The sequence below is a fragment of the Orussus abietinus genome, unplaced genomic scaffold, assembly GCF_000612105.2.
Source record: "Orussus abietinus isolate OABI.00-Male unplaced genomic scaffold, Oabi_2.0 scaffold55, whole genome shotgun sequence".
NCBI classification, from domain to species: Eukaryota; Metazoa; Arthropoda; class Insecta; order Hymenoptera; family Orussidae; genus Orussus; species Orussus abietinus.
In genome coordinates this window covers 623,510-691,374 of record NW_019394295.1, presented here as the reverse complement: position 1 = coordinate 691,374, position 67,865 = coordinate 623,510, and the positions used below count along the sequence as shown (strand labels likewise).

At 39.7% G+C, this 67,865-nt stretch overlaps 9 protein-coding genes across 22 annotated transcripts in view; 3 read left to right on the top strand and 6 right to left on the bottom strand.

Moving 5' to 3' along the window:
* Positions 1-7,206, bottom strand: part of LOC105694413 (serine/threonine-protein phosphatase 6 regulatory ankyrin repeat subunit C) — a 21,868-nt gene extending 14,662 nt beyond the window's left edge. The window contains exons 1-4 of the mRNA XM_012415053.1: positions 6,880-7,206; positions 5,598-5,699; positions 3,646-3,747; positions 2,426-2,542 (exon numbers count right to left, since the gene is read on the bottom strand). Of these exons, the coding sequence (XP_012270476.1) occupies positions 2,426-2,542; positions 3,646-3,747; positions 5,598-5,699; positions 6,880-7,206 (648 nt within the window). The remainder of the gene's footprint in view (positions 1-2,425; positions 2,543-3,645; positions 3,748-5,597; positions 5,700-6,879) is intronic.
* A 3,913-nt stretch (positions 7,207-11,119) lies between these two features.
* On the top strand, positions 11,120-19,347 carry LOC105694430 (acyl-CoA synthetase family member 2, mitochondrial). 2 transcript variants are annotated; one of them, XM_012415096.2, is made up of 8 exons: positions 11,120-11,295; positions 11,916-12,503; positions 14,823-15,006; positions 15,193-15,405; positions 15,476-15,610; positions 17,125-17,238; positions 17,337-17,558; positions 18,127-19,347. In XM_012415096.2, exons 1-8 carry the CDS (start codon positions 11,273-11,275, stop codon positions 18,421-18,423), a joined length of 1,776 nt encoding a protein of 591 aa, XP_012270519.1. In that variant the 5' UTR covers positions 11,120-11,272; the 3' UTR covers positions 18,424-19,347. The 2 variants fall into 2 exon arrangements, with proteins under 2 accessions (XP_012270519.1, XP_012270518.1); XM_012415095.2 differs by having other exon boundaries at positions 11,122-11,295; positions 17,322-17,558.
* Positions 19,348-19,698: 351 nt separating this feature from the next.
* On the bottom strand, positions 19,699-28,297 carry LOC105694416 (protein croquemort). 8 transcript variants are annotated; one of them, XM_012415061.2, is made up of 10 exons: positions 24,505-24,570; positions 22,706-22,782; positions 22,310-22,445; positions 22,067-22,230; positions 21,801-21,942; positions 21,513-21,716; positions 21,228-21,439; positions 20,858-21,152; positions 20,704-20,777; positions 19,699-20,564 (listed from the first exon to the last, which is right to left on the bottom strand). In XM_012415061.2, exons 2-10 carry the CDS (start codon positions 22,759-22,761, stop codon positions 20,297-20,299), a joined length of 1,551 nt encoding a protein of 516 aa, XP_012270484.1. In that variant the 5' UTR covers positions 22,762-22,782; positions 24,505-24,570; the 3' UTR covers positions 19,699-20,296. The 8 variants fall into 8 exon arrangements, with proteins under 8 accessions (XP_012270484.1, XP_012270485.1, XP_012270486.1 ...); XM_012415062.2 differs by lacking the exon at positions 24,505-24,570 and adding an exon at positions 22,973-23,606; XM_012415063.2 differs by lacking the exons at positions 22,706-22,782; positions 24,505-24,570 and adding an exon at positions 28,053-28,297.
* Positions 28,298-28,392: 95 nt separating this feature from the next.
* LOC105694418 (intraflagellar transport protein 57 homolog) lies at positions 28,393-32,053 on the bottom strand. 3 transcript variants are annotated; one of them, XM_012415069.2, is made up of 8 exons: positions 31,561-32,053; positions 31,202-31,483; positions 30,934-31,096; positions 30,742-30,850; positions 30,465-30,661; positions 30,207-30,351; positions 29,785-29,939; positions 28,393-28,483 (listed from the first exon to the last, which is right to left on the bottom strand). In XM_012415069.2, exons 1-8 carry the CDS (start codon positions 31,716-31,718, stop codon positions 28,478-28,480), a joined length of 1,215 nt encoding a protein of 404 aa, XP_012270492.1. In that variant the 5' UTR covers positions 31,719-32,053; the 3' UTR covers positions 28,393-28,477. The 3 variants fall into 3 exon arrangements, with proteins under 3 accessions (XP_012270492.1, XP_012270491.1, XP_012270490.1); XM_012415068.2 differs by lacking the exon at positions 28,393-28,483 and adding an exon at positions 28,508-28,658; XM_012415067.2 differs by lacking the exon at positions 28,393-28,483 and having other exon boundaries at positions 29,525-29,939.
* A 978-nt stretch (positions 32,054-33,031) lies between these two features.
* On the top strand, positions 33,032-35,167 carry LOC105694428 (RNA 3'-terminal phosphate cyclase-like protein). 2 transcript variants are annotated; one of them, XM_012415092.2, is made up of 8 exons: positions 33,032-33,048; positions 33,484-33,672; positions 33,739-33,978; positions 34,058-34,224; positions 34,303-34,477; positions 34,548-34,698; positions 34,758-34,862; positions 34,934-35,167. In XM_012415092.2, exons 2-8 carry the CDS (start codon positions 33,531-33,533, stop codon positions 35,088-35,090), a joined length of 1,137 nt encoding a protein of 378 aa, XP_012270515.1. In that variant the 5' UTR covers positions 33,032-33,048; positions 33,484-33,530; the 3' UTR covers positions 35,091-35,167. The 2 variants fall into 2 exon arrangements, with proteins under 2 accessions (XP_012270515.1, XP_012270514.1); XM_012415091.1 differs by lacking the exon at positions 33,032-33,048 and adding an exon at positions 33,205-33,328.
* LOC105694427 (tRNA-specific adenosine deaminase 1) lies at positions 35,110-36,647 on the bottom strand. The gene is made up of 3 exons (XM_012415089.2): positions 35,934-36,647; positions 35,595-35,846; positions 35,110-35,471 (listed from the first exon to the last, which is right to left on the bottom strand). The coding sequence occupies exons 1-3, from the start codon at positions 36,620-36,622 to the stop codon at positions 35,192-35,194; spliced, it is 1,221 nt and encodes a 406-aa protein (XP_012270512.1). The 5' UTR covers positions 36,623-36,647; the 3' UTR covers positions 35,110-35,191.
* Positions 36,648-36,705: 58 nt separating this feature from the next.
* Positions 36,706-38,669, bottom strand: LOC105694429 (aldo-keto reductase family 4 member C8). 2 transcript variants are annotated; one of them, XM_012415093.2, is made up of 7 exons: positions 38,650-38,669; positions 37,986-38,387; positions 37,827-37,907; positions 37,641-37,748; positions 37,279-37,565; positions 36,927-37,128; positions 36,706-36,856 (listed from the first exon to the last, which is right to left on the bottom strand). In XM_012415093.2, exons 2-7 carry the CDS (start codon positions 38,044-38,046, stop codon positions 36,717-36,719), a joined length of 879 nt encoding a protein of 292 aa, XP_012270516.1. In that variant the 5' UTR covers positions 38,047-38,387; positions 38,650-38,669; the 3' UTR covers positions 36,706-36,716. The 2 variants fall into 2 exon arrangements, with proteins under 2 accessions (XP_012270516.1, XP_012270517.1); XM_012415094.2 differs by lacking the exon at positions 38,650-38,669 and having other exon boundaries at positions 37,986-38,112; positions 38,306-38,569.
* An 862-nt stretch (positions 38,670-39,531) lies between these two features.
* Positions 39,532-59,264, top strand: LOC105694414 (1-phosphatidylinositol 4,5-bisphosphate phosphodiesterase classes I and II). Of its 2 annotated transcripts, none has more exons than XM_012415055.2 (19): positions 39,532-40,143; positions 40,872-41,018; positions 43,616-43,890; positions 45,301-45,385; positions 46,297-46,714; positions 47,060-47,180; positions 47,645-47,840; positions 47,932-48,118; positions 48,420-48,578; positions 48,702-48,893; positions 49,093-49,302; positions 49,435-49,754; positions 49,949-50,269; positions 50,755-50,956; positions 51,041-51,156; positions 51,577-51,683; positions 51,752-52,067; positions 52,459-52,650; positions 52,776-59,264. In XM_012415055.2, exons 1-19 carry the CDS (start codon positions 40,051-40,053, stop codon positions 52,896-52,898), a joined length of 3,780 nt encoding a protein of 1,259 aa, XP_012270478.1. In that variant the 5' UTR covers positions 39,532-40,050; the 3' UTR covers positions 52,899-59,264. The 2 variants fall into 2 exon arrangements, with proteins under 2 accessions (XP_012270478.1, XP_012270477.1); XM_012415054.2 differs by having other exon boundaries at positions 51,740-52,067.
* A 7,617-nt stretch (positions 59,265-66,881) lies between these two features.
* Positions 66,882-67,865, bottom strand: part of LOC105694411 (juvenile hormone acid O-methyltransferase) — a 3,287-nt gene continuing 2,303 nt past the window's right edge. The window contains exon 5 of the mRNA XM_012415052.1: positions 66,882-67,494. Coding sequence (XP_012270475.1) covers positions 67,289-67,494 — 206 coding nt within the window. The 3' untranslated portion in view covers positions 66,882-67,288. The remainder of the gene's footprint in view (positions 67,495-67,865) is intronic.

The window sequence follows — 67,865 nt, the reverse complement described above, 5'->3', positions numbered from 1 at the left end:
TGAGGAACCGGACCTCGATCATGTACGATCAACTGGACACATCACCGCGGTCTAGGGAACCTCTTCGGGCAGCGATCCGGGGACTGTCTGAGATTCGTATCCGCGATTCGAATCCTCAGAGGGGAATCGGAGACCGGGTTAATACCTAAGTAATCGTCATCCCACTTAATGCTGGCGCACGATCATCATCTCGCATAATCAACGGGGCGACCTCCTCGGTGCAACGGTTCCTCGGCGAGGTCGATACCGGCCGGTATCATCTCTCCTCGAGGAAAAAACACCGGCGCAAGCCCGCGGGATGAGAATTACGGCCGGCCCGGTACCAGGCGGCGCCGCGCCGTCACGCGACGCTGCGGTCCCGACCAAAACCGGGACGCGGCCCCTCGAATCGCGGGGAATCTTTATCCCCCAATTCCGAGTTTTATGCCGAGCGAGACACCCACGCGACGACGGACCCCCCGAGGCCTAGTTACGAATCGAGTTTGGGCCAAGAGGTGTCGCGGAGATGCTTCGCCTCTTGCAAACTTTAATTCCTAACTCTTCTTCTGATTGCTATCAACCAGCGACCATTTAAGGCGACGTGAAATCGTTTTACGAAACTTTTCTCAGGACTGGGTACATCGTTTTAAACTTTACAATCGTGAACAGAAAGACTAAGGGGAGGCCTGCAACCCATGAGAATTTTAACACATATATTATTTCCAGACATTTTCAATAGTTTATATAAAGAATCATATTTCATGGGTTTCGGGACTTTCTTTATAGCTTCCGTATTCGCGTTGTAAAGTTTCAACCGATTCGGTACACCCAATTTGGAGAAAATTTCATGAAAAATTAACCCTTCAAATATACTTTCACATCCCCTTAAGGCGACATGAAAATAGAGCCGTGCAATATAATTTCGAGAATCCCGTCTTCCAGATAATTTTTTTCCCGTCCTTTCCTACCTATCCTACAATTAGGAAGCAATATAAATCGTAGTTTATGAAACTGAAATGCTCCTCTATTTTTTCTTCCCCTTTTATTTATTTTTGTTTGGTTTACATCAATGAATAACCAAAGCATGGAAAATTATACTCGTGAGGCCCTAACCGTACGCTTCTTGTATCTGTGCCACTATTATCAACCTACTGTTAAATACACAATAAACAGAGTTGCGGAAACTAACGACCCGTTTATTTTTAAATGCTTCTGTTTCTGCACGCCATGTTTTCTTAAAATTAATGGATAGCAGAAACGTTGGATTATATCAGTGCCCCAAGTAATGGCTTTAGGTGCTCCTACTTTAAAAACATACGCATCGGAACCGGAAGACTTATGTCCCTTTTATTGCATAAAGACCTTTGCGTGTTTATTATGGGCCAACACAGGCAGTGCCTCGTATGCACGCACGTTGTCGCCATTTTGGAGCACGAAGTTAAAATAGAAATTACAAGCATTCTGTGTTTGCAGGCGCGGCTTCTACTGCTCGGTAGTTTGGAAATTGCAAGACATCACGGTTTTTCACTTTGCATATGAAAGTGACATCCGAAGGGTCAATTGTTCATGAAACATATCTCCGAACTGGGTGTACGGAGTCGCTTTAAACTTCATAACATGAATACCAAGGCTATAAGGAAGGTCCCGGCATCCATAACACATCATTTGTTATAAAAAATTTTTTAATTTCTACAAGCTTTTTAAAAATTATCATTTTGGAGGAAGGACCCCATCTTTATAGTCTCCATGTTTACATTGTGAAGTTTGAAACGATTCCCTGGACCCAGTTCGGAGGAAAGTTTCGTAAACGAAACCCCTTTGACTCCACTTTCACATCACCTTAACCGTTTGAGTCCCACGCAGCGCGATCGCGCTGTTCAGATTTTATGTCGAGAAAACCCAGCACATTTCGAGCGTTGTGGACAACTGACGGTGCGTCACCGATTGTCAAAGTCGCGCGCTCAGATTCACTGACCCAAGTACATTACACAGCTCCTTCTTTTAACCTCTTAACTTACAATATCGTGTGAGAGACGTGGTAAATCAATCGGGCCAAACGTGAACAAAACGTGTGAGAGACGTGGTATGTCAATCGGGCCAAATGTAAACAAAACATATGAGAAGTTACGTTCAGCCAAACCGTGAAATGGCCCGATGTATGACCGACACTTTTGTTGTTTATGGCACGCGCTATTGGAATTTAAGTCGTAACGCAAGGGGTTAATGTAAATAATACATCTTACAATTCAAGAAACGCTATCGCGCCCAGTGGGATCCATCGACATAAAATAAACAAAGCGCTATCGCGCTGCTTGGGTCTTCTTGTACTCATTTAGAGAAAGCGCGGTTGCGCTGTTCGGGATTCTTCGACAGTGTTTTTTTATTACCCCCTAGAACTCAAACGGTTAATGGTTAGTCTAGTTTTATGTTACTTTAAGGTACTTACTCCGTCCACTTTTAATCGTATGTCCCTTCCAGCTGCTGCAAGAAGTGCCCGAAGAATGGACGTCGCCGTGCCCGTTTGTCTAGAGGCCACCAGGTGAACTGCTGTCTGTTGTCTGGGCTAAATTAAACGATTTTTCTTATATCTACAAATTGGAGGACACGTTGATTACATAGACCGACCTCAATACAACAATAAAGTCTATATCAAGGCCGATGAACAAATTAACAGTCTCTAGGATATTTAGATTGAAACATTACGAACAGGAAATTCACATTGACTTATTGGAGAGGAAAGAATTTTTCGCCCATCAATTTTCACTTATTTCTAGTCTAATTTAACAGTATTAGATGATATCTCAGAAATAGGAAAAGAATAAGAGAAACAAATATGTTGAATAATCAGCGGTCGACTTAATGAAGATGAATTGCCACCTGCTTATTCTTTCCCCATGAATAAAACATGGTTCCTTTTCCATTCCAGGGCCTTGCTTTTATCGCAAATTAAGCCTTGGGTCGTTAACTTGTAACAATTGATACCCGGCGGCCATTTGTAAGTATAAGTAACAGTCCGGAAGTGCATCTAATCGATGCCTTTTAAATACTTCCCGCAGTATCGCAAAGAGGTGTCTTAAGAAAGCACGAATCTGGTGATTTATTAAGCGAACACCCCTCTTAAAAGGATTCTACAAAAGTCTACATAAATTCCCGAAAACATTAATTTATAATTAAAAGTAAGGTTCTTCCAGTTGAACATATCTATCTACATCGAGTTTAACTCATTCATCATTACTGCTTACTGCTCTATTAATTATTCTCCAATATTTGGAGAGGAAATCGCTCTTACAGGCTCTATTATCCTTTATTAAGGCGATGTTAAAGTGGCATCTAAGGGTGAATCGTTCATGAAATTTTTTTTTGGTCTCACAAATTGGGTGTACCGAATAGCTTCAAACTTCACAACATGAATATGGAGGCTATAAAGACGCTCCTGACACCCATAAAATTTCATTTTTTATAAACAATTTTTAAAACTTTTACAAACGAATTTTTAAGAAATTAAAATTTCAGGACCTTCCTTGTAGCCTCCATGTTTACATTGTCATGCTTGAAACGATTCGGTACACCCACTTCGGAGAAAAGTCTCATAAACGACCACTTCGACGCCGCTTTCGCATCACCTTAAGTTCTTCATTAAAGACCGATTCGAAGTACCAAACCTACCCCTCCTGTGGCATAAGGATCCACTCCCTTCTTGGTGAGCAGAAGTTTGACGACGTCCTCCCTCGAATACATGGCCGATATGTGGAGGGCATTGTAATTATCCTGCAGCAATAAGAACCTTACGTTACTTCATTTACAAGAGTAAGTATCGGGGCGCGCCCGCCATGAATTCCACGTATACAAAGTACATGAGCACGTGGATCGAGCAATAAGGTAATAAGGCTGTAAATTGCATTTGGCCGCACCCAGTCGGCCCGTTTCCGCGGTTCCAATCACGGCTTATTAAGGTGCAATTTGAAAATCATACATATCGGGGTTGGTCGAGGGTGCGGTGGCGGTTCGGTCGATAAGTTCTTCTGGGCACCCCAGAAGAGGTCGGGGCACCCCCGAAGAATAGAGAAGCCATTTCGTCGACGTTCGCACGCATCGCGAGAAACTTACCCGGCCCTCGACACACCCCTAGATGCCATTAATATTAATGCCCTATACACGCTCGCCCTCGCCTCTGGTCTCGGCCCGTTTATCGCCCTCGAGAAATCGCGCCACTTTTTAGCCCCACTGACTGACCGCCCTACTTATGCCCTAGCCGACCACCTCGACTCCTTGGCCTTGGCCCTCCTTCACGCAATCCCGCCTCCACCGAGAACAGGATCACGAGTGGATCATTAACTCAATTTACCAAATGATAATGCAAGGGACACGGGTTTTGTCAGTGGGGTTTGGTAATCCACAGGTCTTGGGAGAGGTACCAAGATTTGGGATCCAAATGTCTTGTTGATCCGTCAATGCCCGATTTTTTCACCTACGAATCAGACCTGACAAAGTTATTCAGAAGATATCTGAGAGATATCTTTTGCTTCGGTTCTTTTCACTTCCTGTTAAGAGTTACCCGCCTGATAGAGTTATCCGGTAGTTTGAGTAGCAGATATCTGGTTGATATCTACTGCAGCGCCCTCGGCGGGAGCACTTGGAACTACTTTGTATAACCTATAGACCACGAACGGGTATAACCTCACAAATTGGTTGCGTGGTCCTTGCACAGTTACCAAATATATAATAACTTGGCATTCAACGTTAAATTTACAATAGTCTAATAAAAGTGTAGAGGTTTTCAATTTTCCTTCCTGATCTTTCGTTTCATGCCGAACTGCAGTGACGAATTTTTAAAGTCTTTCGGTTTCTTGTATGAAACGAGAGAGTAACGCCATTTGGGAATGCTTAAGAAATATGAAAAATAAATGTATTAAAAGTGTCGAGTGGTTCACCGATGTTTATGAATCCTCAGAATTAATTCACCTAATCTGCATGCTTAAGAATCGACCGAAGGGTCATCCTATTCATGACAACATGCAACCCGCCATTCCCGGATATATATTCAAATTCCACTAATCGTTTGTAGTCTCAAGCTCTGTATACCTTGAAAAAGATATTCCAACGGGTTTTCAACGTTCTAAAAATAGTCAATAAGATGCGCGTACGTTCTACGAATGTGCAGGTAACATGCAAGTAGAATTCCAAAAATTCCCGCAAGTCTGGGAATATTCCGCAGGAAGAAGGTTTCACATTTCTTTATCTCCTTAATCAGAATGTCCATTATATATTTTGCGAAATTAATAGTTTAGGAGAATGCACGTTACCGTTCTAATTTTTCGGAATTTGCACTTTCAATTTACCGTTTGATCATCCTGACCATTAATCCTCTTTAGGCTAATCTTATGGAAAGAGATAAGAAATAAAAAGCAATCTAGATCATTTCAAATTTCTGTCGTTTACTTGTTTACTGGTCAATATCCAAGGCTGTTCTTGTCATGTTAATTCAAAGTTCACCCATAAAATCGATACAAGATTTAGAATGACAACTTCGCCAATTAATTGCCTCGTTTGAATTGCATCTGCTTCAACTTCGTCTAGAACGTTAAAATGCAAAATAGAAAATTTTCAAGTGCACTTACATTATTGCGGGCTCCAACATCAGCTCCAAGATCAATCATCCTGTCTAGAAATGCGGTTCTGTTGTCTTTAACAGCATACATTAACGGCGTCATCCCCGTGGCCTGAAATAAATTTAATATCCTTCAGAATATAATTTGATGATCTTATTCCAAAAAACAACCATTTCGGATTTTTCCTGCGTCTCCAATACGCGATGTTTTAGGACGACATATTTATTTATTACGAGTAACGTGATAAATCGAACATTCTATAGAATGGACTTTATTTTATATGATAATGTTATTACACTGTCCGTAACATACCCAGATAGACCAAGTGATGAAAAATTTTCTGTTTAGTTTTACAAGCTGGTTTAAATAAATTCCGACAATGTAATGGCACTCAGAACTTCTTCACGTGTTTACAAACATTGCATACTAATTAAAGTCGTTAGTTAAACATTTGTAACGTTAGTCCAATTTCGTATACTTAAATTGTCAGAATATTACAAACTATTTTAATGGGGTGACTCCTATTATTTTTGTCTCCAGGTGAAATTCTTCCTCCTTTTATGCCGATGGAAAGTATGGAGTACTTGATTTGCGAAAGTATTAGTTATGGATAAATAGATGTTCAACAGTGCTTTTTTACACCTCATCCGTAACATGAAGAAAAAGTGTATTACTTTCATGATATCAGGAAACTCGATACAGTTTCACGTCAAATACATAAAGACAGGGTACATATTTCGTCGCATACTGGCATTATAATTACACTACAGAACAAATTTATGTGCTTGTTATGATTAGGAAATATTATGGAATTGCATGTTCACGAATACCTTGTAGGCATTCTGCGCAATACTCGAGTGTTTCGAAAAATGTAAATATGTTTATGACATTGTACATGACATATTGAGTGCACGGAATAACTTGAAATTTCAACACATGATTACGAAAGCTTTAAGGCCGATTGCATACATATCAGTAAAACCGGCACTGACTTTTCTGTCAAAAACAATGTAACTATCATTTATTTACGTTATTACCATCGAAAAAATCGGTACCGGCACCGTATTCTTGGTTGTAGTCTGGGATAAAAGAAACAAATTTTTCATCAAAAATTAAATTTCACGAGCTGCACGTTTTTCCTTAGAGCCTCCTTAATCACGTGCTAAAGTTTCAAATGATTCGGTATACCAGTTTGGAGAAAAGTTTAATAAATATTTTGATTTTTTATATATATAGAATGACCCTTTCATATCACTTTAAATAGACGAAAAAGAAATTCTGGAGTACCAACCGGGTCCATGAGGCCCGCCAGGGAGGCCGGGGTGCCATCTTCAGCCGCGCCCTGGTTGGCCTTCTCCAGGGACTTGAGCACCTGGTCAACGGGGGCCCATTCGCCACGAGCAGCAAGTCCCAGCAATCGCTGAGCAGCTTCTCTGACGTTGGCCCCCGCGGACCCAGGTTTGCTTCCCGGCTGCGAGGGTTCTCCACTTCCTGGGGCGCCATTGCTTCCGGTCGAGGCCGAGGCCGCGTCCTCCTTGTTGGCCGGACTCTCCTCCTTGCTGGCGGGGTTCTTCCTGTCGTCCTTGCCTGCTGGCGCCTTCTTGTTGTTGCTGCTCATGTTACTTCAGCACCTCCGGAGACCCCCGCTTCAGTGGATGGACCATTAGCCAGTCATCGGCGAGTTCTCTCGAGGACTCTTCATGGACACGATGACTCCAACTCGCGAATCCAAGATGGACACCCCCAGAAGGGACCAAAGTTACGTTGCAGCTATCCACGATGAATGGCGACCCCCTGGCCCGTTCCGAGAGTTCACCGATGGACAATAGTCGGGTACTTCTGCACGACCTGGGGTCACCCATGAGATTCCTCCCAAGAAAGGGTGAACCATCACCCTTTGGGGTGGTCGGTCGTTTAGCTGCTGATCATTCCGGTCTCCGGATCGGCGGAGACTTTCAGGGACACCAAGGATTTTTATGGGTGGACAAAGGTTTGGGTTATATCGGAAACTCGCATGATCACGGTAGATGTAGTCTCATGGACCAAGCCATGTCTACTCATCCCTGGAATGTGGAATGGTATCGGGGTCTTCAATCCGGACCCACGCGGATCTTCGCTTATGGCGGCGTTCAGACCCCAAGTGGAAGACCAAACTGATGACCTGCACGGTAGAAAGTTCCATGCATCGTTACAAGTTCTATCCAAACTGCCACAAAAAAATTATCCGCCTGGTCCGGGATGGATGATTGAAATTCAAAGAGCAGTCGGACGCCCGCAAACGTGGCGGATGGTATCAAAGCGTTGCACTTCTGGCTCCCAAAATCCGCAGGTCGGACGAAGACATCCGTTGCTCCGTTGCTTCTTTCTTGTTCCCTTCCAGTCAGGGTTTTTCTGCGTCGACTACCTTGTCTGATCAAATGTCAGCTGTTTTAACGGAGGGACTTTGCGAGCGTTTCACTTTTCCGACGCCATGTCTCAAGTTCTTGCACTGGGTCCAACACGCATCCGGTGGATCCAAATCCAATGGCCAGTCGAAAACTATCGAGATGATTAGAAATGTACTATTGTGATGCGGCTATCAGGTAGTACAGGTGTCGCCCAGGGAGGTCCCTTCAGGGGTACCGCGTGTGTTGCTCGCGAGCACGGGTATCCGAAGACCAGCCCGAAGACGTGGGTACACGCCGGAAGAGGGTGGCCTACCCTAGTGGGGGATCGACCAATCACTGCTCGGCCACGGGGGTTCGCTGGAGTAGACGGTACCAAGACCAAGGAGAGGTTGCCGGTGTTAGTCCGCCGACTCGTAGGTAGAAGGCGAATGCAAAGACGCCGGTGGGTGGAGGCGTCACGCGACTTCCGGCACAGCTCTGGCGAACGCACGCCACCCTGCCATTCGGGGACCCTCCGACCTGGTCCCCGATTTTCCAGCTCCACACTTTTCGCCGGAACTCCCGCGACGATCGTGCCAGCGAGTCAAGTTCATGCGTTTTTTTCATCGCCCCCGGAAAACGACGTCCTTTTCCGCGACAGCATCGCCCGGGACGCTCCAAGATCTACGCACTTTGTTCAAAGAAATATTTTAGTTTCGTAAATTATTTTTCCAAGATTTCTTCAAACATGATATACGAATTTTATAACATATTTTCAAATGAAACTCATGACATTTTTAAAAGATTTATGTATTAAGTATTAAATTCATCGCCATGAGAGACGGCGTCCTTCTTCGCGGCAGTATCGCCCGGGACGCTTCAAGATCTACGCACATCGTTAAAAGAAATACTGTAATTTTGTAACATTTTTGTTGGAAGTTCCTTTCAGAGATGATAGACTGATTTCATAACACATTCTCAAGGAAAATATACAACATACGCCATGATTTTATACATTCATAAATATACCATCGCGTTGTAATTTTTCTATCTCGTGTAGGAGGCACCATGGATTTATTATTTGAAAATTAATTTCATACATATCTGTATATACGGTACGAATTATTCCCAAAATGTATACTAACTCACTTTTGGTACGTCAAACATTGTCTACAAGTTTAAGTTCTAAAGGCGATTTAATTATAAGAATATCTTTAACAGTTCAGTCTTTCCACCTTAACAACCCAGAATTCCGCGAAAGGACTCTGAGTCACGTTCTTCCAAGGATTAGTCACAAGGAACGGTTTCATTATCGCGATGGTATCACCTGATTTCAGATCGATTTTTAGGAAAGGGCACTTCTCATAATCTCACGTCATAAAAGAAGTTGTAGTTCGTCGTAGTTTGAGATTAATAAGATGTATGGCTCCTTTTACAGGAACCATGGCTTCATTTTAAACGGGACGAGGAGAATACAGACAAAATTCTGTGTTCCCTACTGCCTGCCAAATCCCAAATCGTTACAGAGGTTGCGCCATTCTCAAAGTCGTTCCTGCGTGTCTGGAACACATTTTGCAGAATCGTCGCAAGACATTTCCGAGACTGTTACATGATAACCCGTACGTGTGTACATACAGGGTATACATGCAGAATCGATTGTTCAGGTGCAGGCGACGTATGTTCCTCAAATCCACGAGGAGAGTCGACCGTCGAGGCGATTTAACCCTGTGAGGACGGAGCTCTTTTGACATATGGGCGAAACTCATGAATACGTTCAGGCAATATTGGACCAAATGTCGGACGCATATATGCGGCGGTAGTCCGCAAAGGGTTAACGGGTGCTGATGCGTCCACCTGGCAAACCTGCGGAATTTATTACCATGGACTGTATTAACAGGCGCTAACGAGGTCATGCAGTATTTATGTACTATTGTTAAGCTGTCCTCACATTGTATGCCTTGTTTTGTACCCTAAACCCTTCTGGGCTAAATCCTCAGGACGTTCATCCGCAATGCGGTTAACCGGTGAAACATCGTCTTCGCATGTCCTCATTGTGGTAACAGTGACTATGTACACGTGCATATATATATACTTGGCAGAAGATGACGTAGAGATCGGGTACAGTTGCAACAATTTCGAATAGAGAAGTTTTTTTTTAATACTTGCCCAAAAATATCCGAACGATGGAAATATCACGCTACACTGACAAAAGCAAATTTACATACATCTTTATATACCTTATCGTTAGTACACTTTTACTTTAATTAGGTGTAATATTATATTATCATTTTCATTAACTGATCTTGGATGCTGAATGTTATATTACAGAGGCAATGTGATTTTGCTCTGATTTATTGTAGCATCAAAATAATCAATGATTATCTAAATTTACACGGGCAATTTTATCAGGGTATAGATGGAACTTTCGCAATAAGATTTGATCACTGATCTGCATTTATTTTCGTTACATGTATATAGAAAAAATTATTTAAATTGGAGTTGCCATATGTTACAACTGTACTCGTTGAGGTAAGTATTGTAACAGGTAAGGGGTTTGTAACAAAAGCTGAAATAATGAAAATAATGCGAATTATTGAATATAAGATCAGAAATAAATTTTTATTTATCTATAAGTCTTTGCTATTTATGCATACAAGTTAAATCCCTTAATTTATGGGTACACGGTTCACGAGCTCACTTTTAACAAATTAAATTTAAATAAATGGCAATATCGGTAATGACAACTAATCAAGCTTACTTTTTTTCTGAACTTGCAATATTTGTTTTCCTTTTTTAAATACGTAAAATTAATAATTTTACAATATATACTGGTTTCTTTATGAGATACCTTCTTTTCGAATTAATGGACTTCAAGCGATTTTTAGCCACGTAAAAAGGGCCTACCCAAAATATATTATCCATGCAAATCAAAGAGATATGCTTTATAACTGCACTTATAAACAGTTGCTCCTTCTTCGATTTATTACTTCTACTTCTACGATTAATTATAAAAGACTCGTCTATCTCCATGTACTTAGTATTCCGTCTTATCTTCCACGACGGGCTCTGAAAGAGATAACATAAATTGTCAGTTTGCCTTGGCGGTCCTTTTTGACATTATCATTTTTCTTTACGCATACTACTGATATACATGTATTATCACTTTCGGAATGCATCACAACTCTCCAGTTGTTCAGAAACTCTGAAGCGCTGAACTATCGTTTTTTAACGCCCGAGTCCAAAAGAGAGAAATTAACAGTCAGCTATTTCTTACACAGTGCGACAAAGAAGACTTCCATTCGTCTCTCGAAGGTCAAAATGAGTTACAAACGATTACTAATGTAAGTGATGAAAAATTACGTGTATACATTTATGCACCAAGTGCATAAAGTAGCCATTTGTCGCAGGTAGACCATAAACAAACTGCAACAAAAAAAAAACAAAGAATAAATTCGGCTCATTTTCCAAGTTAAATATGGTGAACTCAATAAGCGAGTTGATTCAACTCCAAAATGTGATTTTGCTCCAAATCTAAGTTGACCCAACTCGCTTATTGAGTTCGCCACATTTAACTCAAAAAATGATTTGAATTTACAATTTTTTTTTCCCTCAGTACGTTGGATTCTGCACAAAATGCATACGACGTTTTTCTTGCGCTCCCCGTTACTAGATGGTCCAAATTATTACGTTATCGTTAATTCTCGTGAGTAATGGATTTATGAAACCTCAATGAGGTCATATATATCGTTCTAGTGCAGAAAAACATCCTTTGCGCGTGCGCTTGTTCAAAGTAGTTATCTTGTGCCCAGGTGTAGGAAAATGATTTGAGTTGAGTTTGAGATGAGTCAAATAATCTTCTCCAGAAGACCCTGTTAAGTAATCCCTGCATATTCCTCTGAAAATATTTTCTTGTTTCCGTGAATTCTTGATAGAAAACCGCAAAATTCGAATTCTTTCGCAGTGCCTCTTCCAGACCAAGTGGACTGTCCAGGATCAGTCATTGCTTCCTTTTCCAAAGAAATGAATCCACGGTTAGTATAAAAAGCGAAGAAGATCGAAGGAGTCCAGGAAGTGCGTCGAAAGGACCTTCGCATCTTTATCATCCCGGGTCGACACCGATTCTCGAGCAGACCATTGGTGATCTATTAAAACAGGCGGCTTACAAATGGCCAGACCGCGAATGCATAGTTTCTCTTCATCAGAACGTGCGGTTGACCTTTTCGGAGGTCCTGAAACGTGCTGATAAACTGGCAGCAGGTTTGAAAAAATTAGGACTAAACCAAGGCGACAGAATCGGTCTTTGGGGTCCCAACGACGTCGAATGGTTTCTGACATTTATGGCCACGGCCAGAGCAGGACTCATCCTTGTGGCGATTAATCCAGCATATAGGCGCGATGAACTCGTATATGCCTTGACAACGACAAACGTCAAAGTCCTGGTTTGCCCAGAAAGTTACAGATCTCAAGACTATGCTCAAATGGTTCTACAGGTCAAAGATCGCTGCCCCGCGCTGGAGCACTGCATAGTCTACTCGGAAAATCGTGTCGCGTGAGTGTCATTGATACTAAATAATTGTGTTAAAACTAGGATTACCTTTAAGAACAATTATTCATACTTAACAATGGCTAAAAGATCACGTTTAACGTAGAAACTTTCGGTAACGCCCTAACAACTCGATAAACACGAAATAGTGGAATGCAGGTTTTATATACGTATCATTTGCGTCATGTTCTCGTACTATTTTATTTCTTTTAATTTATCTTTCGGTTCATGTATCGTTTTATTCCGCCGTAGCGTTTTATTCTTATATTTATTTATTCTCGTAGTGCTATATTTTCCGTGGGATTATTTTCTTATTTATTCTTTTAAGTTTGTTTCTGTATTTGTCTCGGTCTCTTTTTATTTCATTTATAATTTTCGTATCTTTTAATTTTATTAATTTATTTACTTTTATTTGCTCAATATAGAAACCTTTTAGACTCCTTCGTTTATTCTAATTTATTTGTGTCCTCGTTTCTAAAGTTCATTTCCCTGGATAATATCAAACCGATACAATACGTAAACCTTGTGAAAGTATGGTGTACGTGTTTTTTGTTTACATATTGACTGTAACGCTCGTAAGACGTTTACGAATTTAGTTTATTCCACGTATTCTATAAACGCGTTCAATATGCGCTCCCTTATAACAAAAATCACTGAATGTTTAAACGACGTTCATGTTGCGCAATTTGTAAGGGTAGTTTAAACGCAAAATAGACGCAACACCAGCGTCGAATTTGGCATGGAAAGACGGATATTAGAATGTGTTAAATACTTTACACTACTTTTAATCATACATTACACTATTTCGTGTACACTCTAAAAGTGTGCCGGTACGAAAGTTCTTCATATTTTTAAAACGCAATACTTCATTCTGTGTCAGCGAGGTGTAATTTACGGGGTTTCGCGTTTTGTAGTTGCCTCGTAAAAACGCGCCCTGGAAGAATCATAAAATCATGGTTATCTATGAACTGAATTGCTCCCTGGAGAGATTACGTTCAACGGTGGAGGGTCTTGTCTAGGCCGCACGAACGCGGCCCGGTCAAGTACGACTCGCCTTGATTTAACGCACAGCTCTAAAGCGAAATGGCAACGAGCAACAGATTAACGACGTGTACGTGAGCATCGATCGTCTCTCCACCATTTTCTGAGGTTACTCGGCGTCGGTCGATCCGAGGAATGATTTTGGGGACGACGAGAGAGAATCACTTCGAGCTCCGCGAAACTAGCGCCGCCATATTGGTTTCACGAGTATCGCGTGCTCGATCGCACCTCCGCTTTATTCGGCTCCAGAAATGGGTTAAGTACACACGAGTCGTAATTTAGCCATTGATCGGGACGCGTTGAGATCATTGCATGGTCGACGCTTCGATTTTGGCACTTACTCATCACCCAAAATAGATTAATTAACGACCCGCTGGTAGCCGCGTGCAAGATAACAGGAGACGCCATTTTGCTGGCCATGCGGCATCAGCGTTGATTTTATTATCATTTCTATTAGTTATTTTACCATGTTATATTAAAAGAAAAATAGATTCAGGGTTCGATTTAGTGCAAAGAACGTTAGTTTGTGAGTCAGTAATACCTTAAACCTTTGGCTGATCTTCCTTTTGACGCCATTTTTCTGTCTGTGCGCCGTTAGCGTCCATCCTAATGTCACCTCGGTGAGTTTCTTTTTCACGTCGTTACATTTGAAAACAAGATTTAGGATTCGACTTAGTGCGATAAATGTTGGTCAGTGGGTCAGTAATACAATTTCCGGATGGCTTTTCACCCGATGCATTAACCATTGGCCTTCGTTCTCCATGCGAAGCCGCGTCCTTGGGTGAGGCGACTTCATTGTTATCACTCGACTTGACTGAGCTCCGTTAACCCTGGTTAAGCCTGAAACGAATAACGCCTTCTTTTAGGAAATCACCTACGCGACCTTTGGTTCGCTTCGCAAGCTCGGCAGCTAGAATAGGTCTCGTAATTAGGTTAATGACTCACGGTGCGGAGTCATCATAGATCCACCCCTGGTACTCGCTCCCACCGCCCACTTCTTCTTTGTGGGGTCGATTGTTACACCCGGCCATTTAAACGTCTGTCCTAAAGACAAAGTAATCGCTCGTCAACACCCTTCCCTGGAAGTGTCGATAAAGCGAGAGGCTTAATGTTTCACTCCCAGGGCATCTTTAAACAATATTAAATGATAAGAATTACCTAGGATACACAAAGTCACGAGAAAATCTTACCTAGATCACACCATTTTTGCGGCAATGATTTTGAAAATGAGAATAATTCCGTATAACCAAATATTAACCGTTTCATATTCTTTAACATCTGCAGAGGTACGCGTCATTTTTCCGATATCGAGACCCTAGCTGGTAAAGCAGAAGTGCAGGCCATTGCAGAGCAACAAGGGGAGATTTCACCCTACGAGGGATGCAATATACAGTTCACATCCGGCACCACCGGAAAGCCCAAAGCCGCCCTTATTTCGCACAGGTCCTTCGTGAATAACTCCAGGCAGGTGAGGCATGAACGGTCAATACCTGAAAAGTAAACCCAACGGATATATTCCGTCCTATATTTCCATTGACCACCGCCACTCTTATTTCATGCAAGAAATTCTCAAATGGGGTCAATCGATCAGCAAAAATGATCTCGCCGATTTCGTGAATTCGACATTGTACATTCGATTTCGATTATTGTCCAGTGCTCGGAAAGGAACGAGTTGACGGGTAAACACGACAAGATCTGCTTGAACGTTCCGTTTTTCCACGTCTTCGGCCTCGTAATGGCGGAAATCTTGTGTCTGCACGCCGGCACCACAATCGTGCTCGAGGGCCCCACCTTCAACCCCAAGAATTCCCTGCACGCTGTTGCAAAGGAAAAATGCACCGTTATGTACGGAACCCCGACGATGTGGGTACGTATTTAAATAGAAAAAAAAAATTAGGATTTAATTCATTGACTAAAAATCCTTTTGTTACTTCCAGATTAACATAGTAGACGCGCAGAGTCGCATCGGCGCGCCGGTGGAGTCTCTTTCTCGAGGGGCGACCGGAGGCTCTCCAGCATCCCCAGAACTCTTCAAGAGGATTCGCGAGTTCCTTAAGATTGATAACATGAAGGTAAGAAGGGCTGAAGAGAGTTCAAGCATGATAGTTTAGTTTAAGTTTGAATTTTTTGGTGTTTAAAGGGTTGTTCATATCGAGTGTAAGAGAATTCGTGTCCACGGTCCCTATTCTTACTGAAATTGGAGTCGAAAAGTCCTGCACTATTTTTTCTTTTTTTTTCTTTTTTCTACGGTACGTAGTTTATCTGTAATAATTGATTCAAAAACAAGCTCTCTGCTAATCGACGCGAATGGTTAGTTGTTCTTCAATGAATTATTACAAGCAAACCGTGCACCGTAAAAAAAAATTTCACAAGACTTTTCAACTCCATCTTCAATAAGGATAGTAATTGTAAACCATGGGCACGAATTCTGTTACATTTAGTATAAATACCACGTTTGAAATGACCCGTTATCAAAATTGGGTTCCTTGTAAACGCACTTTGGGAAGTCTAGGTATCCTAAAATTTATTGTACCTCTTTACGTTATCTAACTTTTAGCTAGAAATCGGCCAATGAATGTGCAATTCAAATTTCCCTTGGTTTTAAACAAGGTCCGTCGTTATTATGCAATCATGTCGCAGTTCGGTATAAAAAGCGTCTCCGATAAGCTGCCGGCCCGTGAACCCATTACCTCGATGGCTCGTCCTTATCACGGCGAATGGAAGGACTAAAAATTCAAGATAAACTCATACTACCGAATTCGGAGAAGATACGTCCCCGTAATTAAGAAAAATGGCCTAGGTAGAAAAATCTAAAAACGATGAATTAATCTCATATTTTCTTCCACATACATTTAAGTTACAATAACGTGAGCTTAGCATGTAAAAGAAAGATGATTTACGACCACTTTCATAATTCCGGCTACACGTTCGTGGCAGAATTTGTCATTAGGAATATTTTCGGTCGCTGGATCCAGATTTGAAGATAACTTTTCGAGACGAGATAATGGTTTCGCTATAAACAATTTCCGGGAACGTGCGAGGAGGGTCGATGCCTCGGCCATTTTTGTCTATCTATGCAGGAATCTTTTAACAGACCATGGTCTCGTATGCATAAGTACCGTTGCAATGAGGAATATCCTTGTACATACTCTTCGGATCGATATGCCGGACTTTCTTGAGGAAATACCTTCGAGGGATACCTCCTGGAGAACGGAAAACCGAACCGAGTTCGCCGACCACGTCGAAAATAAGTCGACTTACGACCCCTTCTAATGGCTCTTTCATGTTCCCTCCATGTTTTCGGAGATTAGGCACCATTTGAAATCTATAAGAAGCCGAGATACCGAATACCAAATACCATTTTAAATGGCTCCTTCTCGTGCGACCTTACCGACGTAATCGCTTCCCGATATTTCTGGAGATTAGGCGCCATTTGAAATCTGCAAAACCAGAAATTCGTGCAAGTTAGGACGAAAGGGATTCCGCGCATCGACTAAACAGATTATTTAACGTTTATGTATTTTTGTAAAAAAGGTCACCTTTGGGCGCTCTTTAATGTTCCCTTTCTTTTTCCCTTTTTTTACAGTCCTTGTACGGATTGACGGAAACCACGGCGGCAATTTTTCAATCAATGCCTGGAGATTCGAGGGAACTTCAAGAAACCACTGTCGGACATTTATCCGACCATGTTGAAGCTATGGTAAGAGGTAATCCGGATTATATCACAGATTTTTTATTCCTTTCATTTCATTCATTTTATTTCTTTTTCATCTTTTATTTGAGGTCGTCGATGAAAAGTGTTTTCCAGTTCCGTTTGGTACAGCTGGCGAACTTTGGACCCGGGGGTACACCAATATGATGAAATATTGGGAAGACCAGGAGAACACAGCGAAAACAATTACCAAGGATGGATGGGTGAAAACCGGAGATCTATTCATCCTACACGAAAACGGTTACGGCCAAATCGTTGGCAGGTTAAAGGACATCGTTATTCGAGGCGGTGAAAATATATTTCCAAAGGTGAATGTGACATTTTGCAAATTAACCCTTTTGATGTAGCTATGCTTTTCCCGAGTATGAAAATTCCGAGGGGTATTCGCTCGAAATCACGTGGAAATTGCAAACAGAAGTCGCTGGAAATCGTTAGAAATCACCGAAACATTATCACAATTTTAAGGCCAAACGTCCCTTGTTACCGAATCGTATTGTTGTTTATCATATGAAATCAAAGGTAATCGGTTCTCAAAGAAGGAAATAGGAAATCATTTTTACTGACATCCCAGTGAGTAGCCCCTCGGGAAATTCGAATCGCGAATACAATGCTAGAGTTGAAAACAGTTACGACTAAAATTAATTTTCAATCAAAAGTGGAGTAAAAAAAAGAAAAAAAAACAGTCCAGAAATTCGACTGAAATTGTGAACCAATGCACAATTTGAACGGATAACTGTAGTCATGCATAGATTACGAGTATATGCGATGATAATAATGATGATGATGGATGACCCGTAGTAGCGAAAGGGTTAACTTAATCTCAATTACGATAAAGGCTGAAATGTGAAAACCGTATTCTGTTTTTATATTTTTCAGGAGGTCGAAGACTTTCTCGAATCTCATCCAGCAGTATTGGAGGTACATGCATTTGGCGTTCATGACGACGTGTACGGAGAAGAGCTTTGTGCTTGCGTTCGACTCCAAAAAGGCGCCAATATTACCGCAGAAGAGCTTAAATCATACGCACTCGGAAAGATCGCTCGTTTCAAGATACCGAAATACATCGTCTTCGTAAATGAATTTCCAAGGACGACTAGTGGGAAGATTCAAAAGTTCAAACTAAAAGATGATATGGAAAAACAGGGAGCCGTTCCGACTGCTCCGCAGAAATAAAAGAGACGTGGTAGTAAGAGATAATTAGGAAACGTGAAAAGGCCTGTAATGAATTTCTATTTAATTTCGCAGGGAGAGCATGACTCTCGATCGTTAGACAAAGATCGGTTAAAATGGCCTTGACCGAGATTTTCTTGTCTGATGTTATGGTAACGAAGCCCGGGACGATTTCTCGACAATATAACTAGATCTAGAGCGATCTCTTGACGTTGCACTTGGAGAGTAATCAGTATTTCAAAGGAGCCGGCATTTGATAGTATCAAAGTTGGTCAATTATACTTAACAGAAAAAAAGAAAAACACACGTAACGCTTAAGCTACGCGTTAAATAAATTACTGATAAGCTATTTATTAATGTGGCATTAAAAAAATGGGTGCCATGCGTATTAGAAGTGAAACTCTGCCTTCATTTTTATGTCACTTTAAATGACAATGATTAACCTGAGAACAACGCACTAACGTTAACGAAAGCGATCGCGGGAATTGTCTCGGTACTAACACACAAAGGTGAATGTAAATAACTATTAACGGTACATAAATTCAATACATGTTTCACTTTTCGTTACGCTCCCACTTCTTAAGGTGTGATCATACACTATACTGTTATAAGAAGTTTCACTTCAAACTTGGCGGAAAATATTAAAATTGAATGTCGAATATGAACTCTCGGATACTCGCGGAATTGTCCCACGTATTATCCAAGTATGAATGGAATGTACACTGTAAAATAATTCCGGCCATTTTTTTATAATTCTACCATCTAATCTATTAATCGTATGTATATATTGCAATTAAACAGAGGGCGTGGATAATGGAAACGAGCAGAGACTTGAAGTATCTTATAAAAGTGATTTCGTATATTCTCTAAAATTTTCGGTGCACAAACGATAGGATCAAGTTTTACAGGATATCACAGAATTTATAACGACAACAGGTTCGTCAATTACTTAATACATGATTAACATGGGCTAGAACGAGTTCCTACTTGAAGTCCACTTAAGGGGATGTGAAAGTGACATCTGAATCATCAATCGTTCATGAAATTTTTCACCGAACTGGGTGTGCTGAATCGTATTAAACTTGACAACGTGAACGTGGAGGCTATAAGGAAAGTCCTGACACTCATGAAATTTCATTTTTTTATAACAAATTTTNAGGCCCTAAGGTAGGTCCTAAAACTCATGAAATTTCATTTTTTTATAACAAATTTTAAAAATATCTATGAACAAATTTAAAAAAAATATAGAAATTTCATTAGTTTCAGGACCTTCTTTATACCTTTCATATTTATACTGCAAAGTTTGAATCGATTCAGTACACTCAGTTTGGAGAAAAGTTACATGAACGAGAACTGTTCGACGCCACTTTCACATCACGATTGTTCATTTAACGATTGTTCAATTGCTTGTGTTGACTAGCCTTAGAGCTAAGTATAAGTCAGCTAGATTCCCGAATAGAAACTCTTGCTATACTTCGATCAAGCCCTTTATGCGTAGAGATCTCGCACGCCTTGAATTACCGGGTATAAACACCTAAATACGTATCTATCGGAGTTATCGAGGCACTGTGATTACAAAGAACAATCATTTCATTGACACGTTTAAGGCCAAAGGAAAGAAAAGAAGTGCACTTTAAGAGAACTCGCCAAGTTCGTTTCGGCGTGAGGAACTAATTTCTATTGAGAGTATAGGAGAATATGGCTTCTAGTATTGAGGAGAACCAGCGAGTTCTATCAAAACACGCCTTAAACGTTGCAGGAAGTCCTGGATTGGCAAAACATGTCACTCCGTTTCTTAGTATAAACGGAATTTGACGATATCCATCCACGATTGCGCTCTTAAGAACAAGAACTGCTCTTATAAGTGTACGGATGATCATCCGTCGGAATTAATGGTATTGTTACTTCCTTTATTAGAAAGTAACCTCTGAGACTCTTTATTACGGCATCTTCTGTTTATGCAGATCGTTAGTCCGATGAATACCAATAAAAGTCCTATCCCGGCAATACCGAAGAACGTGACCTGCCCTAACATCGGGATTATGAGCAAGAACTTGACCTTTTCCGCTAATTCCTCTGTTAATTTAGCTTCTTGTGTAAACCACAACATAGGGACAAACGTTCTTGGTATATTTTTAAATAGTCTGGAAAAAAACAATGCAGAGATCAACAAAACGTGAAAACTGGCTCAGGATCATTGCGATCGACATGATTAGACTGATACGATTTAATTACGATGATAATTACATTAAATATCTTTTATTGAGGGAGGACATTACTTACGACATTGCACTATCTGGTTGTACCAATAAATTTATTTGCAGCTGCGCTTGGATTTCCATTGGTATACCCGTCGACTGCGAATGGAAATTTAACGTTAAAGGATTGGAACGATAAATATATAGAGTTTTTGTTCATGTTATTTGCTATATATTACCGGTTCTACGACGATCGCAAATTCATATTTGTCGGTATCGGGGCTCAGCCCGGATACGGCATTTTTATAACTCTCGTCAGCTAGGTAAAAATGCGGTAGACTAACAAATGCTGGAGCTCCGAATTTGCAGAGTGAAACATTCCTTACCCCGTTAGGTACACACTCTGTATTGTGACAGTAACAACTTAAGGATGGTACATTTGTACCATTATCAAACATGTATTTGTCAGAAACAAATCGTTTTCCTGTCAGACCTAGGTACTCAGTATCATTTTCATATGTTAGAGAGAGTGATCTGAAAATTAATTCCGATTAATACATGCTTTGTTATTTGATTTCATCACATTGACGAGGTCGTACATGTACTCACGAGCATAAATCGGAAGCAAATATTGAAACTGATTCATTGTTCTTTAGTGGAGGCCACAAATCTCCAGTTGTTCCAGTTATGGCTCCGCAGGAACCATCGTAAGACTTGCTTTGATTGCTATAATTCCACTCCTTGATCATCCCTAATGAAAATACATTGTCCTTGCCAGTTAACATATTAAAGGTTCCATCGTAAGTCTCAGATTCGTTTCGCTGAAAAATAGGAAGACAAAGATGTACAATATTTGTCTACAAAATGTTGAGTTATTATACCAGAAATACTCACAGCATAAAACCAACCGAATTTTTTCATAGGTATTCCAGTCATGTTCAACTTTGCAGCAATTCTCAATAATTTATCATCGTATCCATCGAACAGAAGCTCTCTTACAGTTTTTGTGATAACTAACCTCTCTCCAAGTGATGTCATCACTTTGTCGAGGACAGATCGCACAAATGGTTTCTGATGTCTGATGGTGTACGCAAACGTCTAAAAATTATTAACCATTTAAAAATAAGAACCTAACAAAGTAGTTATAGATATATACTTGGTATTAAATATTAACATATTTACCGACACAATAACATTCAAGTTTGTTACATTATCGGACAGACTGCCATTAGATAAGGATTCCTCAAAGTGAAATGACCTCTTTTGTTGGAAAGTTATAGTCCCATTCTCGTTCCATTGTTCATTTACTTTGTAAACGATCTCCCTAAGATGTAATAATTTGTTGAAAATAGATCCTTTAATACATTACAAACTTCCTTACAATAGTATCTTGAATATATACACTGTTATAATAATTACAATGAGAATTAATGATTACTTGTTCTTACCTAAAAGTATACGGACCCATTTGAACAAAATGAGGTTTGGTCTTGACAGCAGAATTAAAATCGTGGGGATTTGTCCAATTAAAGAGGTATAATTGTAAGTACATAGGAATCGGTGTTTTTTCCCACATTTTGTAGGATTCAGATGTTGTCGTCAATTCTAATTGCTACAACAGATATAACTTTTTTAGTAAACTCAACAATCATGCGCAGCGATTTGTCTGTGATTATTCAACGAATACTTACTTCATGCATCATACTATTAAAGATAGGTGCCCATATAGCGCCTATAACTGCTCCTACTATGATGGCAATTATTCCTACTATTATGACAATTATTAACTTCTTCTGGGTAGAACCCATTTTTGCTTGAACACTGGGACTGAAAGAAAGCGGCATATTTAATAACAATAGAAACTAATACAACATCGAAATAATACAAATGTATTATATTAAGTAATGTTAAGTAAGCAAATGTAATACAAATGTTAAGAAATATATTCCTAACTTTAAATTCTTGTTTATCTAAAGTGAAAACACACATTGCTTTCAAATATAAAATTGGTCGTATGCTAAATCAAGAAGCATGATAAAACAGTAATTATACAAAAGACATAATGTCACATTTCCAGTGATCCTTACTTCCAGTCATTGCCACGTATGCGTAAATCTGCCGCCATCAAAGGGTCGGTCGACATCCTTGCTTTTTCCAAATATCACTTAACACGTAAGATTTTTGTTGTTCAAGGAGTTGCAAACATTTAAATGTACCATTAAACATAATGTTCAATGTAAAAAGTTGTATTACTACTCCGTATTGTTTCAAGACTCAAAACAATAAAGAACGTTCTATACTCAAGTTTCACGATGTGATGTAAATCGAGTGCCACACAATGGTATAATACATACCAAATTGACGTAAGCTCAGATTATGTGAACTAATCAGACGTTGATTGAAAATGAATATACAATTAATAAAATCTATCAAAATACTGGCATGGATTTCGTCAATACATCCAATAAAATCGAATTGCAAATTTATGCGTCATCAAGGAGATTATTACTCCTTACTCGATGACAAAGGAACTGTTCGGTAATGCTACGAAATAAAATGAATTTCGATGTCTGCACCTTATTTGCAGACACTACTTAAATTCAGTGATATTTAAGTTCATTCAGTGACAGTAACTCTCTATTGGTAGATCAAGAACAAACCCAGGCAGTCAACAATAACAGACCGTAACTAATGTTTCACTACTGTCATTACTATACGGCTATAAAATTTTTGTTCAATGTCACCGATTACAGCGCCACCATCGGTTGATATCGAAAATATTTGATACCCTATCAATCGGTAACAGCAGACAAGATCATACAGAAAATGTATATAGATAAGTAACTACATAGAGAATATTCGAAACTCGAAACTCAAATCCGGTGTTAGTTCGCACTCCGGCTACAAGATGGCAATGCAAGCACGTCGATATACAAGAATTACCCATTGGCCAAACTGATTACCTCCACAAGATAAAAACTAAAGAAAATTGATAAATACGAAAAGTTAACAATAAATTAAGTGCTTTGGAACTAAAATGAAAGAAAATTCATCAAGGGAACTTAATCACTTTGGCCTGGGAACGGCCATATTAAACAAAAACACGATAGAGTTTCGCGCCAAATTACAAATGCATAAAAACGTATGTATCGAGTACCTTAATAACAAATTCAGTATCGGCTAGGGTAACTGTATTCATGTCTCAGTTATTAGAACTCAAAACGATTAGAAATCATATCTGCATACGAAATGTTTGCGAAAATATCAGTTTCATGTGGAACGCGATTCCTTTTAAAATAATAACATCCGCAAGAGTATTCGTTTCACGTGAGTGTATTATTAAGTATACATCCTTCTAAAGAACGTATTATTGTCTGCAGATTGCAGCAGCGAGGCGGCATTACATGCAAGACGAATTGAGCAAGAAGTTCAAGAGCAAGTCGTAAATTTAATTTTCTATTTTTCTCTGACGTGTTCTTAACATTCAAATGCAACGCTACCTTGAATAACGAGATATGTTTGATTTTCTCTCATTCCAATACTCGTTACAGTTGGACTCTTAAATGACCTTGTATTCTCTCTTAAGACCATTCTTGCTGCTCAATGAATACGGCGCAAGATTTGAAAAAGGAAGCAAATATTCAAGCAGAAAATTTCAGGTAAAAGAGATGTAGGAGAACAATATCCTTATCAAAGTTCATTCAATGCATCTTTTTAGGTAAGAAATTATCCTCCTGACCCAAGTATGCACGACTTAAGATTCCAGCAAGTGCTTTTGCACTTAAGAGAATGATGTCAATAAACTCATGATACAGTGTCGATAGCACGACCCATCTGGTAAGACATTTTTCATCTTCCTTGTTATCACTTTCGCGATCGATCTTACCGGTCCTCAGTTGATGGGACCGCATCACGGGCATCCTTCTTTGTAGAATGTAAATTAACACTTTTTTTCACCATTATCACAGGTAGATGTCAACGAAACAATGTACAAACTACACGAGATCTTTATATGGAGGTATGCGCGGTGGTAATCTCAATCGACACGCGATATGTGACGGATTAAGGCCTTCGAACCCGATTTCGAAGTCTACGAGGATAAGTACCTGTCGCAGACACTTTATCTCGCGATAACGCACCCGTTAAAAAGCACAATATGTATGGAGGTCCAGCAATTATTACGCAATAATTCCTTTTAGGAAGACGACGTTCTTCAGGAACCTCCGCGTCGGAGTCTACGCGGGATCGCCGGTACTACGCATCTGAAATCCGGCCATTTTGCGGATGAGATACACAGGAAACGCTTAAAAAAAGCAAAACAAACGATACTCTAAAATGGCACGACCTTGACTCGACTGATAACGATAAGCCCGGGAGGGCAATATAGCGTAATATAATTCTGGATTGTCGATGAGTGATTTAAGGGACCATACATGACTCTTTTGCACGTTGCTCACCGATACTGCAGTTTTTCAACATTTTTCGAGATCAGTGCATGGACGTTTATGAAACTTTGCCACGTGAGTATGTAATATAAAGAAAACGTTCCTCGACTGAGGAAATAGAATTTTGTTTAATGAAATTCAATATCGAAACGAATTTGCTGGTAATTACTCGAGTGAAACACTTTTCTCTCAAATAAGTCTCGTGATAGCAGACGAAGATTTGAAGTATGACAAGAAAAGAGATAGGAAGTTTTAATGAAATCGGTTTCATTTAAGTCTTAAATACAAACTTGTATCCGTTTTTGTTGGATTAAGGTACAAATGAGCTTTCGATAAAGACTCGGCACAACTTCGGAAATCTGTTTACAAATACTAATTGAGCTTCACTTCATTCTTGTCCCTAGGCACAGAGTTTTGTATAAACTGTTAATGTTAATTGCAATGTTAGATTATATACAAGTAAGATTCTACTCTCAATGAATGCAATAATGCAATGAACTTGTATTTTTAATATATTTCTCATTTTTTCGCCAGTGACTTGAAGATTTTCTGGTCTAATTTGTATAAAATGGACTGACCATTCTATTTTGAGATTTTTAAGCTTGTATTCAATTGGAACGTGAGAATTCGAAGACTAACGAGACAAATGAATTCGAGGGTTCTTCAAACGAATTAAACTGAAGTGAAAATTCTGTCGGACGGAGAGAGATGTATTTAACGGGACATCGCTTTTTATTTTTATGCAGAGATGGAGGAGGTCTTTTTCAAGACATATTCAAGTAAAATTGTTTTTCCGGATTTTTTGAACTTCTGCTAACATGTCACGTCTTCAATGCACTAGCTTAATCTGAATATGCGTCACGAGCTGACTGCAACCTTGGCGAAATACCATCCCGAGTGGTACTTTGTCCCTCCCGTCGATGACGCATATCACGAACATTGAAAATTTAAAAGTTAACTTAAAGAAATGATTCACATGGACTTTATTCAACGAAAATATCTTCCCAGCGATGGTGGTTTCCCCGAGGAAGCTGGATTTATTTAAATCAGAGTTTCGGCCGGAACGTTCTGCGCCTTTACTTTCGAGGTGGCCTGGTATCCACAAGACATCCAAACCGCCATTTTATTTTTTCGTGAAAGGCGTTCTACCGGGTCGCTCCATAAATTCGCGGACTGTGTAAAATTTCAAAAATGCACCTTCTACAATAATATGAACTACGTATCAATGAATGAAATGTTCTCTGCCATTGGTAATAAGTACATTAACATGTAAAATATACCTTTGTGACAATTTTACTTAAAGATGCAATGATCTCCACCGCCATTTTGTTTTTTTTTTTCGTCAAAGGCGTTCTACTGGAACGCTTCATAAATATTAATTATAAATAACGTATTAATTAATAATTCTCTGGCACTGTTGATTACTTATTACAATTTTCTCTGTAATTTTAATTAAGTACTGAACCTCCAAGAAAAATTCGCTGCAAACAGAAGCTGTCCGCAAATTCATGTAACGACCCATATACTCTTATCATTCTACGTTTTTAATATCGAATATTACGAGGTGAAACATCTTCGAGAAACTGTATCTTGACGGTCAGCTGAAGAATACATATGCGTATTGCTAATTACGCGATTTCTCCGGGCATTTAACAGCACCTTTCGCCGGCAAGATTCCATGTACTCGTTCGCCGCTTTCGATTTCACGAGATAGCGAGATGAAACTCCATTTATTTCCGAATGAGAACGCTAAGAGAACCTGTCTTCACTTGGCGGAGCTGACGCGGTTCAGATAATAGGGGTAATAAGGCTATTTACCGTTTAACAATTAACGAGCGTCGTTTTGGTTACGAAACATTATAGCTTGAAGACTCATTGTCACGGAGAGAGAAAGAGAAAGAGAGAGAGAAGGAGTGAAAGTACGGAAGAGGCTTGCAGGTAAATAGCGCGTAAGCCGCTAAAAAAAACAGGGTCAAATCGCTGTCACTCGGTAAGGAGGATTGAAAGTGAAACTCTGTACTGTGAAATTGCAGTTTCTTGCTAATCTTCTGAAATAGTGTAAAAAAAGAAATGTCTGTAAAAAATATACTAACCGTAGATTTAATCTAATGTAGCCGAGATGGGTTTGTAAATGTTTCAGGAAATGAAGATCTTAATTATCATTCGAAGATAGCGTTATCCAACCCTACGGCAACATTCTGGAAGATTTCACATTCGGGTAGGAAGATCCTCGATATGTAATGATTATACAGAAATGGCTCAACAAACTTTGAACCAATTGATATACGCAGTGATAATGGCTTTCTTCAGGAGTTCCAAATATGACTTTGAACCAATTGATACAAGACATCAGTTCCCATCAATGATCGATCGGCACTATTTAACCTGCATATTGGTTTATCGATATCTCTAATCAATTATCTTGGTATTTGGTATTCCAATGATTGTGCAATTCAAGTTAAATATAGTTAGTGTACTGAAATCTCAATTGTACATATAGAAATATGTACATCGTAGCACCATCTACATTTTTAAGCCGTACATACTAGTTTATGCATACATTATTGTACAGATTACATATAAGAAGCGTACAGCAATACAGCATCATTTTTTTTTTCCAGACAATCGTTCACCGAATATTTCAGATGGACAGCTTTTAAGATACATTCTGCATGATTCAAGAAAACAAAGAAATAATTGTCGCTTTGGTTGAATGGAAGAGATATCTAGGTAGTTGAGCGAGATAACGGAGCGATGATTCACTATCAAGAAAGTGGAGCAAACGAACATTTGCCAGTAAAGCAGCTTTGCTGCCGATTCTTTAAAAAGCATCGCATTAATGCAACAGAAGTATTGTTCAATTTTTGTGAAATACTATGGATATAATAATTTCCGTCACACGTTAGAGCGAGGTTTTGCGCAGAGTCGACCTTATCCGATGCAGTGTCTTATCAGTGCATGCCAAAATCAAGTAGGGCATTCGTCTTACTTCCTATCGGAGCGTTGAAGTCTCCAGTATCTCGCCTTCGTGAGTTGGTCGCTTCCTCTGTTCTTAAATCGCTAGTTCGCCGATCTTCCGTTTTTAAATCGCTGATTTGCCGATGCAAGGAATGCTTGCGCTCATTTACTACAATCAGTCTGTAATTCGAGACTCAGTGCGTTGGCGCGGTTGCAACGCGACACTTGCACTGTACCGGCCCATTAACCGAGACCCACAATTTGTGCGAACGAGCTCTGCGAAGTTCACATGCCGAATGTTAAAACTGCGAGTCAATGCAACGACTGACGACCGTCAGTTGCGAACTTCTATACTCTCTCGAAAGCTGCCTTCCCCAAGGACCTCGGTGGGGACCGGCGAATGTGATATACTCTAGCCTCGGTGCACTTGTGTACTTCAGGGGCTTCGAAATTGGCTTAATTCTGAAAAATTGTATGAAACAGAATGGTTTAGGTGATGGAAAGTGCAACGGAAAATGCAATAGAAAATCCATGGAAAAGTATCCAAAGAAGTACTCTAAGAAATGAATAGGCGAATGTGATATACTCTATCCTCGGTGCACTTGTGTACTTCAGGGGCTTCGAAATTGGCTTAATTCTGAAAAATTGTATGAAACAGAATGGTTTAGGTGATGGAAAGTGCAACGGAAAATGCGATAGAAAATCCATGAAAAAATATCCGAAGATACTCTAAGAAATAGCTGATTTATAGAGATCCTTGAAAATCTGGAATGAGATAAAGCGGTCTCCATTTTGAATGTTCTTCCCTAGTGTCTTCGTCAGAGCGTGTAATTCAAAAGCGGGAGGGATTTATGACGATGTTATAATAATTAAAATAAGGAATGATAACGGACTTATTCGGTGCAGTTTCGATGAAACTGTTCCGCGAGTTCTGCGAGTATTTCTGTACGAATCACTGCACTTATTCATGTTCTTTTTTTTTTTAATGATTTGTTTATATATAGAATTATTGTGAATTAGGATTCTTTTTGTATCATTAACGACTTATTTGGATCCGTGTTATTCCTGAAATGTTTTCGCGTTTTATAAGATTGTAGCGACTGACGATTAGTGATACTTCAGTTTCTTTTCAGGTGTTGATATGTACTTCCAACTTGAGTACCTGTTGAGTAATTGAGTTGAGAACTCTTCCGTTTCTGCATTACTGCACGCTTTGCGTTGCGAATCGGAAGGGTCGACGCTCGACTCGATTTTCTCCGACTCGTAACGTGCGGAAGTCAGAGCGGAAGTGGGACGAACAATTATAACAATTGTTTCACTGACGTGGACATGATTTCAATTTGTAATGCTGCTTACTTATGAAGTGCACTTACAACTTTCCTTAGCCATTTAAGTCGGGTTTTATGTTATCAGGAGAATTAATTGGATCACCGCGAATCACTCTGTGTAGTATGTACGGAAACGTGATATTAATTATCTTTTGGGGCAAATATACACATTGAACATTATTTCGGATAATATATTCAAAGATTCTAATTTGAACCCCGAATCTACAAAGTGTATATCTTTACGTACATTTAGTGCCTCAGTTTCTGACAATAGTGACTGGTTTTTACTTGAGCTTAAATTATTAAATAAACGAAATTCAGTTAGGCTGCAATTAAATATTTCTATGTAATGACTAGTTTTATACATTTGTACTTTCTTTGTAGATATGAGAATCTCAAAGAGTTTAAGTGATGGTTTATATTTTATACGAGTACCGTACTACTTGTGCTGTTCATTTCTTCTTGTAATTGAGTACGGTCTCTTAGTCTTGCACACATCAAACTGTACTCTAGTACTCCTATACGGACATTCATTTCAGATATTTCTCCTTTCATTCTTGTAATCGTTTTCTTGACATTTATAAGAGGAGCTGAAATAGTAAAATAAATGTAGAAACGACAATGGAATAATCGCATCACATCTTTGCTTTTGATAAAATTATCACAAGTTTTCTATCATGTATTTCTAATTGTTCAATAGATAAATTAGGGAATATCCTTATCACGATTTCAAGATAAGCAATCTAGAATTAGGGCTGATACCAAGAATATGTATCATATTGAAGATATTGGATTGTATTCTTTTTATCTTTATAGTGTTACTATGTGACATCCTTGAGGGAAACAAAACAACTCACTTCCATCCGTCATGCTGGAACCTCGCTCGTCCATTTCTCTTTTAGTTGTTTCTAATTCATCATTCAATTTGTTTAGGACTCTTGTCCGTTCCGTAACCCCTCCACTAACATCTCTGTACTGTTCTTTAACTTTCGATAATTCTTCCTAAAAGTAGAAATATGATTCTTTCTTCATCGATGTAGCTTTAAAATATTTACGTTTTGTAAAAAGTTCCTCAGCAGATATTAATAAGGTAAATAAAATTAAATAACAATAACCTGGAGGCTTCTGAAGTTGGTAAGAACAGGTTCCAGTTGTCTATTTAAATGCAATTCTCTATTCTTAATTTTTTCGAATGTATTGCTAATATCAGTGTGAAGTCTTTCTAATTGAGTTTTGGTCCCAGCAAGATGAGTTGCAATATTTGCATGATGTTGTTTCATTTGATTAAGATGAGCCCTCCAGTCGCGTGGATCTGATACCAAGAATGACATAAATTAAGATAACGAATGAATATTGATCATGTAATGAAGTTTATTATTGAAATCATCGTACCGGTTTTTACCGTGACTTTTAATCGTGGCAAGACTCTTTCCAATTCCAGCTTCCACTCCTCTGTATCTGTTTTGGATTCTAGAATATTATCTGGCTTGACCAAATCGACCTGAAAGAAAGTGATATTTTTCCAACAAACGTAAAATTAAAGTTAAACATCAAAATGTCTGAAATATATTCAGAATTTCATACTGCATTCTGCCGATAAAGCCTTGTGATATCATCAATGTGTAAAACGTCTTCTTCGTCCTCTTGTTCAGCAATGATCTCCTCTTCAACTCTTTCTAAAATCAATTCTGCATCGTCATCGTCAATCTCCGGTTCTGGAGTTGGTTCATCAGGAGGAATCTGTATCCTGAGATTAAAAGTTACATTTAAATACACTGATTACTACACAAACTTGATGAAAACACTAAAATAAATAAATAATTGTTAAAGCTACAGAATGTTATTTTCTTACTTCTTCCATTTAAATTTAACAGCTTTCAAAGCTTCATCCGCCAAATAGTCTAACACATAAATTGCATGTTCTCCAGCTCCCTGTTTTAGTTTATTAGGAGGAAATTCCACCGGTACAGATAATTCTCTCAAGTGATCCAAAATAAAAGCTATCGTTGAATTAGGATCGTCATACTCTTGAGGAGGATCAAAACTTTTTCCTGCCTTTCTGACAAGCCAGGCAGCCAAAGAGGTGAACACGTAAAACTGTTCCCCAGGATTTGTTGACGAAACAAAATAGTGCCTAATTAACACATCCCAAATACTGTTATTAAATAATACTGGAATAATTTCAATTTACACTAAATAAAATATAATCACCTATTGATTGGTTTCATCTTTAATTCTTGGACAAATTCGATATCATAGTTGAGTAATTTCAGTTTCTCTAGCAAGTCTTCCATACGAAGATTCACAACATGAGTAGCTGATGGAGCACTTCCATCCTCAATGGAAATTCTTGCCGTCTCTCGAAACATGGCTGTGCGTTTATCTAACTTTACGGACTAACTTACAAATAAAAATATTAAATCTCACGGAACAACATCATTTTCAAATAATGTAACCACGGTACGTATATTCCTATTTTGTATAAACAAGGAACACAATTCTCAATGTTTTGATCCTTGATGAATTGAGTTCCCTTAACCTTAAATTATAAGAGATTGTGTACATTCGAAACATTTAACGCGAACTTGTGTGCTGCACTCTTGCGGATGCTATAAAATTACATATACTTCTTGTGTCCCTACCACAGATGAGTTGGGAGATTGCTCACGGGTAGGATCGTGCGATCGCATCCTGTGCTGCCCGCTAGTTTCGTATGTTAGCTTTCACCGTTTTTTACCCCCAAGGGCGGCGCAACGAATTTCTGATAGGAGCTCGCGCACTCGCGATGGCGGTACCATCTACCAGTCGCCGTTGGCGGATCACGTACTCGTGATGGTAATACCATGCGGCAGTTGACGGTGGTGGCTTACCTACGCTTACCAGCACTGCTCGCTTTTGATGGTAAGGGAAGAACACTCGTGACGCTCCATTTGACTTTATCTACTTATCTACTACTATGTACTTAATAGTAATTAAGTACATTGTTGCCTCGAAGTCGACGTGATGCGGAACTTTGGGGCACGCGTCGGTGTCGCGTACGGAACTCTCGTGCAGCGAATCTGTGTGAGTCCGATAGCTCCTAGAAATCTTCGCTTGTCCCAACCAGGCAATCGCCAAGCTACGGGTCGAGACGTTGAGTATGTGTGCATTCGGTGCTACCCTGGACAAGTATGCGTGAGACTCGAAAACTGCGAAAAATCCTCCCGAGGCTTACCTAANGAGAAACGCTCGAAAACGTTCAAAAACGGTCGAAAAACGCTCGATAATGCGTGAAAACGCTCAAAACCGCTCTGAAAATGATCGAGAAACGCTCGAAAACGCTCGATAACGCTCGAAAACGTTCGAAGACGTTCACAAACGTTCTAGAAACGTCTAAAAACGCTCGATAATGCTAGTAGGTAAATGTAAAAAGCATGCGCGAAATGACTCGCCTTATATCCACACTTAGGTAAGCCTCGGGAGGATTTTTCGCAGTTTTCGAGTCTCACGCATACTTGTCCAGTGTAGCGCCGAATGCACACATACTCAACGTCTCGACCCGTAGCTTGGCGATTGGCTGGTTGGGACGCGCGAAGATTTCTAGGAGCTATCGCACTCACACAGATTCGCTGCACGAGAGTTCCGTACGCGACACCGATGCGTGCCTCAAAGCTCCGCATCACGTCGACTTCGAGGCAACAATGTACTTAATATTAGTAGGTAAGTAGATAAAGTCAAATGGAGCGTTACGAGTGTTCTTCCCTTACCATCAAAAGCGAGCAGTGCCGGTAAGCGTAGGTAAGCCACCACCGTCAACTGCTGCATGGTATTACCATCACGAATACGTCAGCCGCCAACGGCGACTGGTAGATGGTACCGCCATCGCGAGTACGCGAGCTCCTATCAGAAATTCGTTGAGCCGCCCTTGGGGACAAAAAACGGTGAAAGCTAACATACGAAACCAGCGGGCAGCACAGGATTCGATCGCACGATCCTGCCCGTGAGCAATTTCCCAACTCATCTCTGGTCACAACTATGTTGGAAAAGGATATAAAAAAAATCTTCTCTTTTCATTCTTCTTCAAATAGAATTTAAGCAGTTTCCCTTCTCAGACTTTTGTGTTCATTTCATAAATCAAAACGATTTTGTTTACAGGTAGCACGTGTTATTCAAGGAATAGGTTACATTGAACAAATGTTATAATGCCGGCTCAAATGAAGCATAATACTTTAATTTATGAAGGTTGCAATCATTTAAGATATCGCTTGCTACTTTCAACACTATCTGGCAAGTCTGTTAAAATCACTGACATCAGAAGTGACAATGATGATCCAGGACTTAGAGGTCAATAATCGAAAATTATTACTCTGATTACATATGTTCACATGTATAAACGTCCATTCTTTTTAGAATTTGAGATAAGCTTTGTTCGTTTACTGGATAAATTGACTAATGGCAGCAGAATTCACATTAACGCAACGGGTACTGATTTGCATTATATTCCTGGTCTACTCGTTGGAGACAGCGTGGAACATGAATGCAGTACGCAGCGTGGTATTAGTTACTATCTTGAAGCAGTCATGGCGTTGGCTCCGTTTTGTAAAAAGCCTGTTGAAATTACTCTTAAAGGAGTCACGAATAATACACTTGGTACGAACTGACAAACTAATTCATGTTTATTTCATTATTTAGATTAGACGGATAATTTCTCCATTTATGTATTATCTAGATCCATCAATAGACCGAGTGAAAGCATCTGGTATTCCCATACTGAAAAGATTTTTACTTGGCGATGATGATATACAATTGACAATCAAGAAGAGGGGAGCGCCTCCGTTAGGTGGCGGAGAAATTCATTTCAAATGTCCAGTTAACAAAGCTCTTAAAAGTGTTCAAGTTAGTTTTGAAAACATTACTGAATTCTGATTAATGTGTAATATGTTATATAACAGCGTTATTAAAAAAAATCATTAGTTTCTAGATAATGGAATGGTGTCACGTATCAGAGGTACAGCGTGCAGCATACGTGTATCCCCTGCAATTGCTAATAGAATGGTAGATTCAGCAAAAGGCATTGTTTTAAATTTTATACCAGATATTTATATTCATACCGATCAAAGTCGAGGAGCAGCAAGTGGAAAGTCTCCAGGTATGAAGGCAATTCTAATCTCTCCGTTACTGTTGAAATGTTATCTTCTAATCGTCTAATAATGCACTAGGTTTTGGAATAACATTAACAGCAGAAAGTACGACAGGAGTATTTCTAAGCGGTGAAGCATGTTCTCTATTAATGACCACAGGATCATTACCCTGTGTACCAGAAGACATTGGCAAGGAAGCCGCTATGAAGCTTCTTGATGAGATTTATCGGTACGCATGACATATTATTTGATCTTCAAGATTAATATTATTGATTTATATTTTTGCAGAGGTGGTTGTGTAGATTCTGTATTCCAAAGTATGACAGCATTATTTATGGCACTGGGAAAAAAGGATGTTTGTAAAATATGCGTTGGACCTTTATCGCAAACAATGTAAGTAAAATTATTAAAGCAATCGTAAGCAATGCCTGATCAAAGTTAATCCTCAAAATTTTGTTTCAAAGGATACAGTTTCTACGTGACTTGAAAGACTTCTTTGGAATCACATTTAAAATAGAAAATGTTAAAGAAGATGATGATTCTATCGTTGCTATCCAGGATCAAGTGATTTTAACCTGTGTAGGCATAGGTTACACGAATTTGAGTCGACGAACACTGTGATTATTGTATATTATGATGCAAGTATTATTTTTACTGTTAATAAAATATGATTTATCTTGTATAAAGGTATTTTTATTGCGATAACAAAAATAAATGCAAAATTATAATGTAAAGTCTAGTAAATCTAATGACTTAAATGGCCAAGTGGGAAATAAATTTGATCGCAATTCCTTCCACATATACTGGTATGAGTAATTCCATTGTTTGAAATGAAAATAAGTCAGTTTCTTTGGATGGGTTGGATATTTGCTAAAACTTGGATATTTTTCAGCAAGTTTGATAAACGTCTTCAGAAGTTCTTTTCTGGATACACATAATCCTCGACCACGTTTTTTCTTCGTCGTCCCATGTTTTCTGCCTTCTACAGCAACTTCTAATTGTCTATAAATCATTCATTTTTGTTTAATTTTACTATTTAAGAATGTATGAGCGCTTAAGTATAAGAATTTACTTAATAAATAGGAATTGTAGTTTTCATAGGCTTTCGATGCAAACAAAACTTACTGTTCTTTCGTCGCACACCATATAATACTTGTTGAACAAGGCTGCATCCTTCTAAGACCTTTTCTATGCTCAAAACTTAGAGTGGCTTGTGTTATTTTTGGACCTTTTGTATCTTCGCCAAATCGCTTGTGTATACCACGTTCCATAGCTTCCAATGAAAATGGACATCCTCCACCAATTGTAACAGTTTCAAAATATATCGATGGTATAAAATTTGACAACAATGATCCTTGTACTCCGATTACATTCCACCTGTGATAAACTTATTTATTAATGTAATTTCTATTGGATGCTAATATACTTTCAATATATGTAGCTACTTTGCTTGTTTATACTAACTTTGCCATTTTGTCCGAGCATGATAAACTTAAAGTTGGATTTCCCCTTCCAGGTTTGGTCCGCAATGGTCCAACGACATGATAATTTATGCCAGGTCGATAAAGATCTTGTTTTTCCTTTGTTGCTATACATTTTGCTCCTGTTCTGTGTAAGTCATGGAATATGACCGATTCAACAGGGACTGTTTTATCACGATCCATAGAGTTAATCTCATTTGTAGAAATATCTGTTTTCCTCCTTTTTGTCAATGGATTATTTGTTACATTTTCGTATTTAGGCAATATAGAACAATCACCGCAAGGAGTATGACTGGAGAAAAAGTGAAATGACACATGAGGCTTGACTTTGATCTTTCTATTTGCATTTAATAAAAAGATATTACTTTGTTGACAAGATATTAACATTTCTAATTGATCATACAGATAACGCAGGAAAGCACGTCTGGCTAGAACTTCTGCGTGAGAATCACTTAATCTAGTACCCTTCTCCCATATTTCTGTATTTTTCAACTCCAAATGACCAAGGCACTTCGTACCAGTAGATAATGATACTACATCAGCGGTTCCTTCTCCATTTCTTACAAGAACAGCGGATAATACTGTCCATTCATTATCACAAGGTTTTCCAGTTTTCTTAAGGCTAGAGTATTTCTCAAAACACAATTTCGCTATTTCGTTTGGTTCAAACATTCTCCGAATGTATGCACCAAATATTTATATTAAACATTTAAAATTATTTAGATGCAATTGTTTTAATCACAGGCAATCATTCGAGAGGTTTCATTCAAAAAACATTTTCTGGATTCCATGTATATTTCTCTTGAGGTAAATTTGATAAAATATTCATGTGCCCGTCACTGATCATGAAATCCAGCTGAATATTTTCTATAATATGTTCTTTTTTTGTTGCCTTAGGTATTACCCCTATAACATAAAATTTCCACATTCATATGCTTTATTTTAAATAAAGTCACTTCTGATTGTCATAACGTACCGATTCCTTGTTGTAAAGCCCATTTCAACAAAAGTTGTGCACTAGTAACTCCAATTTCAGAAGCAATTATATTAACTATTGGATCGTTTAATAAACCAATGCCGCCAGTAGTTCCTAACGAGGAATATGCTTGGACATGTATATTTGCCTTATTACAGAATTCTCTTAATTCTTGTTGGCGATAATGCGGATGACATTCAACCTATAATTTGAAAAATTTAGAAGTTGCTATAGACACATATTATGTAACATTTTCAAATATAATAAATTAAAAAAGAAATTAAGAAATCTATAGTTTATTTAACTGTTTTATTAGACTTTTTAATGAGTTTAAATCTCAATATAATCTTACTTGATTGACAGCAGGCACTACAGACCCTGGATTTTTCATCAATTCTGAAAGATGATTAATCGTATAATTTGAGACTCCAATGGATTTAATAATGCCTCGATCTTGGAGTTGCATCAACACATCCCAAGTCAATTTTCTAAATTCTGTATTCTGAGTTGAACCTTCCGGTATACCAGCTGCACCTGGCCAATGAATCAAATACAAATCTAGATACGATGTACCAAGTGATCTGAGAGTTGTTTGAATAGCCTGATTTATCCTTTTAGGATAACCATTATTACTGGGAGCTATAAAAGTAAGACGTGGAAATATTAAAACTAAGATATCATTGGAATCGTTTCGTAATTGTTTTAAGTACATACAAAGTTTACTAGTAATAAAAATATCTCCTCTAGTTAGACCATACTTTGGTAGAAGGTCCCTTAATGCAATTCCAATGAATGCTTCATTTCCATATACTTCTGCTGTATCTATGGACACAAAATTTAAAATAAATTATACACAAATATTTTAAGCAGCAATAATTAATAACTTATTTTGTAACCCACCGATTAATCGGAACCCAACTCTGAAGCTTTCATCGAGGACTTGATATATCGTATCCCTGTCTCGTATTTTAAATGTCCCAACTAAAATAATTAAACGATTGTTAACAATGTTTGTTAATGCAAATAAATTGTATATAACAATATATATTGTTGTCATACTTCCAATGAGAGGCATAGAATAACCACTTGTTAGATGAACAGAACTATTTGCAGTACTCATTTTTAATCTAAAACTTGCTCTCCGTGAACTCTTTAAATAGTCTTTAAATCGATTGAGTATTTAACGCTATGTAAGAGGAAAATAAATAAAAATAAATGGAATGTTCCTTTTTCGTATAAAATAGTTTGATCACGTGTTTACTTCATTACAATTTTAAGGCGCCTTAAGTCAGTTTTCATTTATTTCATATCTTTTCATCTATATATTAATTTACGTCACTGTTTTAAAGAATTCACACGAATTCTATAAATTCCCCTACGTGTTACTTGATCCAGTTCACGATTACCAAATAATCATCCAGTGAGCAAACAGATGTTATCCAGTGTTTATCTGTTCACAGCCTGCACAGGGTTGAATAAGTATAATACGTCGTGTAATATAAGTAGTTTTCTACGTGTATGTTATGACTATTATGTTTCTAGTTTTTTACGCGAGTGTAAAGTATATTACGCCTCTCATTGGCTATTGATGATATTGCGCATGCGCTTTGCACATTTAGTTTGGGGTAATATACTTCATGCCTGCGTAGAAAACTAGGGACATATTATACGTTGTAATATACATGTAGAAAACCACGTATATTACTTCAGGTATTATACTTACCAGAGATGAGCAGGCTCATCTGCCTCATCACCTGCTCATCTCTGTACTTACCCAACCTTGCTGGCTCTACGTGGAGAATGCGGGCGGGTTACGCACTTGCTGTGTGATACCTCCCAGTGGCGGCTCAACTCAGGGATCCTCTTCATCTTTGCTCTCAACTCATCTCTGTGATAACATCCTTTACATTTCTACCAAATCCAGCAAGCTCTGCGGCGATCAAGTACCCATGATGACTTGAAACAAAAAAAAATGAATACTGTTAAGTGATTTACTTAAACCTAGAAAGGGGCACAAAATAACCGACAAAAAGAGTCATTGAAAAAATACCAGGAAGTCGCTAGATTCTTTGAATTGGTCCACCTAAAGCTAAAAGGGAACACAAAAGCACAATCGAAACCACTGGGAAAGCCAGAAAGAGATGTTGATAAAAGAGCTGATAACTTACTGAAATTACTAAAAGCCAAGAATATCTCGCAGTACATCAATCTCGTAGAATTTACCCAGTAAAAATATATTCAATTATGTATATATTACTTGGCGTGACATTAGCGATTTTATTATAGGACGATTTTATGGACTTCATTTTTTATCCCTGTAATTGATTTTATGAGAGCCCTGATTTGGCAACATCTAGCGGAAAAGTGGCGACTTCTAGGAAAATCTGGGCACTCTTACTTTTAGCTGTAGAGGGTCGAATACCATTTAAAGGTAAGATAGTGAGGTTAGTCATCGACCGATCACAACTTTTCGCCATGTCTGCAGTAGAGGGCGCAACCATCAACGAATCGTGCACCGTTGAGGAGGTTACGAGAGGAGTGCGGGAGGAGCGGCTCGACTGCCGAGGACGGGTTGCATCTGGCTTGGTACCGTCTGCTGCGCTCCGCTCAGCTCTGCACGGCAAAGCTGTCGGATCTGGTGACGAGGTGGACCCTGCTTCTCCCGGCCGTTGGCTCGCATCGAAGGACCAGCTCGACTAGCCGGTATGTGTCGTCGGCGTCTACCGCGAGCATTCCGCACCGCTCGTCGGCTCGCGTCAGTCCATTGACGGCCCGGCGGCATCTTCGAGGAGAAGACGTTACGGGACGTCGGAGACGTCGAGAGCCGACATCTCGCAGGGGAGTCCTAGCGATCAGGTAAATCCTGCCCAGTCTTGTCAACGTCGTCGTCGAGGGAGTCGACCCTCCATTCGACATCCGCTCATGACAGGAGGGCCAGCGTCGTCTTAAGGAGCTTGGCGGCGGCTCGTAGCGCTGCGCAGCGCTTCGACTAGGTCATCCGGAGAGCACGATTCTTCTCTCCTGGACCTCTGGTTGGCTCGCCCACCGGCTCGTCGTAGCTGCCACCGAAGGAAGGCTTTTCTTCGATACTTCCTCCTGGTCTGGCACCTCCGAGGAACCAGAGATGGCGAGTGCAAAGGCCAATGCCGTGCAGACCAAGCCCGTCGAGGTGTCCAAGCAGCTGCAGGAAGGACAGAAGTTCGTCAAGTGGGATGAGGTGAGGCCTACGTCTTGAATTATTTTCGCGTCGTTTCCGTCGTTGGTTTACTTAACGATTTACTCAGGGATTTGTTGAGCAATCGTAAAGAAGTATCTCTCGTCTGTTTATACGCTCGAGGTCTTGTATGTAATTATTAACGTTAGCACGAGTGGTTTTAACTCTGCACTGGGTAAATGTTAGTTACTTCGGTTTATTGTTGTTTGAATGGCCTGCATATTGTACATTACATGAACCGGCAGTGTTATTCGAGCCTTAGACTCTGCCACTACATGCATTAACAGGGTTACTTTGTGTGGTATCTTTTCAACGTTTGGAACTCGTTACTCCATGGAAGTTTGTCTCTTTCTGAGATAAGGCTGGCAGTGATGACTCGTAGTTCGTAATTATCTTTATGGGCTACATGTTTTCAGTGGAGTTACAATGATTCAAATCAGCGGAACGGAACGTAACAAGCGCTGATGCATCTATCATTCTGGCATGTATTATATTACACGTCTGTTTGAATAGTGAAAGACTTCGCGTTGCCATTGAAGAGATCGTAGAAAATAAATGATTATTTAGATTTACATTGTACCACAAAGGTCTCAATTATGTTTTTATTGTCAGGTTTTTGGTACACCGATGTTTAACATTATTGCTTCCACAGTAGATTCTGAATTCGATATAAAATTGTATAATATTTTGATGCTATTAAAATTGATAAATGAAAATTGTAATCTTTTCAGGATTCCGGAGTGGCAACACCGGTAACTCTGCGGGTGGACAAGTTCGGCTTCTATCTACACTGGGTGGATCAAAACAACGAAATGGACATGCTCGACATAGCCGTAATTCGCGACGCTCGAACCGGAAAATACGCCAAAGTACCCAAGGTATTGTTTTCCTTACATTCATTTTCAAAGTTCGCGTCCAATGGAAGTTTGTTCCTTCCCTAACAATTCTTTCAACATTCGTGTGACCGAGGTTTGTAGCTTTGTCCTTTTTATGAATGCTTTTTCGTAATCCGTTCTCTTGATTATTCGATCAATAATCTATGTATTACGGTACCTTACATTACATACGTCGAATATGAATTAAAAAATCTCGCATGTGAATCCCGCAAATAGAGGAACCAAATGGCAAATCTACAGGTTTTCCCATTTAATTCTAAATTCTAAACTTCGGTCATACCGTTTCACCCGCGAATGGAGATTCACTTCTCATGGTATTGTGTATTATCTTTTTTTGGAAAAGGGTCTTTTTGAGTGCGACATGCGCGAGTGTCTAGCTCGAGACATTACAGGATGGTAAGACTACCATTATTAACCGGCAAAGGGTATATTTGCTGAATTGATGCGATCTTGGGCATTGTCCGAAGGTATCTGGGATCTCTATAATTATAGCATGCCTTTGCGTAGATGCTAATGACGCACAGAAGCACCACCACATAATAATTATTGACAAAATTATAAATAGAATATTACCCACTTTGAGCCCTATACATAGACATCTTTTTTCCGCAGTCTCGCCCGGAGAAGTACGCTCATGGCGGGGAATAACGAGGGTGAACATGGGAGGAGAAGCGTTTACCAACAGATAAAAAATTCTTTCCCATAAATCAATAGACCGCCGAGAGCTCTCTTAGTGATCCACGGCATTACCTCCCTGGGATCTGTAATTACAATGTCGTATGAATGACGCGCAGGCACAATGTACTCCCATTTTCCACTCCCATGATAGTCGCTAGAAGTTAGGACCGGAATGTCTATTCAAAGTGTCCGAGTAGTTCGCTCGATGTCCGTTTTTCCCGACGCGGGATAGGAACTTCGACGTTGTATAATGTACTTTGCCTTTCAATGTTCCCCATTGTTCGTTGTATTTATTATTACTTCTAAAGAGTACGCCGGGTTTAGCGTATTTTATTTTTCTCCGCTGGGTCAGAGGAATAATTTATGTTAAATTTGTATTAAGGTGACAGGAAAGTGGCGTCTAAGAGGTCTCGTCGGTGAAGCTTTTCTCTGAACTGGGTGCACCGAATCGTTTCAAACTTGACAATGTTAATATGGAGACTATAAGGAAGGTTTTGACACCCATGAAATTTCAATTTTTTTTTTAAATTTGCAGATATTTTTAAAAGTTTTTATAGAAAATAAAATCTTATGGGTGTTAGGACCTCATAGCCTCCATGTTCACGTTGTGATGTTTGAAACGATTCGGTACACCTAGTTCGTAGAAAAGCTTCATGAACGATTGATATTTCGGATGAGACTTTCACATCCGCTTAAAATGGTTTATATCAATTGTTTGTACAGCCTTTATGCTGGGTCATGTTTTACGGGGACGAGATCAGAGGGATTATCTTAAATTATTGTAGTAAAACACGCAGACAAACAAATCGGATTTATTATGGATAATTCGTTAGAAGAGAGAAATCCTTTTATGAAATGTTCTTTCTCGGCCAGCTCCACTGTATGCTGAATTTTTTCATCGATCGCCATGGCGACGGCTCTGACATTTACCAGCCAGAGCAGCCATAATGCTATTTTGTTATCAACGTAACGCGATTATGTTTAATTGATTTAACCCCATACTATATTGTGCAATATATCCGATCGCTAATCCCGTGCACTGACCTCGAAGAATAGTGAGAATCTAGTTTCGTCGGTTAACTTTTTATAGCAAAAAGTTAGTTGTTAATTCCCTTGAAGACCATACCGTTAAAAGTGGACCGGTAAATTAAAATAATAATTCAAATGATCCGAGTCTGAATGATACAAATATAAATTGTTGGTCATCGATCGCGGAAGATTCTCTGGACTCGCTATATACGTTCTTGTTTTGCATCATTGAATTATTAACGCGATATGGAAGGGTCATTCTATATATAACGTAAAAATATTTATAAAACTTCTCTCCAAACTGGGTGTCCCGAATCATTTGAAACTTCACCACGTGATGATGAAAGCTGTAAGGAAGAACGTGGTGCTCGTGAAATTTCATTAAAAAAAAAAGTAATTTGTAATCTTGGGTCAAATCTGGGATAAATAAAAAAATTTGTATTAAAAAGGAAATTTCAGGAGCACCTTGTTCTTCTTTAGAGCCTCCATGATCACATGCTGAAGTTTTCAACGATTGGGTGTATTCAATTTGGAGAAAAGTTTTATAAATATTTTGACGTTTTATACATATATATAGAATGACCCTTTCATATCACCTTTTTTCTAGATGTTGGAATTTCATGGACTTTTGACGTAAAAAGGGGATAATAAAAAATTAGATTGAACAGTCTTGGAATATCGTCGAGTCTTATAAATGGGGTCGGGTACTCTGTACAAGTCTGTAATAGTCCCTGCATCGTGACAATAGAACGCGTCGTGTATATATACATGAATGAGAATCTGTAAATATGAAGAGGAAGTATCTCTAGGCCCTCTCTAGACCGAGGGATCGTTGTTGGACTTGTGAATATAAATTAATTGAAACTCGGCAGGACCCCAAGCTGAGATCATGCGTCACGATGGGATCCCAAGAAGAATCCCTGGAAGAGAAAACGGTGACGATCTGCTATGGGTCCGACTTCGTCAACATGACGTTCATCAACTTCTGCACGAGCAGGGCCGAGATCGCGAGACATTGGACGGATCAGCTTCTTCAACTGGCGTACAACCTGACGCAACTAAACACCAGCACGATTATGTTCTTACAAAAGGCCCACACCAAACTCACGCTCACGGCTGACAAGTCTGGGAAAATAGCCGTCAAGAAGTGAGTAAAGTCGGCTCGTTCGAGAGACGCTGATGAGACACGTGACAAGGGAGCAGCTTTGGCCTTTATTAGTCGGGCACCTGTCTATTCATCTCGGGTTCTCTTGTGCTCGTCATTTAGTCTTACCTATGTAAAGACATCCTCGTTGGCAACGGAAATTGCCGAAGAATTATCTAAATGATGAATGGCTAAAAGAAATCCCTCGCAGCCTCTGCAATTATTTTCTCATCGTCTTTTCCGTCTTCTTGAAAATGGAGAACACTTTTATTTCATTATACTTTAATCCTCATCTCGCGATACCTCGAGTTTTGCGCACAAATGTATTTCGCTCGGAACCCTATCCGAGTTCTTTTCATTTGTATGGATATTTAATGCAAACAAAGGAAGAGCTTTCGCTTTCGTTACTTGGGCACGTGTCTATTTATCTCTCGTTATCTTTTGCTCGTAATTTTAGTCTCACCTATATAAAAATATTCTCGTTGGGAATGATCATTGCCGAAGAATGATCTAGCGCGACAAGGAAGGTAATGACTAAAAGAAATCGCTTGCAACCTCTGCAATTATTCTCTCAAGTTTTTTCAGACTTCTGCAAAATGGAGATTATTTTGTTTTAATTATACCTTAACTTTCGCGAATAATGATACATTGCAAATACTGCCTGCGGAATTAGCCTCGCATGTTTTCCTAACACAACATCATTTTGTTGATGTTCGGCGAATTAATTAACGAAAATCTGCCTGGGAATAACAGCTCGTCTTAATGGCCTACTGTGATTTTTCCGAAATAATCACTATGTAATAAATACTACTCCGATGCCATTCTAGTTATTATAAAGTTCGTTGCAATGCTGATCAGAGATGGATAGGAAGATCGTTAATTGATTTTGTAAGATTGGAGAAAAATTTATTACATCCAAGTTTAATCCGCGCTTTGTTTTTAATTCTTCCGGTTTTGTGCATTCTTTAATTATTTCCCGCTTAGTTTCATAAACTCAATTGAAATTACGTTCATCAAAGATTTATTGCCGGTAAAAATCATTATCTCACATGAAAAAAAGAAAAAAAAAAAGATTAATTAAAGCGAGTGCGGCATTGGGCATTCTTATTGTTTTTTCCTTTTTCTCTGTTCATCTCCGTGTACATAATTTACGTGAAGTTAAAAATTCTTTTGCCATTTTTTGAACACTTTTACAACTTCATAGTCATTTGTTATTTAATGTTACTTCGATTAATCGATTTAAGTTGTTTGAAAATGATTTAATGTAAAGCTTATTAATATTAGTTGCGTCAAAGTTCCGCTACTCCAGAAAAGTACGGTATACAGTCCTTGATTAACTTTGTATCAAGATTTTTGTTTACAGCGTTAGCTAGGGGGAGGACGTTATTAAGTAAACGTTGTTTCTTTTTGCAGTATAATAAAGATGTTCGCGCAAAATAAGGAAGATCGCAAGCGCGTTGAGAAAGCACTCGATATTTCAAGCCTACCGTCTGGTAAGGTGAGTTTCGTCGTTTCGTTCCTCCAAGAAGTCGTTTGCAGGAACCACCGTCGTTGGTTTCCTAGCATAATGTGAGAATTCTATGTTGCCCTAACTTTTGACTTGGCAGCGGACCAAGAGTTAAATCTCGAGTCGGAGTAGTAAAGCTTTTTTCCGCCGTTATTGTTTGAACGAGGCCTTGGCAGAATACTAAATTCGTCGCGGCACTTAATGTATTTTCTAAAGCATTCCCTAATGGCTTTGTAAATAGTTATCCGATACTCTCTACGAATGAAACTTTTGGCGAGCTTCGTAACATCGCTTGCATCCTGTTCTATTAATTACATTACACATTTCTATTAGCTGCGGTTGGAGACGTTGTACCTCACAAAGGCTTTAATACCCTCTTGATTCCATTGCTCAATTACTCTGTTCATTTCACGTATGCACACCGCAATTGGGATTACTGCCTCGTATAAAGGCCGTATCGATTTTCCTTTGTTATTTTCCTCTTCCTTATTTGTTGATTTTTTTTTGTTTTTTTTTTCTCTCGTGGGGGCTTTTGTAACTAAACGAGGTTTTTATGAGGGTCCTCGTACTCTTTCCGTTACGTGTAATTTCCTTCGTTGAGTCCTCTAAGCGCACGTGAAATAATTTCGGCTTGCACGATAAAGAGTACTCGTTGTCTGGCAGAACAGATATTACAGTGAGATTCAACGGAAAGAGGTTGGATTAAACATTTCAATCGCGTACGAGGAACGGTTACTATTATAAGCCAGTTTAGGTAGAGAGGAATGGTTTTCTTAAAATAGTTACGCTCTGGGAAATTCTGCAGCTCATAAAACGTGTGCACGAAGAAAGCTTTTTACACCCTCGGGAGGTTACGCAGCGGTTTCGGCGGAATCGTCTACAGGAGTTTGTTCTGCTTTCAGAGTGATAGCGTTGCCTTGCAGAAGTTCGAGTTCGAGGATTTTTTCAACTTCTACAAATCCTTGACCCAGCGATCGGAGGTCGAGAAGGTGTTCGAAGAGATCGTCGGCAATACCAAGCGAAGGCTGATGTCCGTGAACCAACTGGTCGAGTTTCTGAACATGACCCAGAGGGATCCTCGGCTCAATGAAATATTGTATCCATACGCGAACGCAGTCAGAGCAAAGGACCTCATTAACCAGTACGAACCTAACAAGTACAATGTCAGCAAAGGCCAGTTGAGCTTCGACGGATTTTTGAGGTATCTGATGAGCGAAGACAATCCAATCGTGGCCGTCTCGAAATTCGAATTGTCCGACGATATGGATCAGCCTCTTGCCCATTATTTCATCAATTCTAGTCATAACACGTATTTAACAGGTAATCAACTAATTTTAAGGGAAAAAGCGAGGGGCTATTCACTCGGAAGTCAGGGAAAACGATTTCCTTCGAGCCGATTGTTTTTGATTTCATATGCTAAACAACAATGCGATTCGGTAACAAGCGGCGTTCGGCCTTAAAATTGTGATAGTGATTCTCAACGATTTCCAGCTGAATTTCATATAATTTCAAGCGTTAAAATCCATGATTCCCTGAGTGAATACCCTGATTCGGAAGAAAGTCTGGAATTTAAAGACGGAATGTCCGGTCATTCTATTTAGATCGAGGCATTCTAGATCATGCATGTGAATTTACGACGATAAATGTGCATGGTTCATTTTTTAGGACACCAACTAACCGGCAAGAGCTCCGTAGAGATTTATCGTCAGTGTTTACTCGCCGGTTGCCGATGCGTCGAGCTGGATTTTTGGAACGGGAAATTCGACGAGCCCGTTATAGTACACGGGTAATGATAATTGGCAATAACCAAGTGTCTCTCGATGGCTCCATAAGGAACGATGAGTACTTTTGTTTCCGGCTAAAATTCCGCGCAAGGATCTCGTTTGCCTGGAATCGCTGTGAACTTTAATGTCTAGCTCGATAGTTGATCGTCGGGTGGTGACGTAGTATATGTTAAAGCACTAGCTTAAATTCGCTCACCCGCAATTTGTAATCCCGTTAGTACGCTCATTCCGCGTTTAATGCGACACTATTAGCGATAGCAATTACATTATGCCCCGCTGATGAGAGTGTCTCTCGATCACGTTAATTCCTTATACAAGTTTAGCTTAGGAATCGGCCGATAGAAGGTAAGTTTATCGTTTCATGGAGCCATCGGTTAATTTGTACGATTAGTGTAATGCTAAGTACCGTTAGAGCGTAAAGTATTCCGCTAGATTAGACTAATCATTCTGTACTGTAATCCGCTAGATATACGTTTGTGCCTGAAATCTGTGCTCGAGATGTGATAGAGGCGATAGCTGAGAGTGCCTTCAAAACCTCGGAATTCCCAGTGATCCTCAGTTTCGAAAACCACTGCAACCCAAGGCAGCAAGCTAAGATCGCTCAGTATTGTAGAGAGTATTTCGGTGAGATGCTATTAGACGCCCCCCTCGAGTCTCACAAGGTAATGGGCTTCGGTAAGACCGGGATCGGTTTACGAATCTCGGCCCTTTCGTCTATCTTTCGACCAGTAGACAATTACTTTCATTGCTCAGCTGGAGCCGGGCCAAGAGCTACCGCCGCCCTCGTTCCTGAAACGCAAGATCATTATCAAGAACAAGAAGAAACACCATCACCATCATAATAAGAAACACCACAAGAAGCAGCAGGCATCTATTCAGGACGCTGGAGACGGTGCCCAGGTGACGGAAGACAATGGCGTGGTCAATCAAGGAGCCGAGGGTGAGGATAGAGATGTAAAAATACCTTAATTGTGTTCGTACTTACAAAATCTGCATAATTTCCACGGTGAATATTGTATTTGCAATTCTTTTTCTTGATATGGCAGCATTTATACATGGAAATGATGTTTCAGTGTAGAACGTTATTGGCGATTATTGATCATTATCATGTCCGTATGAACAGTAACAAGTTGAAGACTAAGATATCGATTCATAGCAGAACATTATTCATAAAATACGTAGTTACGTCATGGTAATGTAAGGTATTGATTGTTGCGAATCTAGTCGCTTTGCATCCCTAGGTGAGAATGGACCACCACCAGATATCATTCCACAAAATGAAGTCGATGGACACGGTACCGATAACATCGAAGAGACGCAAATCGGAAACGACGAGGTTTCGCATGCTCCTATGCTTCAACAACGACAGGGTAGCAGAGATAGTACTCAGGAAGACGAAGGTTGGTACTGTGATATATAGGATGAGTTTATAGATGCTATTCTAGTTACCTATTGTTTTCTGTATGTGATATCTCTCCGGTGTTCAAGTCCTTCATGTTAAGTCAATAATCATGCTTCCATAGATGACGACAATGAGTCCAGTACAGAGGAGGATGAATCGAACGTGGAAGACATGAAACTACGAATGGGTGATAAAGTGCCGGCACCTGATAAGGCAGCTTCCACCGCTAAAGAAACCGAAGCGGGAGCTGAAATTTCAGCTCTCGTAAATTACGTACAACCAGTGCACTTTAATAGCTTCGAGTCCGCTGAAAGTAAGTAACGTTATGACATGAAAGTTTCCCAACACTGGAGAAGTTCAATACTTCGGACAGTCGGGGGAAAACTTGGCATCTAATGCTCGTTTTTCGTTTCCCCGAAGCTTCCGTTATTTACATAGTTGCCCGACATTTTCGATTTACGTCAATTAACTGACCCGTGTTATCACGCTGATTGCTCAATTTCGTTCCCCAGAGAAAAATCGTATGTACGAAATGTCTTCGTTCGATGAGAAACAGGCGACGACGTTGTTGAAGGAGCGACCGCTGGAGTTCGTTAACTACAACAAGCATCAGTTGTCAAGAGTGTATCCTGCGGGCACGCGATTTGATTCGAGCAATTTCATGCCTCAGGTATTTTGGAATGCTGGCTGCCAACTCGTCGCCTTGAATTATCAGACCCTTGGTAAGATTTTTTATTCCGTTTTCGGTATGGCTTTCACTACTCAAAAACACATCATTCGCTTCTTCTATATGAATAAGTCGTAGTTAATTAATTAAAATATCGTTATTAACGATTTTCCAATAATAATTGCAGATCTAGCGATGCAATTAAACGTGGGCATCTTCGAATACAACAAGCGCTGCGGTTACATATTAAAGCCGGAATTCATGAGGCGCAAAGATCGCCGTCTGGATCCGTTCGCGGAATCCACCGTTGATGGCATCATTGCCGGAACAGTTCATATTCACGTTATATCTGCTCAATTCCTGACGGATAAACGTGTGGGCACTTACGTCGAAGTGGATATGTACGGATTGCCAGCCGACACAGTGAGGAAGAAGTTTCGGACAAAGATCGTGCCGAACAATGGAATTAACCCTGTCTACGACGAGGATCCGTTCGTCTTCAAGAAGGTAACGAGAGCTCTTGTTTTCCATTTTATCCATCGGCGTTATAGACCTTTGAGATACCAATAGGAACTAATTGGACTCTTCAAATCTATTCCGCTTGAAATCGAATTGGAGTTTTGTCAACTTCTGAATATCCAACGGGCGTTTAACTTCATCTTAAATTTATCGATGCTGCATCGAGTCTTGAATTTGCGTAGGTCGTGCTACCAGAATTAGCATCTATTCGCATAGCTGCATACGAGGAATCTGGACGTTTGATCGGTCATCGAGTCTTGCCAGTAGTTGGTCTGTGTCCTGGATATAGGCACGTAGCTCTGAGAACTGAATGCGGCCAGCCTCTGCCATTGGCAAGTCTTTTCTTACACGTCATCGTCAAGGACTACGTGCCCGATGGCCTTAGCGAGCTCGCCGAGGCATTGGCAAATCCTATTAAATACCAAAGCGAATTGGAAAGGAGGGCCGAACAATTGGCAGTTTTGACTGACGATTTGGACGAGCCAAGCGAAGGCGAGAACGATGTGAGTATGCAGGATGGTTCAGAATTCCCGAGTTCCCTTTTGCCAGCGTATAATGCCTGCGAGGATTCATTGCGGTGCGATGCGCTGATGAACGGGAAATTCGGAATTTTTTATCTGCCTGTTGAATTTTGTCCGTGTCTTTTAACGTGCGACCTTAATCCCATCCCTTACGCTGTTGGTGTTCTCCTATTAACATTCTAAAGTCTCTACTAACACATTTTAGGATAAGGACAAGGATAAAGATAAAGAGAAAGATAAGGATAAGGATAAGGATAAGGATAAGGATAAGGATAAGGATAAAGATAAGGATAAGGATAAGGATAAAGATAAGGATAAGGATAAAGATAAAGATAAGGATAGAGACAAGGAAAAGGTTAGCGTTGGACCGAGCTCCTTCAAGCCCATTGTAAGTTGCTCCGTGACGTCAGTTGTACCTTCGTGTGCATGCTTGAGATCGAGTTTAAGAGAGGATATTTTTGCTGCAGGATGAGACCGTTAAAACCAAACGAATGCAATCATCCGGAGAATTACCAGGATTGATACCTACTGTGGGAAGTCCTCATGGAAGACCATCCGTGGCTGAAATTAATATCTCCGAGACCCCGGAAGGAGAAGATGGAATAACTGGCTCCTCGGTTCAGCTATTAGACAGCTCTGCGAACAAGAGCCCGGTGAATGTGAACTACAGTGAGTACGGTTCAGTTTGAAATGAGAATTTCCTGCTGTTTTGTCATACGATTTTATAACAACGTAAATACCAAATCGTTTCAGTGAACAACGACATAGTGGCCGAGTCGTTCGAAAAACTCATGGAAACCAAATTAGTCAGAGAGAAGAAGATGGAGCTGGAGAAGAAGTTGGAGTCTCTTAGAAAGAAGCAGGAGAAGGTGTTTAACATATGCTTTTAGTTCGATTAAGGGGATGTGAAAGTGGCATCCGAAAGGTCAGTCGTTCGTGAAACTTTTCTACGACAGAGGGCGTACCGACTAGTTTCAAACATTATAACGTGAACATGGAGGCTATAAGGAAGGTCCTAACACTCGTGAAATTTCATTTTATATGACATTTGAAAATATCTATAAACATATTAAAAAGAAAATTGAAATTTTATGGGTGTTAGGACCTTCCTTGTATCCTTCATATTCACATTGTCAAGTTTTAAACGATTTGGTACGCCCAGTTTGAAGAAATGGTTCAAAAACGAGACATCTTTGACGGCACTTTCATATCACCTTAAGACTGTATGAGTTGTTAATCCTAAATATAGTTCCAACAATTCTTAATGCAATTACCGTTTCTGTCGTCAGGAAAAGATCCGAGTGCAGTCCCAGAAGGGTTCCCTCGACGGGGAGAAGCACAAGACCAAGTTCTACATGGGCAATAAGCTGGTGAAAAGGCTATCTAACAAAAACATGTAAGTGATGACTTGCCGGTGAGAGAACGCTCGAGTACACCGAATCGATCTGACAGTTTTTCGCGCAGTTTCTCGAGCGAGGCCGGCCTAAGTAGTATCGCTCTGGTGGAGACGACAGAGTGCACGGAGACGGAGAATCGCGAGGGCGCCGAAGGAGCCCCCAAGGGTCTACCTAGGAGTCAGAGCGAGAGGTTGCTGGCGGTCTGCAAGGAGCACGTCCTGCAGGAACGCGAGCTCCTGGAGAAGTACCACGAGAGTGTCTTCACGACCGTCGAGAAGGTGATGAAGGCGTCTCAGTCGAATCAGCTGAAGACCCTGAGGGTCCTCCTGGAGAGAGAAACGGCAGACGTCATGCGCAAACTACAGGCAGTCAGGCACGGAGAGGTGCGTCGCTACTTGAAGAGTTTCTTTCATCGGTAGTTTTTGTTATTTAACCTTTTTCACGTCAGCCAACTAGAACTCTCGGAACTGAGCGGTGAACGAATGCTCGAGGGTACTTTGAGTACAGTATCAAGAGTACTTAGGAGAAGGACCTGTATTTTATAGCGTTTATAATATTTACACAATGGCTTTGTTCCTAGGCATTGTTGAATATGCTGCATATCAGAGTGCTTGACAAGACACATGCTTGACGCTATCAATCGCGATTGCAAGAAGTATATTTAGACGCCGAGCATGTTGAGCTTTGTCGAGAACGTCTGATGATACTGAGCGTGCTCGATACTGGATTTAATGAAGGAGGAAATTATCGGGTAAATTATTTTGTAATCTTCAGGTAAAACAATTAGCCAAAGTGCACAAGGACAAGGCGGAGCTAGACCGGATGAAACGCGAAGTGGCCAAATCGACCGTCGAGAAAGGCGTTAACGAATGCACGAGACTGACTAAGATTTACGAGAAGAAGCGAGCGGAGCTGGAGAGGCAACACGAGGAGGTCAGGCACAGGCTAGAGGAGGAAAGGACCAAGGTTTGTGTTCTTAAACATATCTCAGTATGTTCTAATTTTGTTTGAACGTTTCGTTGGATTCCCAAAACATGAGAATATCTCTTTAAGAATTGTAGCCGTTTTTAATAGCGATCGTTACCGAACAGGTGAAGCTGTCACTGCAAGCGGAGTACAGCAGCCGGTACAGCAAGTTCGAGAGCGGGGAATTCCCTCTGTCCCCGTCAGGGGGAACCAGCATTCCCGAGTCACTGAGCGGCAACACTTACTAACATCGCAGGAGGTCCTTCTTCCCGTGGTCGTTGTCATTTGCGTTCGGCAGTGATCGCAGAGCGCCCAAGCCCATCTTCGACGATCCGCCACCGCATCCGATCGAGTGAAGACTCGCTCGTTCCACGTCGATTCTACGTCCACCCGATTAACGTGGGCGTGCGAGATCAGGCAGCTTTCAAGTTTGACAAGTTATCGCGAAGATGGAGGTAAGAGTAACCCTCCTAGGGAGGCTTCTTCGGCGAGGACACACCCTGCGACCTGTGTGCGGCAAGATCGTCGAAGTACAGACCGAGGTATATCTTCATGCGAGTCCAGAATCGCCGGGAGTGACTTCCCCAAAGGTCCTGGACCCTCACATGTACATAAGACGAAGGCGGAACAAGTCACAACCTTCGTTGCGACTTGAGCAAGAGGAGTCACCACGTACATGACCACCTATACGGTCACTAAGACGTAATTCATGACCTGTATATACGTATGAAAGCACGTATTATCATCGACGAAGCACTTGTCGCGCTTTGGAGCGAACGCGGTCCTAATCGCGGACTAGTTGATGCGTCTCCGATCCATTGAACTATTCTATTCGTGGACACAAGATGCGTAACCTTAGGTTTTACTCCCCTCGCACAGTATTAGACGGGCGCGATGTGGTATCCACCCTGAAGAGGTGGATCGGCGCCCCGCGAGTCACTGCGAGGAGGGTACGCGCACCTATATTCGGAGGGTCATTCTAAATAAGTGTAACCTTTTTCAAGAGGATACTCGTATTCACCTTGTTGTTATATACATAAGACGTTATTCACTCGGCAGACTAACTGATTGATTTCGTTAACGGGTCTGCCCTGGCGAGCTCGCCTCGCCGGCGATGTCAATAGTCTCCGATCATCCCGACCATTTGGGGGGTGCGCGACGTATTAGGTTGATGCATAAGTAATGGCGCTTTCTTTACACGTAACGTAACGTAAGATAAACGCCATTACTTATGCATCAAACCAATAGAAACATCCACCCGTGGAGGAATCTCTTTGGCCTAGGTCAAACGCATTTTCGAAGGGACGATGGGGGGTTCGCGGAAGCGCGTTACAATGCGATTTCATATATTTTTGACTGAAAGTAATCCGCATATTAAAGACATTTCTTCCAGGGTCGCCTTGAGCGGGAACTCCGGGCGCCGCCATTTGCTCGTCCTTGGTCTTCAGGGTGTCCTTGAAGACGCAGACGAGGTGACGAGGACTCCCACCGCGGTCGAACGGTCCGGATAAGACCTTCACGAGCTAGGGGAGAAACTGTGTAAATATATTTTCTATAAGACGTATCGGGGAAGGGGTCCCCGGTCGACCTGGTGGACACTTTCCGCGGGATTTTTCTCCAGTCTAGGCAATAATGTACGCGGAAAACGCGCCGTAAGGTCGATCGGGATGGTATCTCGGGGGTCCAGGAGTTCCCGAAGGCTGCCCCAGAAAAATCGTGGAAAATAAAAAAGAGAGATGAATATCGACTGGGCCCGGGATGGACCCGATCGGACGACCTCTTTGAGGAAGACAATCAAAAATGTTACACAGAACACGTAAACGGTAACATTTTCCTTGTTGTTTCTAAACGTACGATATATACATATATACATGTACCTAAGAAGGGAATCTTATTACTTATAACGAATGTCTATATAGGGTAAACGTTTATGTATTGTAAAGTCCTCTCGTAAGCGGTTGCATTATTATTTATTATTGTTTACAACGATTACAGAGAGATCGGCGGGGACCAGCCTCTTTGCTCGAAGGCGGTTTCGATTTCTACACGAGGACTGGCCGACTCAGGACTCGAGTTGCGACTTCAGTGAGCCATTGTTTAAACAATTTAGTCAAATGATAATGGCATCGCGGCCATCTGGTCGTATCTTAAAACGTCCAGCTCGGTTTCTTTCCGTTTTTTTTTTCTTTCTCCGTGCGCGGTCCGCCCATTATCATTTTTCCTCCGTTCGGTCTTTTTGTTTCTTCTTTTCTTTTTCTCTTCAAGCCTTCAGGGAAGTGCCATCGGCCGACTCTGATGGAGGTCGGAAATTTCCTTCTCTTTTATCTTCCGTTCGTCCAACGACGAGTAATGTATACATATAGCGGGACGAGTTGTGATATTAATGGATCTCAAAGCAATCGTAGGATCGCGAATAAATGTCGGGGGTGGCGGGGGGGAGAGTGCACCGCGGTTTCCGGAAAAGCGAGATGAGAACGAATACGAATGATTTAAAAACGAAATCGCGAAACGAGGTATCATCGATGGCCGGTTGCGAAATCGTGTAGAGATTAATCTAGAGACTCCTGTAGAGGTACATGTCCCCTTCGCGCAGCACAGAATTTCTCAATTGTGCGGTTTTGCAATGTTTTTTTTTTTTTAATCCGAAGATCCTTTGGGCGATTATGGCCAGGGTGCACTTGTCCAGTAAATTCTGCACGGTAAAGAAAAGTGTGTGAATTTTTCTAAATAAACTCTTATTATAATCACTAATTTTTGGAGAGAGAAATGAAATATCGCGCATGGAAAGTTGGTGTATAAAATTTTGTACAACGTTATGCAGAGGCTTCGGAAAGGTCAAAGGACTTGGAGATATAATTATATATATATATTTTTTTTTCTGTAGAAATTGTCCAATTTTGGAGAATCATTGCAATACCGTAAATTGGCACGACATGTTTTTCAGCAATTTTGCAAACATTTTTGCACGTGTGCTGAAACGCTTTGAACCGTAAATTGGTACGACACGTTCTTCAGCAAATTTGCAACCTTTTGCAGACGTGCTGCAAAATCTTTTGAACCTTACATTGGCACGACATGTTCTTCAGCAATTTTGTAGCACTTTTGCAGATGTGCTGCAATGTTTTGAAGGTATTGAAGTACTGTAGGATTTTGTGCTGCGTGGGAATTTACGAATAGATCCCCCGGGAATGGCATTTAGTAGAATTCCGGTAGGTGTCATTAACATTGCCACAAAGGTACGAAACACGATAGATTGCGACTGATTACAACCGTATATTCCACTGCAATAAAATTCGTCATTTACAGCCGAAAGGGCAGATCAAGATCCATATTTCCACGCATCCGAAAGCTCGATCAATGATCCAGAGCTCGAGGAATTTGATTCGTGATTTAGTACCCTTCTTGCACCTGGAAGAAATATTCTCTTAATAATCGGGGACGATTAAACTGTTCTGATTAGCGCAAGGAAAAACTTAGTTACAAGTATACCAATAATGATGAGGAGGGAGGTTCTGTTGTTAATAGAGTAAACGAAAATATAAGCAGTTTCATATTTAGCAAATAATTTAGAATGCAATGGTGAATGTTAAATTTATCTTGCATTTCTTTTCCACGAGAAGTGGCGAGGAGAGATTGTTCTTTAGGTGAACAGGAATTAAAGGAGAAGTTGAACAAATTATTGTTTAGATTATTTCTCATTTTTAATAATCAGTTCTTGCCATTATGCTGTATACGTAATGTGATAACTTTAATATTATACATATAAAATGTGATTAAAGATATTAACGCGGAGGGTGTATTCTCGTGTACAATAGCGGTGGTTAAATCAGTATTTTGCGACTACCAAATTAAGTTAAATTTTGGGAAACGGGGAAAATGAAGGATCTTCTGGAGCAATGGTCGTTAAATATTGTTAGGTGACTTGTCGCATGCACGAGATGAGTGCCACGGTACATTTTCAATGAGTTATCTTATTAATATCATCTTTTAATCCATGTTAATCGATGTTTTCAACAGGTGATTTATTATATAAATTTGTGGCAGGTGTTTTAAATACGCTTTTAAGGACCCAAGACCAAAGAATTGGCCAAGCAGTCTCACTGTTGTCCTACCTTAAGTTATATGTGATCGTTAATCTTAATTTGTAGATATGTCGAGGTCAGGAGATCAATTTTTTTCAATTGAAAAAAAAATACTAGGAGAAATCTGCAGTTGTACTTCGCAGTTTCTGTTTTAATAATATATGTATATATTTTTTTCCCACGTACGTAAATTGAAATTATTTCAATAGAACATACAAGGGGAGCATTTTATTCCTGCGTTGTCGGACAGTTTACGTTCCTAAAAAATGTTTACATATTGGTATAATATTTTTTCCAAGGTGACGAAAAAAAAAAAAAAAAATGACCCGAAGAAAACTGCCCGTACTCCCCATCAGCGTTATTCCAGAGTGGAGATCGAATTGAAAAGTTCCTTCGCGAAAACGCGCCTGCCAAGGGTTCTTTTTTTTATCCCTTGAAAATTTGTGCGAGAAAATCCCGGAGGAATTAGCGACATTTCTTCCTTTTTTGTTTTTTTCTTTTTTTTTTCCTTTTAAATATCGTGTGTGTCAGCTGCCGAATCGACCGGAAGCTTTTGGGAATGGGAGCTTTCGCGCGGTTTGTCGGACTCGCGATTTTACGGGGAAAGGTGATCGAGAAGTGGAGCTTAAAGCCGATTTAACTGTCTCTGGTGTAAGTAGGTGTTAAACTTAAGGGAGAGTTGCATTTTTAAGTATCCGTACTGAACACTGAAGTGGGAAAGAAGACGGCGGGCCGGGTGGAGGAACGCGAGTACTTCCATATGCAGTTAGTATTAGGATGCATAAGTAATGCCGTTTTTTACACCTTACGTTACGCGTTAGAAAGGCCATTACTTATGCATCAACTTAATACCTTGGCGCGAAATTCTACCGAATTTCCAGACTTCTTTTCGGACATTATGGCCCTGGACTTCCCGGAATTTTGCATTTATCGTGGAAATTAAACGTAAATAAACGAAATTAAACGAAAGGTGTCCGTCCACCTTGCATCTCGTATAATTAAAATCACAATTTTTCGACTAAATTCTAAAATAATTCATTGAGTGGCTTTTCCCATTAAAAGCAACATTCCTAGAAGAGGGTCGGAAGCGAACGAAATTTGTTCCTTTTTTCTTTTCTTTGTTTTTTAAGTGTGCTTTGACATGCAAGTTTTTACAATTGAGTGCACCAGTCGAGGTCTTAAGATTAATAATTAGTTACCATTTATAATATTACATCGTCAGAGTGCAAAATAATTATTATTTATCTGTACTTCTTGTTTGAGATCTTTCAAGGAATTTTCTAATTTTTGATTTTTCAATTCGCTAGGAATTGCTTCTCTCGGGTGATGATTTATTTTTGGCGGATTTTCCTTTCGCCTTTTTTAATGGAGATAGGAGTTTGTATAATGCAATGGGAAGTCATTTTGTTCAGAAAAACAATAAACAAGGAAAAGCGCAGGTTGCACGCTGGATCACTTGGACTTTACGTGCGCGTTAATTGAAACGCGCGTGCATCGCTAATTACCCTTGGTAATGTTAATGTTATTGATTATCTAGTTATACATTGTGTAATGATAATTTAAGAAGCACGCACAGCGTGTCGCACACACTAGTCTTTTTTTAAGTCGCACATGTTCGTTTTTTATGCTCTAAGCTCGGGTCGAGGTGATGTCTTCCATTGAATATTTAATTGTTGATTAGGACAATTTTTAATTGTACAAATTTTCATTTTGCTTAAAACAAGGTTTAATACATCTAACGTGTATGTTAAACAAGTTTAAGTACTTGTTATTTAAAGGAATAATTTATGACAGCTTTTTGCCGAGGCGTATTAATGAGATTATTTAAAATTATTGACAATATTTATTACTTCTGGGTAAAGGCGATTTCATAGATTTTTTTTTTCTTTTTTGATAAATTGTTATATTATTAAAGATATACTTCGACATTTTTACTGTAAAACTGTTCCCGTTTATTAGAATTTTGGGAATTTTAACGAAATTGTAAATAGGATGAATTTCGTGAATTCTGACTGTCTTCGAATTTTCCTAATTAGAATGTTTAACTTGAGCAATTATTTAAAATTCTTTTAATTATTAAGATGTTCAGATAAATAATGGGGTATTCCTGGATGATTTCCGGAGTTAAGTGGACTTTAAATTGTGCACATTTTACTTATAAACAAATTTAACTATTACGATCTAATCTTCCGTCATTTTTACGATACTTTTCTTTTTTTCTCCTTCATATATATCTCGACAAATCTCTGTACAGTAAACCTCGCAGCATTTCGTGATCCGCGATGCACACGTGTTGTCATTCGCCATTTGTAAATTTTTGCATTTTGCAAAGAAGCCTCGAGATGGGTTAGAAAAATCGGAGCAAAAAAATCGAATCGAAGGAAGGTTAAATCTTTCCGGAGGAAGGCATCAATGGTATCTCGAATTTGTATAAATTAATAATTATGATTTGTCGAAATTCGAGATATCATTTCGACTTCTTCGAGAGGTCGTCGAGTTTACCCTCCACCCTCCTCGCGTCATTCGAAACTCCCCTCACTCTATANTAAATATGAATTATATATATATACACAATAAGGATACCAGATATTATATTCGCGTTGAAATATTATGTGTTGTTGCTGTTGATGTTGTTAATCTTAACGTTTAGTGACACGTAGTACCTATTGTAATCGCTGTTCGTAGATGCGTAGTAGTTCGGAGGTGCAGCCTCGATTTAGTAAGGTGTAGATATGTCGATAGACTCGATGCGACTAAAAATGAGGGGTTATGTATAATTATGTATAATTATGTATACACTGCTATTGCTGGTGATCGCTTACACCGGTTCTGGCGTGCGCACTTTTCGATACCACGAATGGGTATCATTAATCAATCTCGTCGTTTAATTAATGGATCATTATTCTTTGCCGAACTCTTAATTGTAACTGAAGCGGTAATTAATCGTTTACGATTAGAGCTAGGAGAATAGTCTCGCCCTCGATTTTTAATGATTTTTTTGTAATTATTCCTTACCCTTTCGTGCTTCGAATTCACGGTATCGTTTCACTATTAGTAACCGTTATCACAATCAGTGGCAACAATGTGGTCTTACACTCGACTTAAACAGATTTGTTATCCTTTATCAATTGTTCCGTGCTTCGAGTTCACTGTACTCGATTTTTCAAAATTAGTCTTTCATTATTGTGTACTTTGAGATCAGACATTATCGGTTTTGGGCATTGTTAACCCTTATCGGTTGTAAGGCATCTCTGAGGCGACATTATTGCATACTATCCATACATTCTTATCATAATTCGTGATAAGTACAGAATGACCGTTCTTTTATAATTAATAATGTAATTGTTCATTGATTAAGCGACGAATATCACAATGTTGCCCATTCCTGGTCGAGACGAGGTCGCAGGTCCGAGCTTTTTCGGGGCCGTCGAAATTAGGTGGCGTCTTATCGAGCTTACTCGCACTTTCCGTAGCCAATCGATCGATGAGGATCATCGATCACACCACAAGTCCCTGATAAAAGCTCCTCCCTTGTCGCCTCGTTAGGACATAAGCGATCTTCACGTAGTCTTCCTACCGACGAGAGCGCGAGATACTCGTCGGTGTTCCGTTATTTGTATACGCGAAAACAATTGTTTGTCCCCGGCCCGCACACCAGGGCAAAGTTTGTTAGCATTTCGAGCCAGACATTCATGTCTGGTTGATTCCTAATTAACAGAATTCCTCGAGAAAGGCGATCAGGAGTCGGCGAACGAGGACGTCGCGCTTCAGTATTTCTAGACTCGTAGAACGTCCATTCCATCCTCGAGATCTTTTCCTACTTCAAGTTCTCGAAGGGCTTTAGCTCTTTCATTAGCGTCGTACGCAATTCTTGGCGAGGACCCATTATTCCCTTTTTTAATAATTAGTTCATCCTCGTTCGCTGACTCCTCACCGATGCACATAAGACTGTTTGCCATGAAAACTTGGCCAACATTGTTTCATCTCAATGGCCTCTAAACGAGATTAATTGACAATTGATGTAATTTGAATAAGAATTCCTGCACACATTGTGATTAGAAAAGCACTATTTACCGTTCTACTGTATACGTGTCCTGCGTAAAGAACAAAAGTTATGTAAGTGTCGTCTTTCTGAATTTAGTTAAGGCCAAGATTTTATAGTACATACTCTTATGTGCGATGGCGCCACTAGTCGGAGTACGAATTAAAATTCTTTTCTTTGCCGATTTTTCGCGACTTCCCAGGGGAGGTTTCTTCGGGAAATTGTTCTTCATGCGAGCCCCGAGATATGTTCGCGTTGATTTGCGATGAGATCAGGATAGGAATGGCTTTAGGTGCTGTAGAATGTGGAGACGCGAATGTTGAGGGGCGAGCCGCGATGTGGTTCCATGCCGATTAGTTGAGCCGAGTCCCTGAAGAGGGAGATTCGGTATCCCTCGGAGTTACCGAGTTAGGGAAGGGCGGAGTGGAATCTATTTAATAAGTGTAATTGTAGTCGAAACGGCCTGCATGTGACAAGTAGCTACCTGGCCCTGAGACAATTATGAGACCTGTAATTCGACAGAACTGTAATTCCTTCCGCTAATTCTGCTCGTAGTGGACATTTACTAGATAGAAGATCTTCTCCACGGCGAAGTACACTTGAGAAAGGAAGGGTTAATTAAACGATGTTCATTTACAAAATCCTTGAAATTCATCGATGCGTCTTTCTTTTTTGCACATATTCTCGATTAATGAACATTTAATTTCATTTTCATTCATTATACGTTTAGATGAATTAAGGGGTTAGTTAATTATTATCGAATTTATGGTAGATTTAGGGGTATTTTGTGGGGTTTTTCAGATATTTATTTCGTGGATAATGATCGCAATTATTTGTTGGAGGAAGAGTTTTTGCTCTTCCATCCCTTCCTTTCTTAACGAGGTCTCTATTCTTACAACGATACGCGGTACCTGATTGATTCTGTCGAAATCAGCTGATTACTTTGTATACGAATGATTCGAATCTCACTGTACTCTTAGGAAACCGATCAGCCAGTCTGTCTCTCTCTTCTGAAAGTATATTACTCTAGATGACGCCTTGTGATACTCGGAAACGATCTGAAAATTATTAAACGAGCCGTCGCCATTTAAAGGGCAACATGGAACGACTTTATACACACGTTTAGAAATTCTCAATTTGGTCGAATTTTAATTTTCATTACATTTAGTATCACAAATCTCACGATAAAGACAAATATACCGCAATCGATATGTATATATGATATATTTCACAATTTTAATTACGATGATATTACCATTTACTTTTTTTTATAAAAGAAATCTTCCTTAAGGAAATGTTCGTTATCAGGCGCTGTTAACGAAGCAGAAAAATCAGTTGTCGAGTAACTTTGATGTTATCATTTTTTTGGATAAAGATGTTTTCAAGGGAAATTCAGAAAATTTCCGAAGTAGGATACATTGTCAAGTGTTAAAGGAGAAAATTGAGTTGTTGATCTCTGTTGTTCTTCGAATGACTTTCGGATTCGTTTTTATTGCTACTTTAAACTGCGACACTGCTAAGCAGCCATTGTTGTTGCGATTGCTTTCGACTGTTAAGATTAAGATGTATTTTGGAGAAATCCGTAGACATTCGAGTACCGTCATGGGCCAGGGAATCGTTTGTATAAGAACGGCTTTCGGCTTGTTATGCCGAAATTAATCGTAAGCGTAGTCATTAACGAAGTAGATCTAGCAAATGTAGAACAGCATACGTAGAGAGTGGAGTTCAAAATGGGAGGGAATGATCTTCCGAGTCTCGTCTTAGAGCTCGATAAGATACCTTTGTCATACTTAATTTAAAACTAACGAAACTACGTCTTCGTTCCAGGCGTGCGTCTTTTAAAGTGATCGCAATCGTCAATTCCTCAACAACCATATCGCCTGTAAATTCACAGTATTTCACAGTATTCTTGATTTCATTCAAACTCAAATGTATATCAATGATCTACACACCGAGGAAAAAGAAGTTTGTCAAATTGTAATCAGTGTTGAATTTCATAAGAATTACTCTAATATCTTGGGCCCATAATCACATCCTTAATTTCATTGATTCGATTTATAATCGGTGACATTAACAGAATTATACACAATGCATTTTTTTAACGAGTAGAATTCTAATCGCGATTTCCCCGATGACAAAATATTTTTTAAGGCAGATTTTCGGGCGCAATTTAATAACTGGTGGGAATTTCTAGGAGTCATGTTTGTCGAGGCATTGATTTCAGATCACTTTCGCACGCGTAGATAAAGAGAAATAGAGAGTGAGAGAGAAACTGATTACGTGTACATTGATAACGATAAAACTGTGTACATTGCGTAAAGTGCGATTATGTGTTTGCTCTGTTGCCACGTAATGAGCGGTATTTTGCCATTAGTTCAAAAGATTTCGTCTTCCCGTCTAGCTGTAGGCTTTTATTGCCATCGGAGCTCGAGGTTTATCTGTTTTATAATGGATTGGTCTTGCATTAGTTTAGGACCAGTTTTGGATCAATCTTGGACAAGTTCACGGTTAGTTCTGGACCTATCTTGAACCAGTTCGCAAGTAGTTCTGGACAAATGGTGAACAAGAATAAATTCAGGATTATTGTTGAACAAGAGTCCGAAATAGGTTCAGGACTAGTTCTAGATCTCTTCGGGACTTATTACGAACCAGTCCTGAACCAGTTTTGAATAAAAATCAAAGTTCAATCGGTTCAACTGAGATCTTATCGAATAGAGAAATCCCGAGGCTACGTCGCGTTTAATCATTGTTATGTTTAGTACTGATGGCCGTCATGTAACGGCGTGTAACTATATATATATACATCTCGTTATTAACTTATTCTGTCGCCATTTTAATTTAATCAAAGGGATCCGATGGTCGACTAACAGGAACGTCTGTGTGTCGTCAATACTCAAGCGTGGTTTTATCGATCCTTCACCGTTTACCTCCTTCCAGCTTTATTTTGTATGTCAATAATAATCAGTTGTACTTGTTGTGTTCAGTTCTGCGTGTTATCTTGGTTGTCCCCTTTCCTCCAATTTAAAACGGCGTCGTTAATTGTCTTGCTTCCATTTTCCGGTGCCCTAAACTACATATCTATGTTAGTAAAAATTCCAGATCTAATTTTTCATTTAACCTCCGATCCTTATAATCGATACCATATACGTACAGTTATATACAAAGGTTCAATACATTGTTGCAATTGTTGGTATAGGCATTTTGCAGGCACGAGTAACTAAGCTAGCTTCAGATCTTACCGAGATATTGCATTCTTTCCTCTTTTCAAGGCAATAACATTTCTTTCGCTCGTCTCACTTCGAGAAATCAATCATCTCGTCCGTTTCTATGTCGACAATAAATTATATTACATTAAATTATAGTAAATTATCTCCTGCTTCCGTGTACGGCTTGTTTGCGCCTTTTTAAACGAATATGTTTTGCCGCCGAGTGCGTGCGCACTTTGTAACCAGAAAGTACTTAAATGTCGTTCTTAAACTGTAATTATCGTCGTTATGACTTACTGTCTTGCGCCCTTACTCTTAATCGTGGTGTACGTATTTATAAGTATTTCACGAGTACAATTGTCTCGAATCTTGGGACGAACGGGGAGAAGCCGCCATCTTGGAATCGTTGGCGACCATCAGGATTTCCATTCGAATTAATTCTTTAACGTTGATACGACTCAAAATATCCACACAAGAAAATTCGGAAATAAAAAGATTCATATTCGAGTTCGAAATATAACTCGTAACTATCTCCAGTAATATATAATTTTAAGTAAAGAGGTGTAGTGTACAGCCATGAACTTGCTTAAGGCGCCGTCACTTTTTTTTTCTTTTTAAATGTTATCTGCTGAAAAATTCGGAAATTAAGGTAAAGCGATAAATTGAATCGCTAACGCTGAAAACAAATTCTCCTGATATACCATCGGAAACAGCGTGTTACGTTACCGATTTTTACAATTCCGACAATACATTTATAATTCTTTTTAATGAAATTGCTCAGCGCCTTTCGTATCACTTTAATAGATCAGATTTCAACGAAACCAATTATTAGATTAGATTTTTTGTAGCAATGTTGCACCGCACCCAATGCCTCTGGTCGTACTTTAGCGACAATATTGCACTGCACCTTCCCGAATCTCCATAGCAGCGGGAAGTAAGTGCTCTTTTGAGTGCAGGGCACTTACGCCCTTATGGCTATGGTGTATGACCGAGATATGACAGGGTTGCTGCCAAAGTGCGATGTGTCGTTAAAATGAGCCGTTAAAGTGAGATCTACGAACACCTTGAAGACTACTGAAAGGTACTTTCTTAAAAAAAAAGGAAAAAAAAGAAAAAAAAAGTTGAAAAGAAGGAGAAAAAAAATTAGTCCCTTCCGAGATTCGAACACGGTACCCCTAGGCCATTCCAAGACTCGAGACACTCGTCAGGTGTGATAAGGTGAACGATTAAAACTCATTAACGAAGGGTAGGGGTGACTAACGAAGTAATTAGGGTTCATCCAATGATTTCCTCTCTGACTCACGTGTGCCTTGCTCCTCGATTACCCTTTACTGTTATGCACGCGGTCCTCGGTTTACATATGTTTTTCTTTATTAGTAAATGTCTTCGATGTTCGATGTCGCTTCTAGAAGTAAGCCCAGGAGTAGAGTGGGATGTAAGGGGTGAGAAAAAGGGTTTAATTGTAAGCCACGGGTCTTAAAGTGTAAAATGCCGGTCGTAATGCTGGTACCTGGGAAGTGAAGGAGGGAGAAGGAATGGAGGAAATGTCTTTTGACGTTTCACTTACTGATATCATTTATTAAGGTGGTTGGTAGACTGTGAAATGCGTTTCAATCAATTTATTATAATTAATTTCAGTTTAATAGGCTGCGAGGATGCGTAGATAACTGCGATGGGGCTGTTTCGTGGAGAATTTAAGATAAAGGCTTCAAAATGTTTTCAAATGGCGGACAAGTGGGGTCCCGATATTTTTTTTTTATTTTCTATCACGAAAGAAAAAGTTAAGGTCTTTTTTAAGGGCTTAGTAAATGGAGAAGAGTAGTTAACAATCGATGGCACGAGTTTTCAATGAAAATAAATTCAGATTCTAGTAAAAAAAGGAACTAATCGAAATCGGATACGCATTGCTTTTTATCCTCTTCCTTCTGAAGGTATTTTGAAGAGAAGCTTTCGCCAGAAATCCGCGATTCTTAAATCCGATTTTCTAGTTTCTAAAGCCACCTTAACGTTAGTATCTTGTTTCAGACTCGTCGTTCTCTCTTACTTTAAATTCTCTGCAAGTTAAATGAAACAGTCGTGTAAGTGACTATTTCCTAGACCTTTTCATCCCCTTTTAAACTAACTTCGATTAAAACGCATTTCATAGCCTACTGACCCCCTTAAAGGTTACGGTGCTGCTTAAGGTGTTTTAACGCACGCAGGAGCGAAATCGAGTATCAACGACATTATTGATTTAGTATCGATTCCGGTACCGGCATTAAGACTTGTAACGAGAAACGACGGTGTGTGAAGTTTAGGAAAGTATCGAAACTGGCAGGACAAGAGATTCCAGCTGATCGGATCGATCGAGATCGAGCGTTCGATCACTCGCATTTCGGGAGATTTTGCGATTCGTCGGGAGGCTATTGATAGATGACTTTTGACCGGGTCAAATGTTGAAATTTATAGCGAAAGTGGTGCCTCTTCGTCTTATCGCGAGATCCCCCGATAATTGCACCCTTTCGGATGCGCAGGTTTACGCAAACGTCGTCTCTTCCACTTTCGCAAAGTCCGACATGCCGCGAACGAAAATCGGAGGTCTGTGTTAAGACTTAAGGTAGACCGTAAACCTGAGTGTGACTTTTTTAGAAACTAGACTAGACGAATTGTTACACCCGCTGTTTAAGGAAGCCATCTCACCAACAAGTACACGCGGAAACTCGCGTACCGTAGGTATGTCCGTATGACTTGCGAGTAATAACGACATTCTCTTAAATGGCTATACTGCACTGTAAATCCAAGGAGAAGGTCAAATAAAACTTAATGTCATAGGAGTACGACCGGCGACTTTCGAGTTTCCTTTTAATATATATATATTTTTTTTTTATACATCGTTCCAGGGTCTTCGAGAGAAAATTTCCATCTTTTGCAAGAGAACTCCCCCGAATTAATTTCCAATGCTTTTCTTATAATCTCAAGTATTGCAATTATTTCCTTGCTTCTAATCATTCTTTTATCCCAAACAGTAGGAGGTAAAATAAAGAAAATGCCAGTTATTTTTTTGTATATTTTGCTTCTAGATATTTCTATGTTTTATAGAAAATATCTCTCCGAATGATTATTTTGTTATCAGTTCTTCTTGAATTGTTAGATTGAACTTCCTTATGATTTAAAATGTTAGAGGATCAAGAGAATCCTTCCTCTTTTATTTCATGCTCCTTTTTTATACTTTATATCTTACTTAGTAAACCCGTATATTTTTATCTCATGAAGTACCTTAAAATTATTATTAAAAATAAATAAGCCCTTCTCGAGAGGTTCCATTGATTTCATGTTCTGTCATTACTGCTTCTAGGCTTTCCAAAGTACGCAACTAGTGCGTGGTAACGATCCAATATGCTATAATCGTTCTCGTTATTTCCATTAGTGATTACGATTTTTCGTTTAGTCACTTCTCTCAGTAAGTCTGTTCGGAAGTCCTCCTTCAGTTCTGCAGGAAGTCGCTCTAAGAAGGGATTGACGGCGTCCGCATGTTCTAAAAAAGTGATGTAAAATAATTAAGCAAATCACTTAAGGCGATATGAAAGTGATAATCTCTCTGCATAAAGCATCGAGATATTTATAAAACTGTTTTTTAAACAAGATGCACCGAATCGTCGGAGACTTCAGCAGGTGAATATGGAGGCCCTAAGGAAGAACGTGGTGTTCATGAAATTTCATTTTATAATATAAATTTTTTGATGCTTATCCCAGACAAAAAATCTATATTAAACAATGAAATTTCATGAACACCGCGTTCTTCCTTAGGGCTTTCATAATCACGTGCTGAAATTTCAAGAGGTCTTGTTTATGAAACTTTTGACCGAATCGAGCGTATCAAATCGTTTCAAACTTTACACTGTGAAT

Excerpts from the sequence above, each read along its gene's own strand:
- LOC105694427 (XM_012415089.2), bottom strand. The coding sequence starts at position 36,622 with ATGTTTGAACCAAACGAAATAGCGAAATTGTGTTTTGAGAAATACTCT. Across the intron at positions 35,847-35,933 it reads TGCTCGGACAAAATGGCAAA|GTGGAATGTAATCGGAGTAC; the intron begins GTTAGTATAAAC and ends AGTTTATCACAG. Across the intron at positions 35,472-35,594 it reads TGGTGTGCGACGAAAGAACA|ACAATTAGAAGTTGCTGTAG; the intron begins GTAAGTTTTGTT and ends AATGATTTATAG.
- LOC105694430 (XM_012415095.2), top strand. The coding sequence starts at position 11,273 with ATGAGTTACAAACGATTACTAAT. Across the intron at positions 15,611-17,124 it reads TTAAGATTGATAACATGAAG|TCCTTGTACGGATTGACGGA; the intron begins GTAAGAAGGGCT and ends CTTTTTTTACAG. Across the intron at positions 17,239-17,321 it reads CCGACCATGTTGAAGCTATG|GTCGTCGATGAAAAGTGTTT; the intron begins GTAAGAGGTAAT and ends CTTTTATTTGAG.
- LOC105694414 (XM_012415054.2), top strand. The coding sequence starts at position 40,051 with ATGGCGAGTGCAAAGGCCAATGCCGTGCAGACCAAGCCCGTCGAGGTG. Across the intron at positions 51,157-51,576 it reads TTAGAAAGAAGCAGGAGAAG|GAAAAGATCCGAGTGCAGTC; the intron begins GTGTTTAACATA and ends TTCTGTCGTCAG. Across the intron at positions 52,651-52,775 it reads TAGAGGAGGAAAGGACCAAG|GTGAAGCTGTCACTGCAAGC; the intron begins GTTTGTGTTCTT and ends GTTACCGAACAG.
- LOC105694428 (XM_012415092.2), top strand. The coding sequence starts at position 33,531 with ATGCCGGCTCAAATGAAGCATAATACTTTAATTTATGAAGGTTGCAAT. Across the intron at positions 33,979-34,057 it reads AGTCACGAATAATACACTTG|ATCCATCAATAGACCGAGTG; the intron begins GTACGAACTGAC and ends TGTATTATCTAG. Across the intron at positions 34,478-34,547 it reads AGCAAGTGGAAAGTCTCCAG|GTTTTGGAATAACATTAACA; the intron begins GTATGAAGGCAA and ends ATAATGCACTAG.
- LOC105694418 (XM_012415067.2), bottom strand. The coding sequence starts at position 31,718 with ATGTTTCGAGAGACGGCAAGAATTTCCATTGAGGATGGAAGTGCTCCA. Across the intron at positions 30,352-30,464 it reads CCAACTTCAGAAGCCTCCAG|GAAGAATTATCGAAAGTTAA; the intron begins GTTATTGTTATT and ends TTCTACTTTTAG. Across the intron at positions 29,940-30,206 it reads TTCCAGCATGACGGATGGAA|CTCCTCTTATAAATGTCAAG; the intron begins GTGAGTTGTTTT and ends TTACTATTTCAG.
- LOC105694429 (XM_012415093.2), bottom strand. The coding sequence starts at position 38,046 with ATGAGTACTGCAAATAGTTCTGTTCATCTAACAAGTGGTTATTCTATG. Across the intron at positions 37,908-37,985 it reads TTCTATGCCTCTCATTGGAA|TTGGGACATTTAAAATACGA; the intron begins GTATGACAACAA and ends TAATTATTTTAG. Across the intron at positions 37,129-37,278 it reads TAGTGCCTGCTGTCAATCAA|GTTGAATGTCATCCGCATTA; the intron begins GTAAGATTATAT and ends TTCAAATTATAG.
- LOC105694416 (XM_012415059.2), bottom strand. The coding sequence starts at position 24,578 with ATGGTGAAAAAAAGTGTTAATTTACATTCTACAAAGAAGGATGCCCGT. Across the intron at positions 22,446-24,504 it reads GTCCCATCAACTGAGGACCG|TCCCAGTGTTCAAGCAAAAA; the intron begins GTAAGATCGATC and ends GCTTTCTTTCAG. Across the intron at positions 21,153-21,227 it reads TTTGCTTCCGATTTATGCTC|ATCACTCTCTCTAACATATG; the intron begins GTGAGTACATGT and ends ATTAATTTTCAG.